Source organism: Agelaius phoeniceus, chromosome 34 (assembly GCF_051311805.1).
Source record: "Agelaius phoeniceus isolate bAgePho1 chromosome 34, bAgePho1.hap1, whole genome shotgun sequence".
Lineage (NCBI taxonomy): Eukaryota > Metazoa > Chordata > Aves > Passeriformes > Icteridae > Agelaius > Agelaius phoeniceus.
The window spans coordinates 4,535,360-4,606,681 of record NC_135298.1 but is presented as its reverse complement, the minus strand read 5'-3'; positions in this window follow the sequence as shown (position 1 = coordinate 4,606,681).

Genomic DNA, 71,322 nt, shown 5'->3' with positions numbered 1-71,322 from the left:
GTTGTTCTATTTCTCTAGAGTCCCATCATGCTGTTCTCAGATTGCTAAAGTCCATACCTCCTCGGTGTGTTCTTATGGCTGCAGATCTTCACAGCACAGACGCTTTCTTCTGCATGCTGTTCTTTCCCAGTTCAGGGCTCCTTCAAGGCTCTCCCTGAATGGCTACGCCGCCCCCTTTTATCCCAGTTCTCTTCAATGCTCACAGCTGCAGCCCATCAAGGACAACCAGGACCTGTGGGGCAAAGCCTCTAGACAGATATTCAAATAGAATCCATTTCCTCTACTCTAGCCAGTAAGTACTACCCTACAAGTCCTCAGAACCCCAAAGGCCACCTTTCATCTGACACCCAGACCCTGGGGAAAGGACTTCTTTTTCCCATGGCAAATGGCCTCCCTTGGCAGCCACTCACCCTGGCAGAAAGTGGGAGCCTAGCTAGAATGATGCAATCGTTGCTGGATTTTTCCAAAAGAAAAGCTGGCAGCAACTAGGGCCCTGGAAGTACTTAGAGCTTTAAACGCCACCTTGAACATATTACTGAGACCCTGGGGAAAGGACATATTTTTCCCATGGAAAATGGCCTTCATTTCTGGCCACTTGGCCTGGCAGGCAGGGCAGTGCCAAGCCAGGAATCTACAAACTCTGCTGGATCCTTCCAGAACGAAAGCTGCCAGCAACTAGGACCCTGCAAGTCCTTACAGCCCCAGACGCCACCTGTCATCTGACATCCAGAGCCTGGGCCAATGACTTCGTTTTCCCCATGGAAAATGGCCTCCATTTCTGGCCACTCGCCCTGACCAAGAGGGTGGTGCCCAGCAAGAAATTTGCAAGCTTTGCTGGATTGCTCCAAATCTAAAGCTGCCACTTGTTGTTGTTCTATTTCTCTAGAGTCCCATCATGCTGTTCTCAGATTGCTAAAGTCCATACCTCCTCGGTGTGTTCTTATGGCTGCAGATCTTCACAGCACAGACGCTTTCTTCTGCATGCTGTTCTTTCCCAGTTCAGGGCTCCTTCAAGGCTCTCCCTGAATGGCTACGCCGCCCCCTTTTATCCCAGTTCTCTTCAATGCTCACAGCTGCAGCCCATCAAGGACAACCAGGACCTGTGGGGCAAAGCCTCTAGACAGATATTCAAATAGAATCCATTTCCTCTACTCTAGCCAGTAAGTACTACCCTACAAGTCCTCAGAACCCCAAAGGCCACCTTTCATCTGACACCCAGACCCTGGGGAAAGGACTTCTTTTTCCCATGGCAAATGGCCTCCCTTGGCAGCCACTCACCCTGGCAGAAAGTGGGAGCCTAGCTAGAATGATGCAATCGTTGCTGGATTTTTCCAAAAGAAAAGCTGGCAGCAACTAGGGCCCTGGAAGTACTTAGAGCCTCAAACGCCACCTTGAACATATTCCTGAGACCCTGGGGAAAGGACTTCTTTTTCCCATGGAAAATGGCCTTCATTTGTGGCCACTTGGCCTGGCAGGCAGGGCAGTGCCAAGCCAGGAATCTACAAACTCTGCTGGATCCTTCCAGAACGAAAGCTGCCAGCAACTAGGACCCTGCAAGTCCTTAGAGCCCCAGACGCCACCTTTCATCTGACATCCAGAGCCTGGGCCAATGACTTCGTTTTCCCCATGGAAAATGGCCTCCATTTCTGGCCACTCGCCCTGACCAAGAGGGTGGTGCCCAGCAAGAAATTTGCAAGCTTTGCTGGATTGCTCCAAATCTAAAGCTGCCACTTGTTGTTCTTCTATTTCTCTAGAGTCCCATCATGCTGTTCTCAGATTGCTAAAGTCCATACCTCCTCGGTGTGTTCTTATGGCTGCAGATCTTCACAGCACAGACGCTTTCTTCTGCATGCTGTTCTTTCCCAGTTCAGGGCTCCTTCAAGGCTCTCCCTGAATGGCTAAGCCGCCCCCTTTTATCCCAGTTCTCTTCAATGCTCACAGCTGCAGCCCATCAAGGACAACCAGGACCTGTGGGGCAAAGCCTCTAGACAGATATTCAAATAGAATCCATTTCCTCTACTCTAGCCAGTAAGTACTACCCTACAAGTCCTCAGAACCCCAAAGGCCACCTTTCATCTGACACCCAGACCCTGGGGAAAGGACTTCTTTTTCCCATGGCAAATGGCCTCCCTTGGCAGCCACTCACCCTGGCAGAAAGTGGGAGCCTAGCTAGAATGATGCGATCGTTGCTGGATTTTTCCAAAAGAAAAGCTGGCAGCAACTAGGGCCCTGGAAGTACTTAGAGCCTCAAACGCCACCTTGAACATATTACTGAGACCCTGGGGAAAGGACTTCTTTTTCCCATGGAAAATGGCCTTCATTTCTGGCCACTTGGCCTGGCAGGCAGGGCAGTGCCAAGCCAGGAATCTACAAACTCTGCTGGATCCTTCCAGAACGAAAGCTGCCAGCAACTAGGACCCTGCAAGTCCTTAGAGCCCCAGACGCCACCTGTCATCTGACACCCAGAGCCTGGGCCAATGACTTCGTTTTCCCCATGGAAAATGGCCTCCATTTCTGGCCACTCGCCCTGACCAAGAGGGTGGTGCCCAGCAAGAAATTTGCAAGCTTTGCTGGATTGCTCCAAATCTAAAGCTGCCACTTGTTGTTGTTCTATTTCTCTAGAGTCCCATCATGCTGTTCTCAGATTGCTAAAGTCCATACCTCCTCGGTGTGTTCTTATGGCTGCAGATCTTCACAGCACAGACGCTTTCTTCTGCATGCTGTTCTTTCCCAGTTCAGGGCTCCTTCAAGGCTCTCCCTGAATGGCTACGCCGCCCCCTTTTATCCCAGTTCTCTTCAATGCTCACAGCTGCAGCCCATCAAGGACAACCAGGACCTGTGGGGCAAAGCCTCTAGACAGATATTCAAATAGAATCCATTTCCTCTACTCTAGCCAGTAAGTACTACCCTACAAGTCCTCAGAACCCCAAAGGCCACCTTTCATCTGACACCCAGACCCTGGGGAAAGGACTTCTTTTTCCCATGGCAAATGGCCTCCCTTGGCAGCCACTCACCCTGGCAGAAAGTGGGAGCCTAGCTAGAATGATGCAATCGTTGCTGGATTTTTCCAAAAGAAAAGCTGGCAGCAACTAGGGCCCTGGAAGTACTTAGAGCCTCAAACGCCACCTTGAACATATTACTGAGACCCTGGGGAAAGGACATCTTTTTCCCATGGAAAATGGCCTTCATTTGTGGCCACTTGGCCTGGCAGGCAGGGCAGTGCCAAGCCAGGAATCTACAAACTCTGCTGGATCCTTCCAGAACGAAAGCTGCCAGCAACTAGGACCCTGCAAGTCCTTAGAGCCCCAGACGCCACCTGTCATCTGACATCCAGAGCCTGGGCCAATGACTTCGTTTTCCCCATGGAAAATGGCCTCCATTTCTGGCCACTCGCCCTGACCAAGAGGGTGGTGCCCAGCAAGAAATTTGCAAGCTTTGCTGGATTGCTCCAAATCTAAAGCTGCCACTTGTTGTTGTTCTATTTCTCTAGAGTCCCATCATGCTGTTCTCAGATTGCTAAAGTCCATACCTCCTCGGTGTGTTCTTATGGCTGCAGATCTTCACAGCACAGACGCTTTCTTCTGCATGCTGTTCTTTCCCAGTTCAGGGCTCCTTCAAGGCTCTCCCTGAATGGCTACGCCGCCCCCTTTTATCCCAGTTCTCTTCAATGCTCACAGCTGCAGCCCATCAAGGACAACCAGGACCTGTGGGGCAAAGCCTCTAGACAGATATTCAAATAGAATCCATTTCCTCTACTCTAGCCAGTAAGTACTACCCTACAAGTCCTCAGAACCCCAAAGGCCACCTTTCATCTGACACCCAGACCCTGGGGAAAGGACTTCTTTTTCCCATGGCAAATGGCCTCCCTTGGCAGCCACTCACCCTGGCAGAAAGTGGGAGCCTAGCTAGAATGATGCAATCGTTGCTGGATTTTTCCAAAAGAAAAGCTGGCAGCAACTAGGGCCCTGGAAGTACTTAGAGCCTCAAACGCCACCTTGAACATATTACTGAGACCCTGGGGAAAGGACTTCTTTTTCCCATGGAAAATGGCCTTCATTTGTGGCCACTTGGCCTGGCAGGCAGGGCAGTGCCAAGCCAGGAATCTACAAACTCTGCTGGATCCTTCCAGAACGAAAGCTGCCAGCAACTAGGACCCTGCAAGTCCTTAGAGCCCCAGACGCCACCTGTCATCTGACACCCAGAGCCTGGGCCAATGACTTCGTTTTCCCCATGGAAAATGGCCTCCATTTCTGGCCACTCGCCCTGACCAAGAGGGTGGTGCCCAGCAAGAAATTTGCAAGCTTTGCTGGATTGCTCCAAATCTAAAGCTGCCACTTGTTGTTGTTCTATTTCTCTAGAGTCCCATCATGCTGTTCTCAGATTGCTAAAGTCCATACCTCCTCGGTGTGTTCTTATGGCTGCAGATCTTCACAGCACAGACGCTTTCTTCTGCATGCTGTTCTTTCCCAGTTCAGGGCTCCTTCAAGGCTCTCCCTGAATGGCTACGCCGCCCCCTTTTATCCCAGTTCTCTTCAATGCTCACAGCTGCAGCCCATCAAGGACAACCAGGACCTGTGGGGCAAAGCCTCTAGACAGATATTCAAATAGAATCCATTTCCTCTACTCTAGCCAGTAAGTACTACCCTACAAGTCCTCAGAACCCCAAAGGCCACCTTTCATCTGACACCCAGACCCTGGGGAAAGGACTTCTTTTTCCCATGGCAAATGGCCTCCCTTGGCAGCCACTCACCCTGGCAGAAAGTGGGAGCCTAGCTAGAATGATGCGATCGTTGCTGGATTTTTCCAAAAGAAAAGCTGGCAGCAACTAGGGCCCTGGAAGTACTTAGAGCCTCAAACGCCACCTTGAACATATTACTGAGACCCTGGGGAAAGGACATCTTTTTCCCATGGAAAATGGCCTTCATTTGTGGCCACTTGGCCTGGCAGGCAGGGCAGTGCCAAGCCAGGAATCTACAAACTCTGCTGGATCCTTCCAGAACGAAAGCTGCCAGCAACTAGGACCCTGCAAGTCCTTAGAGCCCCAGACGCCACCTGTCATCTGACATCCAGAGCCTGGGCCAATGACTTCGTTTTCCTCATGGAAAATGGCCTCCATTTCTGGCCACTCGCCCTGACCAAGAGGGTGGTGCCCAGCAAGAAATTTGCAAGCTTTGCTGGATTGCTCCAAATCTAAAGCTGCCACTTGTTGTTGTTCTATTTCTCTAGAGTCCCATCATGCTGTTCTCAGATTGCTAAAGTCCATACCTCCTCGGTGTGTTCTTATGGCTGCAGATCTTCACAGCACAGACGCTTTCTTCTGCATGCTGTTCTTTCCCAGTTCAGGGCTCCTTCAAGGCTCTCCCTGAATGGCTACGCCGCCCCCTTTTATCCCAGTTCTCTTCAATGCTCACAGCTGCAGCCCATCAAGGACAACCAGGACCTGTGGGGCAAAGCCTCTAGACAGATATTCAAATAGAATCCATTTCCTCTACTCTAGCCAGTAAGTACTACCCTACAAGTCCTCAGAACCCCAAAGGCCACCTTTCATCTGACACCCAGACCCTGGGGAAAGGACTTCTTTTTCCCATGGCAAATGGCCTCCCTTGGCAGCCACTCACCCTGGCAGAAAGTGGGAGCCTAGCTAGAATGATGCAATCGTTGCTGGATTTTTCCAAAAGAAAAGCTGGCAGCAACTAGGGCCCTGGAAGTACTTAGAGCCTCAAACGCCACCTTGAACATATTCCTGAGACCCTGGGGAAAGGACTTCTTTTTCCCATGGAAAATGGCCTTCATTTGTGGCCACTTGGCCTGGCAGGCAGGGCAGTGCCAAGCCAGGAATCTACAAACTCTGCTGGATCCTTCCAGAACGAAAGCTGCCAGCAACTAGGACCCTGCAAGTCCTTAGAGCCCCAGACGCCACCTGTCATCTGACACCCAGAGCCTGGGCCAATGACTTCGTTTTCCCCATGGAAAATGGCCTCCATTTCTGGCCACTCGCCCTGACCAAGAGGGTGGTGCCCAGCAAGAAATTTGCAAGCTTTGCTGGATTGCTCCAAATCTAAAGCTGCCACTTGTTGTTGTTCTATTTCTCTAGAGTCCCATCATGCTGTTCTCAGATTGCTAAAGTCCATACCTCCTCGGTGTGTTCTTATGGCTGCAGATCTTCACAGCACAGACGCTTTCTTCTGCATGCTGTTCTTTCCCAGTTCAGGGCTCCTTCAAGGCTCTCCCTGAATGGCTACGCCGCCCCCTTTTATCCCAGTTCTCTTCAATGCTCACAGCTGCAGCCCATCAAGGACAACCAGGACCTGTGGGGCAAAGCCTCTAGACAGATATTCAAATAGAATCCATTTCCTCTACTCTAGCCAGTAAGTACTACCCTACAAGTCCTCAGAACCCCAAAGGCCACCTTTCATCTGACACCCAGACCCTGGGGAAAGGACTTCTTTTTCCCATGGCAAATGGCCTCCCTTGGCAGCCACTCACCCTGGCAGAAAGTGGGAGCCTAGCTAGAATGATGCAATCGTTGCTGGATTTTTCCAAAAGAAAAGCTGGCAGCAACTAGGGCCCTGGAAGTACTTAGAGCCTCAAACGCCACCTTGAACATATTCCTGAGACCCTGGGGAAAGGACTTCTTTTTCCCATGGAAAATGGCCTTCATTTGTGGCCACTTGGCCTGGCAGGCAGGGCAGTGCCAAGCCAGGAATCTACAAACTCTGCTGGATCCTTCCAGAACGAAAGCTGCCAGCAACTAGGACCCTGCAAGTCCTTAGAGCCCCAGATGCCACCTGTCATCTGACACCCAGAGCCTGGGCCAATGACTTCGTTTTCCCCATGGAAAATGGCCTCCATTTCTGGCCACTCGCCCTGACCAAGAGGGTGGTGCCCAGCAAGAAATTTGCAAGCTTTGCTGGATTGCTCCAAATCTAAAGCTGCCACTTGTTGTTGTTCTATTTCTCTAGAGTCCCATCATGCTGTTCTCAGATTGCTAAAGTCCATACCTCCTCGGTGTGTTCTTATGGCTGCAGATCTTCACAGCACAGACGCTTTCTTCTGCATGCTGTTCTTTCCCAGTTCAGGGCTCCTTCAAGGCTCTCCCTGAATGGCTACGCCGCCCCCTTTTATCCCAGTTCTCTTCAATGCTCACAGCTGCAGCCCATCAAGGACAACCAGGACCTGTGGGGCAAAGCCTCTAGACAGATATTCAAATAGAATCCATTTCCTCTACTCTAGCCAGTAAGTACTACCCTACAAGTCCTCAGAACCCCAAAGGCCACCTTTCATCTGACACCCAGACCCTGGGGAAAGGACTTCTTTTTCCCATGGCAAATGGCCTCCCTTGGCAGCCACTCACCCTGGCAGAAAGTGGGAGCCTAGCTAGAATGATGCAATCGTTGCTGGATTTTTCCAAAAGAAAAGCTGGCAGCAACTAGGGCCCTGGAAGTACTTAGAGCCTCAAACGCCACCTTGAACATATTACTGAGACCCTGGGGAAAGGACTTCTTTTTCCCATGGAAAATGGCCTTCATTTGTGGCCACTTGGCCTGGCAGGCAGGGCAGTGCCAAGCCAGGAATCTACAAACTCTGCTGGATCCTTCCAGAACGAAAGCTGCCAGCAACTAGGACCCTGCAAGTCCTTAGAGCCCCAGATGCCACCTGTCATCTGACACCCAGAGCCTGGGCCAATGACTTCGTTTTCCCCATGGAAAATGGCCTCCATTTCTGGCCACTCGCCCTGACCAAGAGGGTGGTGCCCAGCAAGAAATTTGCAAGCTTTGCTGGATTGCTCCAAATCTAAAGCTGCCACTTGTTGTTGTTCTATTTCTCTAGAGTCCCATCATGCTGTTCTCAGATTGCTAAAGTCCATACCTCCTCGGTGTGTTCTTATGGCTGCAGATCTTCACAGCACAGACGCTTTCTTCTGCATGCTGTTCTTTCCCAGTTCAGGGCTCCTTCAAGGCTCTCCCTGAATGGCTACGCCGCCCCCTTTTATCCCAGTTCTCTTCAATGCTCACAGCTGCAGCCCATCAAGGACAACCAGGACCTGTGGGGCAAAGCCTCTAGACAGATATTCAAATAGAATCCATTTCCTCTACTCTAGCCAGTAAGTACTACCCTACAAGTCCTCAGAACCCCAAAGGCCACCTTTCATCTGACACCCAGACCCTGGGGAAAGGACTTCTTTTTCCCATGGCAAATGGCCTCCCTTGGCAGCCACTCACCCTGGCAGAAAGTGGGAGCCTAGCTAGAATGATGCAATCGTTGCTGGATTTTTCCAAAAGAAAAGCTGGCAGCAACTAGGGCCCTGGAAGTACTTAGAGCTTTAAACGCCACCTTGAACATATTACTGAGACCCTGGGGAAAGGACATATTTTTCCCATGGAAAATGGCCTTCATTTGTGGCCACTTGGCCTGGCAGGCAGGGCAGTGCCAAGCCAGGAATCTACAAACTCTGCTGGATCCTTCCAGAACGAAAGCTGCCAGCAACTAGGACCCTGCAAGTCCTTAGAGCCCCAGACGCCACCTGTCATCTGACATCCAGAGCCTGGGCCAATGACTTCGTTTTCCCCATGGAAAATGGCCTCCATTTCTGGCCACTCGCCCTGACCAAGAGGGTGGTGCCCAGCAAGAAATTTGCAAGCTTTGCTGGATTGCTCCAAATCTAAAGCTGCCACTTGTTGTTGTTCTATTTCTCTAGAGTCCCATCATGCTGTTCTCAGATTGCTAAAGTCCATACCTCCTCGGTGTGTTCTTATGGCTGCAGATCTTCACAGCACAGACGCTTTCTTCTGCATGCTGTTCTTTCCCAGTTCAGGGCTCCTTCAAGGCTCTCCCTGAATGGCTACGCCGCCCCCTTTTATCCCAGTTCTCTTCAATGCTCACAGCTGCAGCCCATCAAGGACAACCAGGACCTGTGGGGCAAAGCCTCTAGACAGATATTCAAATAGAATCCATTTCCTCTACTCTAGCCAGTAAGTACTACCCTACAAGTCCTCAGAACCCCAAAGGCCACCTTTCATCTGACACCCAGACCCTGGGGAAAGGACTTCTTTTTCCCATGGCAAATGGCCTCCCTTGGCAGCCACTCACCCTGGCAGAAAGTGGGAGCCTAGCTAGAATGATGCAATCGTTGCTGGATTTTTCCAAAAGAAAAGCTGGCAGCAACTAGGGCCCTGGAAGTACTTAGAGCCTCAAACGCCACCTTGAACATATTACTGAGACCCTGGGGAAAGGACTTCTTTTTCCCATGGAAAATGGCCTTCATTTGTGGCCACTTGGCCTGGCAGGCAGGGCAGTGCCAAGCCAGGAATCTACAAACTCTGCTGGATCCTTCCAGAACGAAAGCTGCCAGCAACTAGGACCCTGCAAGTCCTTAGAGCCCCAGATGCCACCTGTCATCTGACACCCAGAGCCTGGGCCAATGACTTCGTTTTCCCCATGGAAAATGGCCTCCATTTCTGGCCACTCGCCCTGACCAAGAGGGTGGTGCCCAGCTAGAAATTTGCAAGCTTTGCTGGATTGCTCCAAATCTAAAGCTGCCACTTGTTGTTGTTCTATTTCTCTAGAGTCCCATCATGCTGTTCTCAGATTGCTAAAGTCCATACCTCCTCGGTGTGTTCTTATGGCTGCAGATCTTCACAGCACAGACGCTTTCTTCTGCATGCTGTTCTTTCCCAGTTCAGGGCTCCTTCAAGGCTCTCCCTGAATGGCTACGCCGCCCCCTTTTATCCCAGTTCTCTTCAATGCTCACAGCTGCAGCCCATCAAGGACAACCAGGACCTGTGGGGCAAAGCCTCTAGACAGATATTCAAATAGAATCCATTTCCTCTACTCTAGCCAGTAAGTACTACCCTACAAGTCCTCAGAACCCCAAAGGCCACCTTTCATCTGACACCCAGACCCTGGGGAAAGGACTTCTTTTTCCCATGGCAAATGGCCTCCCTTGGCAGCCACTCACCCTGGCAGAAAGTGGGAGCCTAGCTAGAATGATGCAATCGTTGCTGGATTTTTCCAAAAGAAAAGCTGGCAGCAACTAGGGCCCTGGAAGTACTTAGAGCCTCAAACGCCACCTTGAACATATTACTGAGACCCTGGGGAAAGGACTTCTTTTTCCCATGGAAAATGGCCTTCATTTGTGGCCACTTGGCCTGGCAGTCAGGGCAGTGCCAAGCCAGGAATCTACAAACTCTGCTGGATCCTTCCAGAACGAAAGCTGCCAGCAACTAGGACCCTGCAAGTCCTTAGAGCCCCAGACGCCACCTTTCATCTGACATCCAGAGCCTGGGCCAATGACTTCGTTTTCCCCATGGAAAATGGCCTCCATTTCTGGCCACTCGCCCTGACCAAGAGGGTGGTGCCCAGCAAGAAATTTGCAAGCTTTGCTGGATTGCTCCAAATCTAAAGCTGCCACTTGTTGTTGTTCTATTTCTCTAGAGTCCCATCATGCTGTTCTCAGATTGCTAAAGTCCATACCTCCTCGGTGTGTTCTTATGGCTGCAGATCTTCACAGCACAGACGCTTTCTTCTGCATGCTGTTCTTTCCCAGTTCAGGGCTCCTTCAAGGCTCTCCCTGAATGGCTACGCCGCCCCCTTTTATCCCAGTTCTCTTCAATGCTCACAGCTGCAGCCCATCAAGGACAACCAGGACCTGTGGGGCAAAGCCTCTAGACAGATATTCAAATAGAATCCATTTCCTCTACTCTAGCCAGTAAGTACTACCCTACAAGTCCTCAGAACCCCAAAGGCCACCTTTCATCTGACACCCAGACCCTGGGGAAAGGACTTCTTTTTCCCATGGCAAATGGCCTCCCTTGGCAGCCACTCACCCTGGCAGAAAGTGGGAGCCTAGCTAGAATGATGCAATCGTTGCTGGATTTTTCCAAAAGAAAAGCTGGCAGCAACTAGGGCCCTGGAAGTACTTAGAGCCTCAAACGCCACCTTGAACATATTACTGAGACCCTGGGGAAAGGACTTCTTTTTCCCATGGAAAATGGCCTTCATTTGTGGCCACTTGGCCTGGCAGGCAGGGCAGTGCCAAGCCAGGAATCTACAAACTCTGCTGGATCCTTCCAGAACGAAAGCTGCCAGCAACTAGGACCCTGCAAGTCCTTAGAGCCCCAGATGCCACCTGTCATCTGACACCCAGAGCCTGGGCCAATGACTTCGTTTTCCCCATGGAAAATGGCCTCCATTTCTGGCCACTCGCCCTGACCAAGAGGGTGGTGCCCAGCAAGAAATTTGCAAGCTTTGCTGGATTGCTCCAAATCTAAAGCTGCCACTTGTTGTTGTTCTATTTCTCTAGAGTCCCATCATGCTGTTCTCAGATTGCTAAAGTCCATACCTCCTCGGTGTGTTCTTATGGCTGCAGATCTTCACAGCACAGACGCTTTCTTCTGCATGCTGTTCTTTCCCAGTTCAGGGCTCCTTCAAGGCTCTCCCTGAATGGCTACGCCGCCCCCTTTTATCCCAGTTCTCTTCAATGCTCACAGCTGCAGCCCATCAAGGACAACCAGGACCTGTGGGGCAAAGCCTCTAGACAGATATTCAAATAGAATCCATTTCCTCTACTCTAGCCAGTAAGTACTACCCTACAAGTCCTCAGAACCCCAAAGGCCACCTTTCATCTGACACCCAGACCCTGGGGAAAGGACTTCTTTTTCCCATGGCAAATGGCCTCCCTTGGCAGCCACTCACCCTGGCAGAAAGTGGGAGCCTAGCTAGAATGATGCAATCGTTGCTGGATTTTTCCAAAAGAAAAGCTGGCAGCAACTAGGGCCCTGGAAGTACTTAGAGCCTCAAACGCCACCTTGAACATATTCCTGAGACCCTGGGGAAAGGACTTCTTTTTCCCATGGAAAATGGCCTTCATTTGTGGCCACTTGGCCTGGCAGGCAGGGCAGTGCCAAGCCAGGAATCTACAAACTCTGCTGGATCCTTCCAGAACGAAAGCTGCCAGCAACTAGGACCCTGCAAGTCCTTAGAGCCCCAGACGCCACCTTTCATCTGACATCCAGAGCCTGGGCCAATGACTTCGTTTTCCCCATGGAAAATGGCCTCCATTTCTGGCCACTCGCCCTGACCAAGAGGGTGGTGCCCAGCAAGAAATTTGCAAGCTTTGCTGGATTGCTCCAAATCTAAAGCTGCCACTTGTTGTTGTTCTATTTCTCTAGAGTCCCATCATGCTGTTCTCAGATTGCTAAAGTCCATACCTCCTCGGTGTGTTCTTATGGCTGCAGATCTTCACAGCACAGACGCTTTCTTCTGCATGCTGTTCTTTCCCAGTTCAGGGCTCCTTCAAGGCTCTCCCTGAATGGCTACGCCGCCCCCTTTTATCCCAGTTCTCTTCAATGCTCACAGCTGCAGCCCATCAAAGACAACCAGGACCTGTGGGGCAAAGCCTCTAGACAGATATTCAAATAGAATCCATTTCCTCTACTCTAGCCAGTAAGTACTACCCTACAAGTCCTCAGAACCCCAAAGGCCACCTTTCATCTGACACCCAGACCCTGGGGAAAGGACTTCTTTTTCCCATGGCAAATGGCCTCCCTTGGCAGCCACTCACCCTGGCAGAAAGTGGGAGCCTAGCTAGAATGATGCGATCGTTGCTGGATTTTTCCAAAAGAAAAGCTGGCAGCAACTAGGGCCCTGGAAGTACTTAGAGCCTCAAACGCCACCTTGAACATATTACTGAGACCCTGGGGAAAGGACTTCTTTTTCCCATGGGAAATGGCCTTCATTTGTGGCCACTTGGCCTGGCAGGCAGGGCAGTGCCAAGCCAGGAATCTACAAACTCTGCTGGATCCTTCCAGAACGAAAGCTGCCAGCAACTAGGACCCTGCAAGTCCTTAGAGCCCCAGACGCCACCTGTCATCTGACATCCAGAGCCTGGGCCAATGACTTCGTTTTCCCCATGGAAAATGGCCTCCATTTCTGGCCACTCGCCCTGACCAAGAGGGTGGTGCCCAGCAAGAAATTTGCAAGCTTTGCTGGATTGCTCCAAATCTAAAGCTGCCACTTGTTGTTGTTCTATTTCTCTAGAGTCCCATCATGCTGTTCTCAGATTGCTAAAGTCCATACCTCCTCGGTGTGTTCTTATGGCTGCAGATCTTCACAGCACAGACGCTTTCTTCTGCATGCTGTTCTTTCCCAGTTCAGGGCTCCTTCAAGGCTCTCCCTGAATGGCTACGCCGCCCCCTTTTATCCCAGTTCTCTTCAATGCTCACAGCTGCAGCCCATCAAGGACAACCAGGACCTGTGGGGCAAAGCCTCTAGACAGATATTCAAATAGAATCCATTTCCTCTACTCTAGCCAGTAAGTACTACCCTACAAGTCCTCAGAACCCCAAAGGCCACCTTTCATCTGACACCCAGACCCTGGGGAAAGGACTTCTTTTTCCCATGGCAAATGGCCTCCCTTGGCAGCCACTCACCCTGGCAGAAAGTGGGAGCCTAGCTAGAATGATGCAATCGTTGCTGGATTTTTCCAAAAGAAAAGCTGGCAGCAACTAGGGCCCTGGAAGTACTTAGAGCCTCAAACGCCACCTTGAACATATTCCTGAGACCCTGGGGAAAGGACTTCTTTTTCCCATGGAAAATGGCCTTCATTTGTGGCCACTTGGCCTGGCAGGCAGGGCAGTGCCAAGCCAGGAATCTACAAACTCTGCTGGATCCTTCCAGAACGAAAGCTGCCAGCAACTAGGACCCTGCAAGTCCTTAGAGCCCCAGACGCCACCTGTCATCTGACATCCAGAGCCTGGGCCAATGACTTCGTTTTCCCCATGGAAAATGGCCTCCATTTCTGGCCACTCGCCCTGACCAAGAGGGTGGTGCCCAGCAAGAAATTTGCAAGCTTTGCTGGATTGCTCCAAATCTAAAGCTGCCACTTGTTGTTGTTCTATTTCTCTAGAGTCCCATCATGCTGTTCTCAGATTGCTAAAGTCCATACCTCCTCGGTGTGTTCTTATGGCTGCAGATCTTCACAGCACAGACGCTTTCTTCTGCATGCTGTTCTTTCCCAGTTCAGGGCTCCTTCAAGGCTCTCCCTGAATGGCTACGCCGCCCCCTTTTATCCCAGTTCTCTTCAATGCTCACAGCTGCAGCCCATCAAGGACAACCAGGACCTGTGGGGCAAAGCCTCTAGACAGATATTCAAATAGAATCCATTTCCTCTACTCTAGCCAGTAAGTACTACCCTACAAGTCCTCAGAACCCCAAAGGCCACCTTTCATCTGACACCCAGACCCTGGGGAAAGGACTTCTTTTTCCCATGGCAAATGGCCTCCCTTGGCAGCCACTCACCCTGGCAGAAAGTGGGAGCCTAGCTAGAATGATGCAATCGTTGCTGGATTTTTCCAAAAGAAAAGCTGGCAGCAACTAGGGCCCTGGAAGTACTTAGAGCCTCAAACGCCACCTTGAACATATTCCTGAGACCCTGGGGAAAGGACTTCTTTTTCCCATGGAAAATGGCCTTCATTTGTGGCCACTTGGCCTGGCAGGCAGGGCAGTGCCAAGCCAGGAATCTACAAACTCTGCTGGATCCTTCCAGAACGAAAGCTGCCAGCAACTAGGACCCTGCAAGTCCTTAGAGCCCCAGACGCCACCTGTCATCTGACACCCAGAGCCTGGGCCAATGACTTCGTTTTCCCCATGGAAAATGGCCTCCATTTCTGGCCACTCGCCCTGACCAAGAGGGTGGTGCCCAGCAAGAAATTTGCAAGCTTTGCTGGATTGCTCCAAATCTAAAGCTGCCACTTGTTGTTGTTCTATTTCTCTAGAGTCCCATCATGCTGTTCTCAGATTGCTAAAGTCCATACCTCCTCGGTGTGTTCTTATGGCTGCAGATCTTCACAGCACAGACGCTTTCTTCTGCATGCTGTTCTTTCCCAGTTCAGGGCTCCTTCAAGGCTCTCCCTGAATGGCTACGCCGCCCCCTTTTATCCCAGTTCTCTTCAATGCTCACAGCTGCAGCCCATCAAGGACAACCAGGACCTGTGGGGCAAAGCCTCTAGACAGATATTCAAATAGAATCCATTTCCTCTACTCTAGCCAGTAAGTACTACCCTACAAGTCCTCAGAACCCCAAAGGCCACCTTTCATCTGACACCCAGACCCTGGGGAAAGGACTTCTTTTTCCCATGGCAAATGGCCTCCCTTGGCAGCCACTCACCCTGGCAGAAAGTGGGAGCCTAGCTAGAATGATGCGATCGTTGCTGGATTTTTCCAAAAGAAAAGCTGGCAGCAACTAGGGCCCTGGAAGTACTTAGAGCCTCAAACGCCACCTTGAACATATTACTGAGACCCTGGGGAAAGGACTTCTTTTTCCCATGGGAAATGGCCTTCATTTGTGGCCACTTGGCCTGGCAGGCAGGGCAGTGCCAAGCCAGGAATCTACAAACTCTGCTGGATCCTTCCAGAACGAAAGCTGCCAGCAACTAGGACCCTGCAAGTCCTTAGAGCCCCAGACGCCACCTGTCATCTGACACCCAGAGCCTGGGCCAATGACTTCGTTTTCCCCATGGAAAATGGCCTCCATTTCTGGCCACTCGCCCTGACCAAGAGGGTGGTGCCCAGCAAGAAATTTGCAAGCTTTGCTGGATTGCTCCAAATCTAAAGCTGCCACTTGTTGTTGTTCTATTTCTCTAGAGTCCCATCATGCTGTTCTCAGATTGCTAAAGTCCATACCTCCTCGGTGTGTTCTTATGGCTGCAGATCTTCACAGCACAGACGCTTTCTTCTGCATGCTGTTCTTTCCCAGTTCAGGGCTCCTTCAAGGCTCTCCCTGAATGGCTACGCCGCCCCCTTTTATCCCAGTTCTCTTCAATGCTCACAGCTGCAGCCCATCAAGGACAACCAGGACCTGTGGGGCAAAGCCTCTAGACAGATATTCAAATAGAATCCATTTCCTCTACTCTAGCCAGTAAGTACTACCCTACAAGTCCTCAGAACCCCAAAGGCCACCTTTCATCTGACACCCAGACCCTGGGGAAAGGACTTCTTTTTCCCATGGCAAATGGCCTCCCTTGGCAGCCACTCACCCTGGCAGAAAGTGGGAGCCTAGCTAGAATGATGCGATCGTTGCTGGATTTTTCCAAAAGAAAAGCTGGCAGCAACTAGGGCCCTGGAAGTACTTAGAGCCTCAAACGCCACCTTGAACATATTCCTGAGACCCTGGGGAAAGGACTTCTTTTTCCCATGGGAAATGGCCTTCATTTGTGGCCACTTGGCCTGGCAGGCAGGGCAGTGCCAAGCCAGGAATCTACAAACTCTGCTGGATCCTTCCAGAACGAAAGCTGCCAGCAACTAGGACCCTGCAAGTCCTTAGAGCCCCAGACGCCACCTTTCATCTGACATCCAGAGCCTGGGCCAATGACTTCGTTTTCCCCATGGAAAATGGCCTCCATTTCTGGCCACTCGCCCTGACCAAGAGGGTGGTGCCCAGCAAGAAATTTGCAAGCTTTGCTGGATTGCTCCAAATCTAAAGCTGCCACTTGTTGTTGTTCTATTTCTCTAGAGTCCCATCATGCTGTTCTCAGATTGCTAAAGTCCATACCTCCTCGGTGTGTTCTTATGGCTGCAGATCTTCACAGCACAGACGCTTTCTTCTGCATGCTGTTCTTTCCCAGTTCAGGGCTCCTTCAAGGCTCTCCCTGAATGGCTAAGCCGCCCCCTTTTATCCCAGTTCTCTTCAATGCTCACAGCTGCAGCCCATCAAGGACAACCAGGACCTGTGGGGCAAAGCCTCTAGACAGATATTCAAATAGAATCCATTTCCTCTACTCTAGCCAGTAAGTACTACCCTACAAGTCCTCAGAACCCCAAAGGCCACCTTTCATCTGACACCCAGACCCTGGGGAAAGGACTTCTTTTTCCCATGGCAAATGGCCTCCCTTGGCAGCCACTCACCCTGGCAGAAAGTGGGAGCCTAGCTAGAATGATGCGATCGTTGCTGGATTTTTCCAAAAGAAAAGCTGGCAGCAACTAGGGCCCTGGAAGTACTTAGAGCCTCAAACGCCACCTTGAACATATTCCTGAGACCCTGGGGAAAGGACTTCTTTTTCCCATGGAAAATGGCCTTCATTTGTGGCCACTTGGCCTGGCAGGCAGGGCAGTGCCAAGCCAGGAATCTACAAACTCTGCTGGATCCTTCCAGAACGAAAGCTGCCAGCAACTAGGACCCTGCAAGTCCTTAGAGCCCCAGACGCCACCTGTCATCTGACATCCAGAGCCTGGGCCAATGACTTCGTTTTCCCCATGGAAAATGGCCTCCATTTCTGGCCACTCGCCCTGACCAAGAGGGTGGTGCCCAGCAAGAAATTTGCAAGCTTTGCTGGATTGCTCCAAATCTAAAGCTGCCACTTGTTGTTGTTCTATTTCTCTAGAGTCCCATCATGCTGTTCTCAGATTGCTAAAGTCCATACCTCCTCGGTGTGTTCTTATGGCTGCAGATCTTCACAGCACAGACGCTTTCTTCTGCATGCTGTTCTTTCCCAGTTCAGGGCTCCTTCAAGGCTCTCCCTGAATGGCTAAGCCGCCCCCTTTTATCCCAGTTCTCTTCAATGCTCACAGCTGCAGCCCATCAAGGACAACCAGGACCTGTGGGGCAAAGCCTCTAGACAGATATTCAAATAGAATCCATTTCCTCTACTCTAGCCAGTAAGTACTACCCTACAAGTCCTCAGAACCCCAAAGGCCACCTTTCATCTGACACCCAGACCCTGGGGAAAGGACTTCTTTTTCCCATGGCAAATGGCCTCCCTTGGCAGCCACTCACCCTGGCAGAAAGTGGGAGCCTAGCTAGAATGATGCGATCGTTGCTGGATTTTTCCAAAAGAAAAGCTGGCAGCAACTAGGGCCCTGGAAGTACTTAGAGCCTCAAACGCCACCTTGAACATATTCCTGAGACCCTGGGGAAAGGACTTCTTTTTCCCATGGAAAATGGCCTTCATTTGTGGCCACTTGGCCTGGCAGGCAGGGCAGTGCCAAGCCAGGAATCTACAAACTCTGCTGGATCCTTCCAGAACGAAAGCTGCCAGCAACTAGGACCCTGCAAGTCCTTAGAGCCCCAGACGCCACCTTTCATCTGACACCCAGAGCCTGGGCCAATGACTTCGTTTTCCCCATGGAAAATGGCCTCCATTTCTGGCCACTCGCCCTGACCAAGAGGGTGGTGCCCAGCAAGAAATTTGCAAGCTTTGCTGGATTGCTCCAAATCTAAAGCTGCCACTTGTTGTTGTTCTATTTCTCTAGAGTCCCATCATGCTGTTCTCAGATTGCTAAAGTCCATACCTCCTCGGTGTGTTCTTATGGCTGCAGATCTTCACAGCACAGACGCTTTCTTCTGCATGCTGTTCTTTCCCAGTTCAGGGCTCCTTCAAGGCTCTCCCTGAATGGCTACGCCGCCCCCTTTTATCCCAGTTCTCTTCAATGCTCACAGCTGCAGCCCATCAAGGACAACCAGGACCTGTGGGGCAAAGCCTCTAGACAGATATTCAAATAGAATCCATTTCCTCTACTCTAGCCAGTAAGTAGTACCCTACAAGTCCTCAGAACCCCAAAGGCCACCTTTCATCTGACACCCAGACCCTGGGGAAAGGACTTCTTTTTCCCATGGCAAATGGCCTCCCTTGGCAGCCACTCACCCTGGCAGAAAGTGGGAGCCTAGCTAGAATGATGCGATCGTTGCTGGATTTTTCCAAAAGAAAAGCTGGCAGCAACTAGGGCCCTGGAAGTACTTAGAGCCTCAAACGCCACCTTGAACATATTCCTGAGACCCTGGGGAAAGGACTTCTTTTTCCCATGGAAAATGGCCTTCATTTGTGGCCACTTGGCCTGGCAGGCAGGGCAGTGCCAAGCCAGGAATCTACAAACTCTGCTGGATCTTTCCAGAACGAAAGCTGCCAGCAACTAGGACCCTGCAAGTCCTTAGAGCCCCAGACGCCACCTGTCATCTGACATCCAGAGCCTGGGCCAATGACTTCGTTTTCCCCATGGAAAATGGCCTCCATTTCTGGCCACTCGCCCTGACCAAGAGGGTGGTGCCCAGCAAGAAATTTGCAAGCTTTGCTGGATTGCTCCAAATCTAAAGCTGCCACTTGTTGTTGTTCTATTTCTCTAGAGTCCCATCATGCTGTTCTCAGATTGCTAAAGTCCATACCTCCTCGGTGTGTTCTTATGGCTGCAGATCTTCACAGCACAGACGCTTTCTTCTGCATGCTGTTCTTTCCCAGTTCAGGGCTCCTTCAAGGCTCTCCCTGAATGGCTACGCCGCCCCCTTTTATCCCAGTTCTCTTCAATGCTCACAGCTGCAGCCCATCAAGGACAACCAGGACCTGTGGGGCAAAGCCTCTAGACAGATATTCAAATAGAATCCATTTCCTCTACTCTAGCCAGTAAGTACTACCCTACAAGTCCTCAGAACCCCAAAGGCCACCTTTCATCTGACACCCAGACCCTGGGGAAAGGACTTCTTTTTCCCATGGCAAATGGCCTCCCTTGGCAGCCACTCACCCTGGCAGAAAGTGGGAGCCTAGCTAGAATGATGCAATCGTTGCTGGATTTTTCCAAAAGAAAAGCTGGCAGCAACTAGGGCCTTGGAAGTATTTAGAGCCTCAAACGCCACCTTGAACATATTACTGAGACCCTGGGGAAAGGACATCTTTTTCCCATCGAAAATGGCCTTCATTTGTGGCCACTTGGCCTGGCAGGCAGGGCAGTGCCAAGCCAGGAATCTACAAACTCTGCTGGATCCTTCCAGAACGAAAGCTGCCAGCAACTAGGACCCTGCAAGTCCTTAGAGCCCCAGACGCCACCTTTCATCTGACATCCAGAGCCTGGGCCAATGACTTCGTTTTCCCCATGGAAAATGGCCTCCATTTCTGGCCACTCGCCCTGACCAAGAGGGTGGTGCCCAGCAAGAAATTTGCAAGCTTTGCTGGATTGCTCCAAATCTAAAGCTGCCACTTGTTGTTGTTCTATTTCTCTAGAGTCCCATCATGCTGTTCTCAGATTGCTAAAGTCCATACCTCCTCGGTTTTTTCTTATGGCTGCAGATCTTCACAGCACAGACGCTTTCTTCTGCATGCTGTTCTTTCCCAGTTCAGGGCTCCTTCAAGGCTCTCCCTGAATGGCTACGCCGCCCCCTTTTATCCCAGTTCTCTTCAATGCTCACAGCTGCAGCCCATCAAGGACAACCAGGACCTGTGGGGCAAAGCCTCTAGACAGATATTCAAATAGAATCCATTTCCTCTACTCTAGCCAGTAAGTACTACCCTACAAGTCCTCAGAACCCCAAAGGCCACCTTTCATCTGACACCCAGACCCTGGGGAAAGGACTTCTTTTTCCCATGGCAAATGGCCTCCCTTGGCAGCCACTCACCCTGGCAGAAAGTGGGAGCCTAGCTAGAATGATGCGATCGTTGCTGGATTTTTCCAAAAGAAAAGCTGGCAGCAACTAGGGCCCTGGAAGTACTTAGAGCCTCAAACGCCACCTTGAACATATTCCTGAGACCCTGGGGAAAGGACTTCTTTTTCCCATGGAAAATGGCCTTCATTTGTGGCCACTTGGCCTGGCAGGCAGGGCAGTGCCAAGCCAGGAATCTACAAACTCTGCTGGATCCTTCCAGAACGAAAGCTGCCAGCAACTAGGACCCTGCAAGTCCTTAGAGCCCCAGACGCCACCTGTCATCTGACATCCAGAGCCTGGGCCAATGACTTCGTTTTCCCCATGGAAAATGGCCTCCATTTCTGGCCACTCGCCCTGACCAAGAGGGTGGTGCCCAGCAAGAAATTTGCAAGCTTTGCTGGATTGCTCCAAATCTAAAGCTGCCACTTGTTGTTGTTCTATTTCTCTAGAGTCCCATCATGCTGTTCTCAGATTGCTAAAGTCCATACCTCCTCGGTGTGTTCTTATGGCTGCAGATCTTCACAGCACAGACGCTTTCTTCTGCATGCTGTTCTTTCCCAGTTCAGGGCTCCTTCAAGGCTCTCCCTGAATGGCTAAGCCGCCCCCTTTTATCCCAGTTCTCTTCAATGCTCACAGCTGCAGCCCATCAAGGACAACCAGGACCTGTGGGGCAAAGCCTCTAGACAGATATTCAAATAGAATCCATTTCCTCTACTCTAGCCAGTAAGTACTACCCTACAAGTCCTCAGAACCCCAAAGGCCACCTTTCATCTGACACCCAGACCCTGGGGAAAGGACTTCTTTTTCCCATGGCAAATGGCCTCCCTTGGCAGCCACTCACCCTGGCAGAAAGTGGGAGCCTAGCTAGAATGATGCAATCGTTGCTGGATTTTTCCAAAAGAAAAGCTGGCAGCAACTAGGGCCCTGGAAGTACTTAGAGCCTCAAACGCCACCTTGAACATATTACTGAGACCCTGGGGAAAGGACATCTTTTTCCCATGGAAAATGGCCTTCATTTGTGGCCACTTGGCCTGGCAGGCAGGGCAGTGCCAAGCCAGGAATCTACAAACTCTGCTGGATCTTTCCAGAACGAAAGCTGCCAGCAACTAGGACCCTGCAAGTCCTTAGAGCCCCAGACGCCACCTGTCATCTGACATCCAGATCCTGGGCCAATGACTTCGTTTTCCCCATGGAAAATGGCCTCCATTTCTGGCCACTCGCCCTGACCAAGAGGGTGGTGCCCAGCAAGAAATTTGCAAGCTTTGCTGGATTGCTCCAAATCTAAAGCTGCCACTTGTTGTTGTTCTATTTCTCTAGAGTCCCATCATGCTGTTCTCAGATTGCTAAAGTCCATACCTCCTCGGTGTGTTCTTATGGCTGCAGATCTTCACAGCACAGACGCTTTCTTCTGCATGCTGTTCTTTCCCAGTTCAGGGCTCCTTCAAGGCTCTCCCTGAATGGCTACGCCGCCCCCTTTTATCCCAGTTCTCTTCAATGCTCACAGCTGCAGCCCATCAAGGACAACCAGGACCTGTGGGGCAAAGCCTCTAGACAGATATTCAAATAGAATCCATTTCCTCTACTCTAGCCAGTAAGTACTACCCTACAAGTCCTCAGAACCCCAAAGGCCACCTTTCATCTGACACCCAGACCCTGGGGAAAGGACTTCTTTTTCCCATGGCAAATGGCCTCCCTTGGCAGCCACTCACCCTGGCAGAAAGTGGGAGCCTAGCTAGAATGATGCAATCGTTGCTGGATTTTTCCAAAAGAAAAGCTGGCAGCAACTAGGGCCCTGGAAGTACTTAGAGCCTCAAACGCCACCTTGAACATATTACTGAGACCCTGGGGAAAGGACATCTTTTTCCCATGGAAAATGGCCTTCATTTGTGGCCACTTGGCCTGGCAGGCAGGGCAGTGCCAAGCCAGGAATCTACAAACTCTGCTGGATCTTTCCAGAACGAAAGCTGCCAGCAACTAGGACCCTGCAAGTCCTTAGAGCCCCAGACGCCACCTGTCATCTGACATCCAGAGCCTGGGCCAATGACTTCGTTTTCCCCATGGAAAATGGCCTCCATTTCTGGCCACTCGCCCTGACCAAGAGGGTGGTGCCCAGCAAGAAATTTGCAAGCTTTGCTGGATTGCTCCAAATCTAAAGCTGCCACTTGTTGTTGTTCTATTTCTCTAGAGTCCCATCATGCTGTTCTCAGATTGCTAAAGTCCATACCTCCTCGGTGTGTTCTTATGGCTGCAGATCTTCACAGCACAGACGCTTTCTTCTGCATGCTGTTCTTTCCCAGTTCAGGGCTCCTTCAAGGCTCTCCCTGAATGGCTACGCCGCCCCCTTTTATCCCAGTTCTCTTCAATGCTCACAGCTGCAGCCCATCAAGGACAACCAGGACCTGTGGGGCAAAGCCTCTAGACAGATATTCAAATAGAATCCATTTCCTCTACTCTAGCCAGTAAGTACTACCCTACAAGTCCTCAGAACCCCAAAGGCCACCTTTCATCTGACACCCAGACCCTGGGGAAAGGACTTCTTTTTCCCATGGCAAATGGCCTCCCTTGGCAGCCACTCACCCTGGCAGAAAGTGGGAGCCTAGCTAGAATGATGCGATCGTTGCTGGATTTTTCCAAAAGAAAAGCTGGCAGCAACTAGGGCCCTGGAAGTACTTAGAGCCTCAAACGCCACCTTGAACATATTACTGAGACCCTGGGGAAAGGACATCTTTTTCCCATCGAAAATGGCCTTCATTTGTGGCCACTTGGCCTGGCAGGCAGGGCAGTGCCAAGCCAGGAATCTACAAACTCTGCTGGATCCTTCCAGAACGAAAGCTGCCAGCAACTAGGACCCTGCAAGTCCTTAGAGCCCCAGACGCCACCTTTCATCTGACATCCAGAGCCTGGGCCAATGACTTCGTTTTCCCCATGGAAAATGGCCTCCATTTCTGGCCACTCGCCCTGACCAAGAGGGTGGTGCCCAGCAAGAAATTTGCAAGCTTTGCTGGATTGCTCCAAATCTAAAGCTGCCACTTGTTGTTGTTCTATTTCTCTAGAGTCCCATCATGCTGTTCTCAGATTGCTAAAGTCCATACCTCCTCGGTTTTTTCTTATGGCTGCAGATCTTCACAGCACAGACGCTTTCTTCTGCATGCTGTTCTTTCCCAGTTCAGGGCTCCTTCAAGGCTCTCCCTGAATGGCTACGCCGCCCCCTTTTATCCCAGTTCTCTTCAATGCTCACAGCTGCAGCCCATCAAGGACAACCAGGACCTGTGGGGCAAAGCCTCTAGACAGATATTCAAATAGAATCCATTTCCTCTACTCTAGCCAGTAAGTACTACCCTACAAGTCCTCAGAACCCCAAAGGCCACCTTTCATCTGACACCCAGACCCTGGGGAAAGGACTTCTTTTTCCCATGGCAAATGGCCTCCCTTGGCAGCCACTCACCCTGGCAGAAAGTGGGAGCCTAGCTAGAATGATGCGATCGTTGCTGGATTTTTCCAAAAGAAAAGCTGGCAGCAACTAGGGCCCTGGAAGTACTTAGAGCCTCAAACGCCACCTTGAACATATTCCTGAGACCCTGGGGAAAGGACTTCTTTTTCCCATGGAAAATGGCCTTCATTTGTGGCCACTTGGCCTGGCAGGCAGGGCAGTGCCAAGCCAGGAATCTACAAACTCTGCTGGATCCTTCCAGAACGAAAGCTGCCAGCAACTAGGACCCTGCAAGTCCTTAGAGCCCCAGACGCCACCTGTCATCTGACATCCAGAGCCTGGGCCAATGACTTCGTTTTCCCCATGGAAAATGGCCTCCATTTCTGGCCACTCGCCCTGACCAAGAGGGTGGTGCCCAGCAAGAAATTTGCAAGCTTTGCTGGATTGCTCCAAATCTAAAGCTGCCACTTGTTGTTGTTCTATTTCTCTAGAGTCCCATCATGCTGTTCTCAGATTGCTAAAGTCCATACCTCCTCGGTGTGTTCTTATGGCTGCAGATCTTCACAGCACAGACGCTTTCTTCTGCATGCTGTTCTTTCCCAGTTCAGGGCTCCTTCAAGGCTCTCCCTGAATGGCTAAGCCGCCCCCTTTTATCCCAGTTCTCTTCAATGCTCACAGCTGCAGCCCATCAAGGACAACCAGGACCTGTGGGGCAAAGCCTCTAGACAGATATTCAAATAGAATCCATTTCCTCTACTCTAGCCAGTAAGTACTACCCTACAAGTCCTCAGAACCCCAAAGGCCACCTTTCATCTGACACCCAGACCCTGGGGAAAGGACTTCTTTTTCCCATGGCAAATGGCCTCCCTTGGCAGCCACTCACCCTGGCAGAAAGTGGGAGCCTAGCTAGAATGATGCAATCGTTGCTGGATTTTTCCAAAAGAAAAGCTGGCAGCAACTAGGGCCCTGGAAGTACTTAGAGCCTCAAACGCCACCTTGAACATATTACTGAGACCCTGGGGAAAGGACATCTTTTTCCCATGGAAAATGGCCTTCATTTGTGGCCACTTGGCCTGGCAGGCAGGGCAGTGCCAAGCCAGGAATCTACAAACTCTGCTGGATCTTTCCAGAACGAAAGCTGCCAGCAACTAGGACCCTGCAAGTCCTTAGAGCCCCAGACGCCACCTGTCATCTGACATCCAGAGCCTGGGCCAATGACTTCGTTTTCCCCATGGAAAATGGCCTCCATTTCTGGCCACTCGCCCTGACCAAGAGGGTGGTGCCCAGCAAGAAATTTGCAAGCTTTGCTGGATTGCTCCAAATCTAAAGCTGCCACTTGTTGTTGTTCTATTTCTCTAGAGTCCCATCATGCTGTTCTCAGATTGCTAAAGTCCATACCTCCTCGGTGTGTTCTTATGGCTGCAGATCTTCACAGCACAGACGCTTTCTTCTGCATGCTGTTCTTTCCCAGTTCAGGGCTCCTTCAAGGCTCTCCCTGAATGGCTACGCCGCCCCCTTTTATCCCAGTTCTCTTCAATGCTCACAGCTGCAGCCCATCAAGGACAACCAGGACCTGTGGGGCAAAGCCTCTAGACAGATATTCAAATAGAATCCATTTCCTCTACTCTAGCCAGTAAGTACTACCCTACAAGTCCTCAGAACCCCAAAGGCCACCTTTCATCTGACACCCAGACCCTGGGGAAAGGACTTCTTTTTCCCATGGCAAATGGCCTCCCTTGGCAGCCACTCACCCTGGCAGAAAGTGGGAGCCTAGCTAGAATGATGCAATCGTTGCTGGATTTTTCCAAAAGAAAAGCTGGCAGCAACTAGGGCCCTGGAAGTACTTAGAGCCTCAAACGCCACCTTGAACATATTACTGAGACCCTGGGGAAAGGACATCTTTTTCCCATGGAAAATGGCCTTCATTTGTGGCCACTTGGCCTGGCAGGCAGGGCAGTGCCAAGCCAGGAATCTACAAACTCTGCTGGATCTTTCCAGAACGAAAGCTGCCAGCAACTAGGACCCTGCAAGTCCTTAGAGCCCCAGACGCCACCTGTCATCTGACATCCAGAGCCTGGGCCAATGACTTCGTTTTCCCCATGGAAAATGGCCTCCATTTCTGGCCACTCGCCCTGACCAAGAGGGTGGTGCCCAGCAAGAAATTTGCAAGCTTTGCTGGATTGCTCCAAATCTAAAGCTGCCACTTGTTGTTGTTCTATTTCTCTAGAGTCCCATCATGCTGTTCTCAGATTGCTAAAGTCCATACCTCCTCGGTGTGTTCTTATGGCTGCAGATCTTCACAGCACAGACGCTTTCTTCTGCATGCTGTTCTTTCCCAGTTCAGGGCTCCTTCAAGGCTCTCCCTGAATGGCTACGCCGCCCCCTTTTATCCCAGTTCTCTTCAATGCTCACAGCTGCAGCCCATCAAGGACAACCAGGACCTGTGGGGCAAAGCCTCTAGACAGATATTCAAATAGAATCCATTTCCTCTACTCTAGCCAGTAAGTACTACCCTACAAGTCCTCAGAACCCCAAAGGCCACCTTTCATCTGACACCCAGACCCTGGGGAAAGGACTTCTTTTTCCCATGGCAAATGGCCTCCCTTGGCAGCCACTCACCCTGGCAGAAAGTGGGAGCCTAGCTAGAATGATGCGATCGTTGCTGGATTTTTCCAAAAGAAAAGCTGGCAGCAACTAGGGCCCTGGAAGTACTTAGAGCCTCAAACGCCACCTTGAACATATTCCTGAGACCCTGGGGAAAGGACTTCTTTTTCCCATGGAAAATGGCCTTCATTTGTGGCCACTTGGCCTGGCAGGCAGGGCAGTGCCAAGCCAGGAATCTACAAACTCTGCTGGATCCTTCCAGAACGAAAGCTGCCAGCAACTAGGACCCTGCAAGTCCTTAGAGCCCCAGACGCCACCTTTCATCTGACACCCAGAGCCTGGGCCAATGACTTCGTTTTCCCCATGGAAAATGGCCTCCATTTCTGGCCACTCGCCCTGACCAAGAGGGTGGTGCCCAGCAAGAAATTTGCAAGCTTTGCTGGATTGCTCCAAATCTAAAGCTGCCACTTGTTGTTGTTCTATTTCTCTAGAGTCCCATCATGCTGTTCTCAGATTGCTAAAGTCCATACCTCCTCGGTGTGTTCTTATGGCTGCAGATCTTCACAGCACAGACGCTTTCTTCTGCATGCTGTTCTTTCCCAGTTCAGGGCTCCTTCAAGGCTCTCCCTGAATGGCTACGCCGCCCCCTTTTATCCCAGTTCTCTTCAATGCTCACAGCTGCAGCCCATCAAGGACAACCAGGACCTGTGGGGCAAAGCCTCTAGACAGATATTCAAATAGAATCCATTTCCTCTACTCTAGCCAGTAAGTACTACCCTACAAGTCCTCAGAACCCCAAAGGCCACCTTTCATCTGACACCCAGACCCTGGGGAAAGGACTTCTTTTTCCCATGGCAAATGGCCTCCCTTGGCAGCCACTCACCCTGGCAGAAAGTGGGAGCCTAGCTAGAATGATGCAATCGTTGCTGGATTTTTCCAAAAGAAAAGCTGGCAGCAACTAGGGCCCTGGAAGTACTTAGAGCCTCAAACGCCACCTTGAACATATTACTGAGACCCTGGGGAAAGGACATCTTTTTCCCATGGAAAATGGCCTTCATTTGTGGCCACTTGGCCTGGCAGGCAGGGCAGTGCCAAGCCAGGAATCTACAAACTCTGCTGGATCTTTCCAGAACGAAAGCTGCCAGCAACTAGGACCCTGCAAGTCCTTAGAGCCCCAGACGCCACCTGTCATCTGACATCCAGAGCCTGGGCCAATGACTTCGTTTTCCCCATGGAAAATGGCCTCCATTTCTGGCCACTCGCCCTGACCAAGAGGGTGGTGCCCAGCAAGAAATTTGCAAGCTTTGCTGGATTGCTCCAAATCTAAAGCTGCCACTTGTTGTTGTTCTATTTCTCTAGAGTCCCATCATGCTGTTCTCAGATTGCTAAAGTCCATACCTCCTCGGTGTGTTCTTATGGCTGCAGATCTTCACAGCACAGACGCTTTCTTCTGCATGCTGTTCTTTCCCAGTTCAGGGCTCCTTCAAGGCTCTCCCTGAATGGCTACGCCGCCCCCTTTTATCCCAGTTCTCTTCAATGCTCACAGCTGCAGCCCATCAAGGACAACCAGGACCTGTGGGGCAAAGCCTCTAGACAGATATTCAAATAGAATCCATTTCCTCTACTCTAGCCAGTAAGTACTACCCTACAAGTCCTCAGAACCCCAAAGGCCACCTTTCATCTGACACCCAGACCCTGGGGAAAGGACTTCTTTTTCCCATGGCAAATGGCCTCCCTTGGCAGCCACTCACCCTGGCAGAAAGTGGGAGCCTAGCTAGAATGATGCGATCGTTGCTGGATTTTTCCAAAAGAAAAGCTGGCAGCAACTAGGGCCCTGGAAGTACTTAGAGCCTCAAACGCCACCTTGAACATATTCCTGAGACCCTGGGGAAAGGACTTCTTTTTCCCATGGAAAATGGCCTTCATTTGTGGCCACTTGGCCTGGCAGGCAGGGCAGTGCCAAGCCAGGAATCTACAAACTCTGCTGGATCTTTCCAGAACGAAAGCTGCCAGCAACTAGGACCCTGCAAGTCCTTAGAGCCCCAGACGCCACCTGTCATCTGACATCCAGAGCCTGGGCCAATGACTTCGTTTTCCCCATGGAAAATGGCCTCCATTTCTGGCCACTCGCCCTGACCAAGAGGGTGGTGCCCAGCAAGAAATTTGCAAGCTTTGCTGGATTGCTCCAAATCTAAAGCTGCCACTTGTTGTTGTTCTATTTCTCTAGAGTCCCATCATGCTGTTCTCAGATTGCTAAAGTCCATACCTCCTCGGTGTGTTCTTATGGCTGCAGATCTTCACAGCACAGACGCTTTCTTCTGCATGCTGTTCTTTCCCAGTTCAGGGCTCCTTCAAGGCTCTCCCTGAATGGCTACGCCGCCCCCTTTTATCCCAGTTCTCTTCAATGCTCACAGCTGCAGCCCATCAAGGACAACCAGGACCTGTGGGGCAAAGCCTCTAGACAGATATTCAAATAGAATCCATTTCCTCTACTCTAGCCAGTAAGTACTACCCTACAAGTCCTCAGAACCCCAAAGGCCACCTTTCATCTGACACCCAGACCCTGGGGAAAGGACTTCTTTTTCCCATGGCAAATGGCCTCCCTTGGCAGCCACTCACCCTGGCAGAAAGTGGGAGCCTAGCTAGAATGATGCAATCGTTGCTGGATTTTTCCAAAAGAAAAGCTGGCAGCAACTAGGGCCTTGGAAGTATTTAGAGCCTCAAACGCCACCTTGAACATATTACTGAGACCCTGGGGAAAGGACATCTTTTTCCCATCGAAAATGGCCTTCATTTGTGGCCACTTGGCCTGGCAGGCAGGGCAGTGCCAAGCCAGGAATCTACAAACTCTGCTGGATCCTTCCAGAACGAAAGCTGCCAGCAACTAGGACCCTGCAAGTCCTTAGAGCCCCAGACGCCACCTTTCATCTGACATCCAGAGCCTGGGCCAATGACTTCGTTTTCCCCATGGAAAATGGCCTCCATTTCTGGCCACTCGCCCTGACCAAGAGGGTGGTGCCCAGCAAGAAATTTGCAAGCTTTGCTGGATTGCTCCAAATCTAAAGCTGCCACTTGTTGTTGTTCTATTTCTCTAGAGTCCCATCATGCTGTTCTCAGATTGCTAAAGTCCATACCTCCTCGGTTTTTTCTTATGGCTGCAGATCTTCACAGCACAGACGCTTTCTTCTGCATGCTGTTCTTTCCCAGTTCAGGGCTCCTTCAAGGCTCTCCCTGAATGGCTACGCCGCCCCCTTTTATCCCAGTTCTCTTCAATGCTCACAGCTGCAGCCCATCAAGGACAACCAGGACCTGTGGGGCAAAGCCTCTAGACAGATATTCAAATAGAATCCATTTCCTCTACTCTAGCCAGTAAGTACTACCCTACAAGTCCTCAGAACCCCAAAGGCCACCTTTCATCTGACACCCAGACCCTGGGGAAAGGACTTCTTTTTCCCATGGCAAATGGCCTCCCTTGGCAGCCACTCACCCTGGCAGAAAGTGGGAGCCTAGCTAGAATGATGCGATCGTTGCTGGATTTTTCCAAAAGAAAAGCTGGCAGCAACTAGGGCCCTGGAAGTACTTAGAGCCTCAAACGCCACCTTGAACATATTCCTGAGACCCTGGGGAAAGGACTTCTTTTTCCCATGGAAAATGGCCTTCATTTGTGGCCACTTGGCCTGGCAGGCAGGGCAGTGCCAAGCCAGGAATCTACAAACTCTGCTGGATCCTTCCAGAACGAAAGCTGCCAGCAACTAGGACCCTGCAAGTCCTTAGAGCCCCAGACGCCACCTGTCATCTGACATCCAGAGCCTGGGCCAATGACTTCGTTTTCCCCATGGAAAATGGCCTCCATTTCTGGCCACTCGCCCTGACCAAGAGGGTGGTGCCCAGCAAGAAATTTGCAAGCTTTGCTGGATTGCTCCAAATCTAAAGCTGCCACTTGTTGTTGTTCTATTTCTCTAGAGTCCCATCATGCTGTTCTCAGATTGCTAAAGTCCATACCTCCTCGGTGTGTTCTTATGGCTGCAGATCTTCACAGCACAGACGCTTTCTTCTGCATGCTGTTCTTTCCCAGTTCAGGGCTCCTTCAAGGCTCTCCCTGAATGGCTAAGCCGCCCCCTTTTATCCCAGTTCTCTTCAATGCTCACAGCTGCAGCCCATCAAGGACAACCAGGACCTGTGGGGCAAAGCCTCTAGACAGATATTCAAATAGAATCCATTTCCTCTACTCTAGCCAGTAAGTACTACCCTACAAGTCCTCAGAACCCCAAAGGCCACCTTTCATCTGACACCCAGACCCTGGGGAAAGGACTTCTTTTTCCCATGGCAAATGGCCTCCCTTGGCAGCCACTCACCCTGGCAGAAAGTGGGAGCCTAGCTAGAATGATGCAATCGTTGCTGGATTTTTCCAAAAGAAAAGCTGGCAGCAACTAGGGCCCTGGAAGTACTTAGAGCCTCAAACGCCACCTTGAACATATTACTGAGACCCTGGGGAAAGGACATCTTTTTCCCATGGAAAATGGCCTTCATTTGTGGCCACTTGGCCTGGCAGGCAGGGCAGTGCCAAGCCAGGAATCTACAAACTCTGCTGGATCTTTCCAGAACGAAAGCTGCCAGCAACTAGGACCCTGCAAGTCCTTAGAGCCCCAGACGCCACCTGTCATCTGACATCCAGAGCCTGGGCCAATGACTTCGTTTTCCCCATGGAAAATGGCCTCCATTTCTGGCCACTCGCCCTGACCAAGAGGGTGGTGCCCAGCAAGAAATTTGCAAGCTTTGCTGGATTGCTCCAAATCTAAAGCTGCCACTTGTTGTTGTTCTATTTCTCTAGAGTCCCATCATGCTGTTCTCAGATTGCTAAAGTCCATACCTCCTCGGTGTGTTCTTATGGCTGCAGATCTTCACAGCACAGACGCTTTCTTCTGCATGCTGTTCTTTCCCAGTTCAGGGCTCCTTCAAGGCTCTCCCTGAATGGCTACGCCGCCCCCTTTTATCCCAGTTCTCTTCAATGCTCACAGCTGCAGCCCATCAAGGACAACCAGGACCTGTGGGGCAAAGCCTCTAGACAGATATTCAAATAGAATCCATTTCCTCTACTCTAGCCAGTAAGTACTACCCTACAAGTCCTCAGAACCCCAAAGGCCACCTTTCATCTGACACCCAGACCCTGGGGAAAGGACTTCTTTTTCCCATGGCAAATGGCCTCCCTTGGCAGCCACTCACCCTGGCAGAAAGTGGGAGCCTAGCTAGAATGATGCAATCGTTGCTGGATTTTTCCAAAAGAAAAGCTGGCAGCAACTAGGGCCCTGGAAGTACTTAGAGCTTTAAACGCCACCTTGAACATATTACTGAGACCCTGGGGAAAGGACATCTTTTTCCCATGGAAAATGGCCTTCATTTGTGGCCACTTGGCCTGGCAGGCAGGGCAGTGCCAAGCCAGGAATCTACAAACTCTGCTGGATCTTTCCAGAACGAAAGCTGCCAGCAACTAGGACCCTGCAAGTCCTTAGAGCCCCAGACGCCACCTTTCATCTGACATCCAGAGCCTGGGCCAATGACTTCGTTTTCCCCATGGAAAATGGCCTCCATTTCTGACCTCTCACCCTGACCAAGAGGGTGGTGCCCAGCAAGAAATTTGCAAGCTTTGCTGGATTGCTCCAAATCTAAAGCTGCCACTTGTTGTTGTTCTATTTCTCTAGAGTCCCATCATGCTGTTCTCAGATTGCTAAAGTCCATACCTCCTCGGTGTGTTCTTATGGCTGCAGATCTTCACAGCACAGACGCTTTCTTCTGCATGCTGTTCTTTCCCAGTTCAGGGCTCCTTCAAGGCTCTCCCTGAATGGCTACGCCGCCCCCTTTTATCCCAGTTCTCTTCAATGCTCACAGCTGCAGCCCATCAAGGACAACCAGGACCTGTGGGGCAAAGCCTCTAGACAGATATTCAAATAGAATCCATTTCCTCTACTCTAGCCAGTAAGTACTACCCTACAAGTCCTCAGAACCCCAAAGGCCACCTTTCATCTGACACCCAGACCCTGGGGAAAGGACTTCTTTTTCCCATGGCAAATGGCCTCCCTTGGCAGCCACTCACCCTGGCAGAAAGTGGGAGCCTAGCTAGAATGATGCAATCGTTGCTGGATTTTTCCAAAAGAAAAGCTGGCAGCAACTAGGGCCTTGGAAGTATTTAGAGCCTCAAACGCCACCTTGAACATATTACTGAGACCCTGGGGAAAGGACATCTTTTTCCCATCGAAAATGGCCTTCATTTGTGGCCACTTGGCCTGGCAGGCAGGGCAGTGCCAAGCCAGGAATCTACAAACTCTGCTGGATCCTTCCAGAACGAAAGCTGCCAGCAACTAGGACCCTGCAAGTCCTTAGAGCCCCAGACGCCACCTTTCATCTGACATCCAGAGCCTGGGCCAATGACTTCGTTTTCCCCATGGAAAATGGCCTCCATTTCTGGCCACTCGCCCTGACCAAGAGGGTGGTGCCCAGCAAGAAATTTGCAAGCTTTGCTGGATTGCTCCAAATCTAAAGCTGCCACTTGTTGTTGTTCTATTTCTCTAGAGTCCCATCATGCTGTTCTCAGATTGCTAAAGTCCATACCTCCTCGGTTTTTTCTTATGGCTGCAGATCTTCACAGCACAGACGCTTTCTTCTGCATGCTGTTCTTTCCCAGTTCAGGGCTCCTTCAAGGCTCTCCCTGAATGGCTACGCCGCCCCCTTTTATCCCAGTTCTCTTCAATGCTCACAGCTGCAGCCCATCAAGGACAACCAGGACCTGTGGGGCAAAGCCTCTAGACAGATATTCAAATAGAATCCATTTCCTCTACTCTAGCCAGTAAGTACTACCCTACAAGTCCTCAGAACCCCAAAGGCCACCTTTCATCTGACACCCAGACCCTGGGGAAAGGACTTCTTTTTCCCATGGCAAATGGCCTCCCTTGGCAGCCACTCACCCTGGCAGAAAGTGGGAGCCTAGCTAGAATGATGCGATCGTTGCTGGATTTTTCCAAAAGAAAAGCTGGCAGCAACTAGGGCCCTGGAAGTACTTAGAGCCTCAAACGCCACCTTGAACATATTCCTGAGACCCTGGGGAAAGGACTTCTTTTTCCCATGGAAAATGGCCTTCATTTGTGGCCACTTGGCCTGGCAGGCAGGGCAGTGCCAAGCCAGGAATCTACAAACTCTGCTGGATCCTTCCAGAACGAAAGCTGCCAGCAACTAGGACCCTGCAAGTCCTTAGAGCCCCAGACGCCACCTGTCATCTGACATCCAGAGCCTGGGCCAATGACTTCGTTTTCCCCATGGAAAATGGCCTCCATTTCTGGCCACTCGCCCTGACCAAGAGGGTGGTGCCCAGCAAGAAATTTGCAAGCTTTGCTGGATTGCTCCAAATCTAAAGCTGCCACTTGTTGTTGTTCTATTTCTCTAGAGTCCCATCATGCTGTTCTCAGATTGCTAAAGTCCATACCTCCTCGGTGTGTTCTTATGGCTGCAGATCTTCACAGCACAGACGCTTTCTTCTGCATGCTGTTCTTTCCCAGTTCAGGGCTCCTTCAAGGCTCTCCCTGAATGGCTAAGCCGCCCCCTTTTATCCCAGTTCTCTTCAATGCTCACAGCTGCAGCCCATCAAGGACAACCAGGACCTGTGGGGCAAAGCCTCTAGACAGATATTCAAATAGAATCCATTTCCTCTACTCTAGCCAGTAAGTACTACCCTACAAGTCCTCAGAACCCCAAAGGCCACCTTTCATCTGACACCCAGACCCTGGGGAAAGGACTTCTTTTTCCCATGGCAAATGGCCTCCCTTGGCAGCCACTCACCCTGGCAGAAAGTGGGAGCCTAGCTAGAATGATGCAATCGTTGCTGGATTTTTCCAAAAGAAAAGCTGGCAGCAACTAGGGCCCTGGAAGTACTTAGAGCCTCAAACGCCACCTTGAACATATTACTGAGACCCTGGGGAAAGGACATCTTTTTCCCATGGAAAATGGCCTTCATTTGTGGCCACTTGGCCTGGCAGGCAGGGCAGTGCCAAGCCAGGAATCTACAAACTCTGCTGGATCTTTCCAGAACGAAAGCTGCCAGCAACTAGGACCCTGCAAGTCCTTAGAGCCCCAGACGCCACCTGTCATCTGACATCCAGAGCCTGGGCCAATGACTTCGTTTTCCCCATGGAAAATGGCCTCCATTTCTGGCCACTCGCCCTGACCAAGAGGGTGGTGCCCAGCAAGAAATTTGCAAGCTTTGCTGGATTGCTCCAAATCTAAAGCTGCCACTTGTTGTTGTTCTATTTCTCTAGAGTCCCATCATGCTGTTCTCAGATTGCTAAAGTCCATACCTCCTCGGTGTGTTCTTATGGCTGCAGATCTTCACAGCACAGACGCTTTCTTCTGCATGCTGTTCTTTCCCAGTTCAGGGCTCCTTCAAGGCTCTCCCTGAATGGCTACGCCGCCCCCTTTTATCCCAGTTCTCTTCAATGCTCACAGCTGCAGCCCATCAAGGACAACCAGGACCTGTGGGGCAAAGCCTCTAGACAGATATTCAAATAGAATCCATTTCCTCTACTCTAGCCAGTAAGTACTACCCTACAAGTCCTCAGAACCCCAAAGGCCACCTTTCATCTGACACCCAGACCCTGGGGAAAGGACTTCTTTTTCCCATGGCAAATGGCCTCCCTTGGCAGCCACTCACCCTGGCAGAAAGTGGGAGCCTAGCTAGAATGATGCAATCGTTGCTGGATTTTTCCAAAAGAAAAGCTGGCAGCAACTAGGGCCCTGGAAGTACTTAGAGCTTTAAACGCCACCTTGAACATATTACTGAGACCCTGGGGAAAGGACATCTTTTTCCCATGGAAAATGGCCTTCATTTGTGGCCACTTGGCCTGGCAGGCAGGGCAGTGCCAAGCCAGGAATCTACAAACTCTGCTGGATCTTTCCAGAACGAAAGCTGCCAGCAACTAGGACCCTGCAAGTCCTTAGAGCCCCAGACGCCACCTTTCATCTGACATCCAGAGCCTGGGCCAATGACTTCGTTTTCCCCATGGAAAATGGCCTCCATTTCTGACCTCTCACCCTGACCAAGAGGGTGGTGCCCAGCAAGAAATTTGCAAGCTTTGCTGGATTGCTCCAAATCTAAAGCTGCCACTTGTTGTTGTTCTATTTCTCTAGAGTCCCATCATGCTGTTCTCAGATTGCTAAAGTCCATACCTCCTCGGTGTGTTCTTATGGCTGCAGATCTTCACAGCACAGACGCTTTCTTCTGCATGCTGTTCTTTCCCAGTTCAGGGCTCCTTCAAGGCTCTCCCTGAATGGCTACGCCGCCCCCTTTTATCCCAGTTCTCTTCAATGCTCACAGCTGCAGCCCATCAAGGACAACCAGGACCTGTGGGGCAAAGCCTCTAGACAGATATTCAAATAGAATCCATTTCCTCTACTCTAGCCAGTAAGTACTACCCTACAAGTCCTCAGAACCCCAAAGGCCACCTTTCATCTGACACCCAGACCCTGGGGAAAGGACTTCTTTTTCCCATGGCAAATGGCCTCCCTTGGCAGCCACTCACCCTGGCAGAAAGTGGGAGCCTAGCTAGAATGATGCGATCGTTGCTGGATTTTTCCAAAAGAAAAGCTGGCAGCAACTAGGGCCCTGGAAGTACTTAGAGCCTCAAACGCCACCTTGAACATATTCCTGAGACCCTGGGGAAAGGACTTCTTTTTCCCATGGAAAATGGCCTTCATTTGTGGCCACTTGGCCTGGCAGGCAGGGCAGTGCCAAGCCAGGAATCTACAAACTCTGCTGGATCCTTCCAGAACGAAAGCTGCCAGCAACTAGGACCCTGCAAGTCCTTAGAGCCCCAGATGCCACCTTTCATCTGACATCCAGAGCCTGGGCCAATGACTTCGTTTTCCCCATGGAAAATGGCCTCCATTTCTGACCTCTCACCCTGACCAAGAGGGTGGTGCCCAGCAAGAAATTTGCAAGCTTTGCTGGATTGCTCCAAATCTAAAGCTGCCACTTGTTGTTGTTCTATTTCTCTAGAGTCCCATCATGCTGTTCTCAGATTGCTAAAGTCCATACCTCCTCGGTGTGTTCTTATGGCTGCAGATCTTCACAGCACAGACGCTTTCTTCTGCATGCTGTTCTTTCCCAGTTCAGGGCTCCTTCAAGGCTCTCCCTGAATGGCTACGCCGCCCCCTTTTATCCCAGTTCTCTTCAATGCTCACAGCTGCAGCCCATCAAGGACAACCAGGACCTGTGGGGCAAAGCCTCTAGACAGATATTCAAATAGAATCCATTTCCTCTACTCTAGCCAGTAAGTACTACCCTACAAGTCCTCAGAACCCCAAAGGCCACCTTTCATCTGACACCCAGACCCTGGGGAAAGGACTTCTTTTTCCCATGGCAAATGGCCTCCCTTGGCAGCCACTCACCCTGGCAGAAAGTGGGAGCCTAGCTAGAATGATGCAATCGTTGCTGGATTTTTCCAAAAGAAAAGCTGGCAGCAACTAGGGCCCTGGAAGTACTTAGAGCCTCAAACGCCACCTTGAACATATTACTGAGACCCTGGGGAAAGGACTTCTTTTTCCCATGGAAAATGGCCTTCATTTGTGGCCACTTGGCCTGGCAGGCAGGGCAGTGCCAAGCCAGGAATCTACAAACTCTGCTGGATCCTTCCAGAACGAAAGCTGCCAGCAACTAGGACCCTGCAAGTCCTTAGAGCCCCAGACGCCACCTGTCATCTGACACCCAGAGCCTGGGCCAATGACTTCGTTTTCCCCATGGAAAATGGCCTCCATTTCTGGCCACTCGCCCTGACCAAGAGGGTGGTGCCCAGCAAGAAATTTGCAAGCTTTGCTGGATTGCTCCAAATCTAAAGCTGCCACTTGTTGTTGTTCTATTTCTCTAGAGTCCCATCATGCTGTTCTCAGATTGCTAAAGTCCATACCTCCTCGGTGTGTTCTTATGGCTGCAGATCTTCACAGCACAGACGCTTTCTTCTGCATGCTGTTCTTTCCCAGTTCAGGGCTCCTTCAAGGCTCTCCCTGAATGGCTACGCCGCCCCCTTTTATCCCAGTTCTCTTCAATGCTCACAGCTGCAGCCCATCAAGGACAACCAGGACCTGTGGGGCAAAGCCTCTAGACAGATATTCAAATAGAATCCATTTCCTCTACTCTAGCCAGTAAGTACTACCCTACAAGTCCTCAGAACCCCAAAGGCCACCTTTCATCTGACACCCAGACCCTGGGGAAAGGACTTCTTTTTCCCATGGCAAATGGCCTCCCTTGGCAGCCACTCACCCTGGCAGAAAGTGGGAGCCTAGCTAGAATGATGCAATCGTTGCTGGATTTTTCCAAAAGAAAAACTGGCAGCAACTAGGGCCCTGGAAGTACTTAGAGCCTCAAACGCCACCTTGAACATATTACTGAGACCCTGGGGAAAGGACTTCTTTTTCCCATGGAAAATGGCCTTCATTTGTGGCCACTTGGCCTGGCAGGCAGGGCAGTGCCAAGCCAGGAATCTACAAACTCTGCTGGATCCTTCCAGAACGAAAGCTGCCAGCAACTAGGACCCTGCAAGTCCTTAGAGCCCCAGACGCCACCTGTCATCTGACACCCAGAGCCTGGGCCAATGACTTCGTTTTCCCCATGGAAAATGGCCTCCATTTCTGGCCACTCGCCCTGACCAAGAGGGTGGTGCCCAGCAAGAAATTTGCAAGCTTTGCTGGATTGCTCCAAATCTAAAGCTGCCACTTGTTGTTGTTCTATTTCTCTAGAGTCCCATCATGCTGTTCTCAGATTGCTAAAGTCCATACCTCCTCGGTGTGTTCTTATGGCTGCAGATCTTCACAGCACAGACGCTTTCTTCTGCATGCTGTTCTTTCCCAGTTCAGGGCTCCTTCAAGGCTCTCCCTGAATGGCTACGCCGCCCCCTTTTATCCCAGTTCTCTTCAATGCTCACAGCTGCAGCCCATCAAGGACAACCAGGACCTGTGGGGCAAAGCCTCTAGACAGATATTCAAATAGAATCCATTTCCTCTACTCTAGCCAGTAAGTACTACCCTACAAGTCCTCAGAACCCCAAAGGCCACCTTTCATCTGACACCCAGACCCTGGGGAAAGGACTTCTTTTTCCCATGGCAAATGGCCTCCCTTGGCAGCCACTCACCCTGGCAGAAAGTGGGAGCCTAGCTAGAATGATGCAATCGTTGCTGGATTTTTCCAAAAGAAAAGCTGGCAGCAACTAGGGCCTTGGAAGTATTTAGAGCCTCAAACGCCACCTTGAACATATTACTGAGACCCTGGGGAAAGGACATCTTTTTCCCATGGAAAATGGCCTTCATTTGTGGCCACTTGGCCTGGCAGGCAGGGCAGTGCCAAGCCAGGAATCTACAAACTCTGCTGGATCCTTCCAGAACGAAAGCTGCCAGCAACTAGGACCCTGCAAGTCCTTAGAGCCCCAGACGCCACCTGTCATCTGACATCCAGAGCCTGGGCCAATGACTTCGTTTTCCCCATGGAAAATGGCCTCCATTTCTGGCCACTCGCCCTGACCAAGAGGGTGGTGCCCAGCAAGAAATTTGCAAGCTTTGCTGGATTGCTCCAAATCTAAAGCTGCCACTTGTTGTTGTTCTATTTCTCTAGAGTCCCATCATGCTGTTCTCAGATTGCTAAAGTCCATACCTCCTCGGTGTGTTCTTATGGCTGCAGATCTTCACAGCACAGACGCTTTCTTCTGCATGCTGTTCTTTCCCAGTTCAGGGCTCCTTCAAGGCTCTCCCTGAATGGCTAAGCCGCCCCCTTTTATCCCAGTTCTCTTCAATGCTCACAGCTGCAGCCCATCAAGGACAACCAGGACCTGTGGGGCAAAGCCTCTAGACAGATATTCAAATAGAATCCATTTCCTCTACTCTAGCCAGTAAGTACTACCCTACAAGTCCTCAGAACCCCAAAGGCCACCTTTCATCTGACACCCAGACCCTGGGGAAAGGACTTCTTTTTCCCATGGCAAATGGCCTCCCTTGGCAGCCACTCACCCTGGCAGAAAGTGGGAGCCTAGCTAGAATGATGCGATCGTTGCTGGATTTTTCCAAAAGAAAAGCTGGCAGCAACTAGGGCCCTGGAAGTACTTAGAGCCTCAAACGCCACCTTGAACATATTCCTGAGACCCTGGGGAAAGGACTTCTTTTTCCCATGGAAAATGGCCTTCATTTGTGGCCACTTGGCCTGGCAGGCAGGGCAGTGCCAAGCCAGGAATCTACAAACTCTGCTGGATCCTTCCAGAACGAAAGCTGCCAGCAACTAGGACCCTGCAAGTCCTTAGAGCCCCAGACGCCACCTGTCATCTGACATCCAGAGCCTGGGCCAATGACTTCGTTTTCCCCATGGAAAATGGCCTCCATTTCTGGCCACTCGCCCTGACCAAGAGGGTGGTGCCCAGCAAGAAATTTGCAAGCTTTGCTGGATTGCTCCAAATCTAAAGCTGCCACTTGTTGTTGTTCTATTTCTCTAGAGTCCCATCATGCTGTTCTCAGATTGCTAAAGTCCATACCTCCTCGGTGTGTTCTTATGGCTGCAGATCTTCACAGCACAGACGCTTTCTTCTGCATGCTGTTCTTTCCCAGTTCAGGGCTCCTTCAAGGCTCTCCCTGAATGGCTAAGCCGCCCCCTTTTATCCCAGTTCTCTTCAATGCTCACAGCTGCAGCCCATCAAGGACAACCAGGACCTGTGGGGCAAAGCCTCTAGACAGATATTCAAATAGAATCCATTTCCTCTACTCTAGCCAGTAAGTACTACCCTACAAGTCCTCAGAACCCCAAAGGCCACCTTTCATCTGACACCCAGACCCTGGGGAAAGGACTTCTTTTTCCCATGGCAAATGGCCTCCCTTGGCAGCCACTCACCCTGGCAGAAAGTGGGAGCCTAGCTAGAATGATGCGATCGTTGCTGGATTTTTCCAAAAGAAAAGCTGGCAGCAACTAGGGCCCTGGAAGTACTTAGAGCCTCAAACGCCACCTTGAACATATTACTGAGACCCTGGGGAAAGGACTTCTTTTTCCCATGGGAAATGGCCTTCATTTGTGGCCACTTGGCCTGGCAGGCAGGGCAGTGCCAAGCCAGGAATCTACAAACTCTGCTGGATCCTTCCAGAACGAAAGCTGCCAGCAACTAGGACCCTGCAAGTCCTTAGAGCCCCAGACGCCACCTGTCATCTGACACCCAGAGCCTGGGCCAATGACTTCGTTTTCCCCATGGAAAATGGCCTCCATTTCTGGCCACTCGCCCTGACCAAGAGGGTGGTGCCCAGCAAGAAATTTGCAAGCTTTGCTGGATTGCTCCAAATCTAAAGCTGCCACTTGTTGTTGTTCTATTTCTCTAGAGTCCCATCATGCTGTTCTCAGATTGCTAAAGTCCATACCTCCTCGGTGTGTTCTTATGGCTGCAGATCTTCACAGCACAGACGCTTTCTTCTGCATGCTGTTCTTTCCCAGTTCAGGGCTCCTTCAAGGCTCTCCCTGAATGGCTACGCCGCCCCCTTTTATCCCAGTTCTCTTCAATGCTCACAGCTGCAGCCCATCAAGGACAACCAGGACCTGTGGGGCAAAGCCTCTAGACAGATATTCAAATAGAATCCATTTCCTCTACTCTAGCCAGTAAGTACTACCCTACAAGTCCTCAGAACCCCAAAGGCCACCTTTCATCTGACACCCAGACCCTGGGGAAAGGACTTCTTTTTCCCATGGCAAATGGCCTCCCTTGGCAGCCACTCACCCTGGCAGAAAGTGGGAGCCTAGCTAGAATGATGCAATCGTTGCTGGATTTTTCCAAAAGAAAAGCTGGCAGCAACTAGGGCCCTGGAAGTACTTAGAGCTTTAAACGCCACCTTGAACATATTACTGAGACCCTGGGGAAAGGACATCTTTTTCCCATGGAAAATGGCCTTCATTTGTGGCCACTTGGCCTGGCAGGCAGGGCAGTGCCAAGCCAGGAATCTACAAACTCTGCTGGATCTTTCCAGAACGAAAGCTGCCAGCAACTAGGACCCTGCAAGTCCTTAGAGCCCCAGACGCCACCTTTCATCTGACATCCAGAGCCTGGGCCAATGACTTCGTTTTCCCCATGGAAAATGGCCTCCATTTCTGACCTCTCACCCTGACCAAGAGGGTGGTGCCCAGCAAGAAATTTGCAAGCTTTGCTGGATTGCTCCAAATCTAAAGCTGCCACTTGTTGTTGTTCTATTTCTCTAGAGTCCCATCATGCTGTTCTCAGATTGCTAAAGTCCATACCTCCTCGGTGTGTTCTTATGGCTGCAGATCTTCACAGCACAGACGCTTTCTTCTGCATGCTGTTCTTTCCCAGTTCAGGGCTCCTTCAAGGCTCTCCCTGAATGGCTACGCCGCCCCCTTTTATCCCAGTTCTCTTCAATGCTCACAGCTGCAGCCCATCAAGGACAACCAGGACCTGTGGGGCAAAGCCTCTAGACAGATATTCAAATAGAATCCATTTCCTCTACTCTAGCCAGTAAGTACTACCCTACAAGTCCTCAGAACCCCAAAGGCCACCTTTCATCTGACACCCAGACCCTGGGGAAAGGACTTCTTTTTCCCATGGCAAATGGCCTCCCTTGGCAGCCACTCACCCTGGCAGAAAGTGGGAGCCTAGCTAGAATGATGCGATCGTTGCTGGATTTTTCCAAAAGAAAAGCTGGCAGCAACTAGGGCCCTGGAAGTACTTAGAGCCTCAAACGCCACCTTGAACATATTACTGAGACCCTGGGGAAAGGACTTCTTTTTCCCATGGAAAATGGCCTTCATTTGTGGCCACTTGGCCTGGCAGGCAGGGCAGTGCCAAGCCAGGAATCTACAAACTCTGCTGGATCCTTCCAGAACGAAAGCTGCCAGCAACTAGGACCCTGCAAGTCCTTAGAGCCCCAGACGCCACCTGTCATCTGACACCCAGAGCCTGGGCCAATGACTTCGTTTTCCCCATGGAAAATGGCCTCCATTTCTGGCCACTCGCCCTGACCAAGAGGGTGGTGCCCAGCAAGAAATTTGCAAGCTTTGCTGGATTGCTCCAAATCTAAAGCTGCCACTTGTTGTTGTTCTATTTCTCTAGAGTCCCATCATGCTGTTCTCAGATTGCTAAAGTCCATACCTCCTCGGTGTGTTCTTATGGCTGCAGATCTTCACAGCACAGACGCTTTCTTCTGCATGCTGTTCTTTCCCAGTTCAGGGCTCCTTCAAGGCTCTCCCTGAATGGCTACGCCGCCCCCTTTTATCCCAGTTCTCTTCAATGCTCACAGCTGCAGCCCATCAAGGACAACCAGGACCTGTGGGGCAAAGCCTCTAGACAGATATTCAAATAGAATCCATTTCCTCTACTCTAGCCAGTAAGTACTACCCTACAAGTCCTCAGAACCCCAAAGGCCACCTTTCATCTGACACCCAGACCCTGGGGAAAGGACTTCTTTTTCCCATGGCAAATGGCCTCCCTTGGCAGCCACTCACCCTGGCAGAAAGTGGGAGCCTAGCTAGAATGATGCAATCGTTGCTGGATTTTTCCAAAAGAAAAGCTGGCAGCAACTAGGGCCTTGGAAGTATTTAGAGCCTCAAACGCCACCTTGAACATATTACTGAGACCCTGGGGAAAGGACATCTTTTTCCCATGGAAAATGGCCTTCATTTGTGGCCACTTGGCCTGGCAGGCAGGGCAGTGCCAAGCCAGGAATCTACAAACTCTGCTGGATCCTTCCAGAACGAAAGCTGCCAGCAACTAGGACCCTGCAAGTCCTTAGAGCCCCAGACGCCACCTGTCATCTGACATCCAGAGCCTGGGCCAATGACTTCGTTTTCCCCATGGAAAATGGCCTCCATTTCTGGCCACTCGCCCTGACCAAGAGGGTGGTGCCCAGCAAGAAATTTGCAAGCTTTGCTGGATTGCTCCAAATCTAAAGCTGCCACTTGTTGTTGTTCTATTTCTCTAGAGTCCCATCATGCTGTTCTCAGATTGCTAAAGTCCATACCTCCTCGGTGTGTTCTTATGGCTGCAGATCTTCACAGCACAGACGCTTTCTTCTGCATGCTGTTCTTTCCCAGTTCAGGGCTCCTTCAAGGCTCTCCCTGAATGGCTAAGCCGCCCCCTTTTATCCCAGTTCTCTTCAATGCTCACAGCTGCAGCCCATCAAGGACAACCAGGACCTGTGGGGCAAAGCCTCTAGACAGATATTCAAATAGAATCCATTTCCTCTACTCTAGCCAGTAAGTACTACCCTACAAGTCCTCAGAACCCCAAAGGCCACCTTTCATCTGACACCCAGACCCTGGGGAAAGGACTTCTTTTTCCCATGGCAAATGGCCTCCCTTGGCAGCCACTCACCCTGGCAGAAAGTGGGAGCCTAGCTAGAATGATGCGATCGTTGCTGGATTTTTCCAAAAGAAAAGCTGGCAGCAACTAGGGCCCTGGAAGTACTTAGAGCCTCAAACGCCACCTTGAACATATTCCTGAGACCCTGGGGAAAGGACTTCTTTTTCCCATGGAAAATGGCCTTCATTTGTGGCCACTTGGCCTGGCAGGCAGGGCAGTGCCAAGCCAGGAATCTACAAACTCTGCTGGATCCTTCCAGAACGAAAGCTGCCAGCAACTAGGACCCTGCAAGTCCTTAGAGCCCCAGACGCCACCTGTCATCTGACATCCAGAGCCTGGGCCAATGACTTCGTTTTCCCCATGGAAAATGGCCTCCATTTCTGGCCACTCGCCCTGACCAAGAGGGTGGTGCCCAGCAAGAAATTTGCAAGCTTTGCTGGATTGCTCCAAATCTAAAGCTGCCACTTGTTGTTGTTCTATTTCTCTAGAGTCCCATCATGCTGTTCTCAGATTGCTAAAGTCCATACCTCCTCGGTGTGTTCTTATGGCTGCAGATCTTCACAGCACAGACGCTTTCTTCTGCATGCTGTTCTTTCCCAGTTCAGGGCTCCTTCAAGGCTCTCCCTGAATGGCTAAGCCGCCCCCTTTTATCCCAGTTCTCTTCAATGCTCACAGCTGCAGCCCATCAAGGACAACCAGGACCTGTGGGGCAAAGCCTCTAGACAGATATTCAAATAGAATCCATTTCGTCTACTCTAGCCAGTAAGTACTACCCTACAAGTCCTCAGAACCCCAAAGGCCACCTTTCATCTGACACCCAGACCCTGGGGAAAGGACTTCTTTTTCCCATGGCAAATGGCCTCCCTTGGCAGCCACTCACCCTGGCAGAAAGTGGGAGCCTAGCTAGAATGATGCGATCGTTGCTGGATTTTTCCAAAAGAAAAGCTGGCAGCAACTAGGGCCCTGGAAGTACTTAGAGCCTCAAACGCCACCTTGAACATATTACTGAGACCCTGGGGAAAGGACTTCTTTTTCCCATGGGAAATGGCCTTCATTTGTGGCCACTTGGCCTGGCAGGCAGGGCAGTGCCAAGCCAGGAATCTACAAACTCTGCTGGATCCTTCCAGAACGAAAGCTGCCAGCAACTAGGACCCTGCAAGTCCTTAGAGCCCCAGACGCCACCTGTCATCTGACACCCAGAGCCTGGGCCAATGACTTCGTTTTCCCCATGGAAAATGGCCTCCATTTCTGGCCACTCGCCCTGACCAAGAGGGTGGTGCCCAGCAAGAAATTTGCAAGCTTTGCTGGATTGCTCCAAATCGAAAGCTGCCACTTGTTGTTGTTCTATTTCTCTAGAGTCCCATCATGCTGTTCTCAGATTGCTAAAGTCCATACCTCCTCGGTGTGTTCTTATGGCTGCAGATCTTCACAGCACAGACGCTTTCTTCTGCATGCTGTTCTTTCCCAGTTCAGGGCTCCTTCAAGGCTCTCCCTGAATGGCTACGCCGCCCCCTTTTATCCCAGTTCTCTTCAATGCTCACAGCTGCAGCCCATCAAGGACAACCAGGACCTGTGGGGCAAAGCCTCTAGACAGATATTCAAATAGAATCCATTTCCTCTACTCTAGCCAGTAAGTACTACCCTACAAGTCCTCAGAACCCCAAAGGCCACCTTTCATCTGACACCCAGACCCTGGGGAAAGGACTTCTTTTTCCCATGGCAAATGGCCTCCCTTGGCAGCCACTCACCCTGGCAGAAAGTGGGAGCCTAGCTAGAATGATGCAATCGTTGCTGGATTTTTCCAAAAGAAAAGCTGGCAGCAACTAGGGCCCTGGAAGTACTTAGAGCTTTAAACGCCACCTTGAACATATTACTGAGACCCTGGGGAAAGGACATCTTTTTCCCATGGAAAATGGCCTTCATTTGTGGCCACTTGGCCTGGCAGGCAGGGCAGTGCCAAGCCAGGAATCTACAAACTCTGCTGGATCTTTCCAGAACGAAAGCTGCCAGCAACTAGGACCCTGCAAGTCCTTAGAGCCCCAGACGCCACCTTTCATCTGACATCCAGAGCCTGGGCCAATGACTTCGTTTTCCCCATGGAAAATGGCCTCCATTTCTGACCTCTCACCCTGACCAAGAGGGTGGTGCCCAGCAAGAAATTTGCAAGCTTTGCTGGATTGCTCCAAATCTAAAGCTGCCACTTGTTGTTGTTCTATTTCTCTAGAGTCCCATCATGCTGTTCTCAGATTGCTAAAGTCCATACCTCCTCGGTGTGTTCTTATGGCTGCAGATCTTCACAGCACAGACGCTTTCTTCTGCATGCTGTTCTTTCCCAGTTCAGGGCTCCTTCAAGGCTCTCCCTGAATGGCTACGCCGCCCCCTTTTATCCCAGTTCTCTTCAATGCTCACAGCTGCAGCCCATCAAGGACAACCAGGACCTGTGGGGCAAAGCCTCTAGACAGATATTCAAATAGAATCCATTTCCTCTACTCTAGCCAGTAAGTACTACCCTACAAGTCCTCAGAACCCCAAAGGCCACCTTTCATCTGACACCCAGACCCTGGGGAAAGGACTTCTTTTTCCCATGGCAAATGGCCTCCCTTGGCAGCCACTCACCCTGGCAGAAAGTGGGAGCCTAGCTAGAATGATGCAATCGTTGCTGGATTTTTCCAAAAGAAAAGCTGGCAGCAACTAGGGCCTTGGAAGTATTTAGAGCCTCAAACGCCACCTTGAACATATTACTGAGACCCTGGGGAAAGGACATCTTTTTCCCATGGAAAATGGCCTTCATTTGTGGCCACTTGGCCTGGCAGGCAGGGCAGTGCCAAGCCAGGAATCTACAAACTCTGCTGGATCCTTCCAGAACGAAAGCTGCCAGCAACTAGGACCCTGCAAGTCCTTAGAGCCCCAGACGCCACCTGTCATCTGACATCCAGAGCCTGGGCCAATGACTTCGTTTTCCCCATGGAAAATGGCCTCCATTTCTGGCCACTCGCCCTGACCAAGAGGGTGGTGCCCAGCAAGAAATTTGCAAGCTTTGCTGGATTGCTCCAAATCTAAAGCTGCCACTTGTTGTTGTTCTATTTCTCTAGAGTCCCATCATGCTGTTCTCAGATTGCTAAAGTCCATACCTCCTCGGTGTGTTCTTATGGCTGCAGATCTTCACAGCACAGACGCTTTCTTCTGCATGCTGTTCTTTCCCAGTTCAGGGCTCCTTCAAGGCTCTCCCTGAATGGCTAAGCCGCCCCCTTTTATCCCAGTTCTCTTCAATGCTCACAGCTGCAGCCCATCAAGGACAACCAGGACCTGTGGGGCAAAGCCTCTAGACAGATATTCAAATAGAATCCATTTCCTCTACTCTAGCCAGTAAGTACTACCCTACAAGTCCTCAGAACCCCAAAGGCCACCTTTCATCTGACACCCAGACCCTGGGGAAAGGACTTCTTTTTCCCATGGCAAATGGCCTCCCTTGGCAGCCACTCACCCTGGCAGAAAGTGGGAGCCTAGCTAGAATGATGCGATCGTTGCTGGATTTTTCCAAAAGAAAAGCTGGCAGCAACTAGGGCCCTGGAAGTACTTAGAGCCTCAAACGCCACCTTGAACATATTCCTGAGACCCTGGGGAAAGGACTTCTTTTTCCCATGGAAAATGGCCTTCATTTGTGGCCACTTGGCCTGGCAGGCAGGGCAGTGCCAAGCCAGGAATCTACAAACTCTGCTGGATCCTTCCAGAACGAAAGCTGCCAGCAACTAGGACCCTGCAAGTCCTTAGAGCCCCAGACGCCACCTGTCATCTGACATCCAGAGCCTGGGCCAATGACTTCGTTTTCCCCATGGAAAATGGCCTCCATTTCTGGCCACTCGCCCTGACCAAGAGGGTGGTGCCCAGCAAGAAATTTGCAAGCTTTGCTGGATTGCTCCAAATCTAAAGCTGCCACTTGTTGTTGTTCTATTTCTCTAGAGTCCCATCATGCTGTTCTCAGATTGCTAAAGTCCATACCTCCTCGGTGTGTTCTTATGGCTGCAGATCTTCACAGCACAGACGCTTTCTTCTGCATGCTGTTCTTTCCCAGTTCAGGGCTCCTTCAAGGCTCTCCCTGAATGGCTAAGCCGCCCCCTTTTATCCCAGTTCTCTTCAATGCTCACAGCTGCAGCCCATCAAGGACAACCAGGACCTGTGGGGCAAAGCCTCTAGACAGATATTCAAATAGAATCCATTTCGTCTACTCTAGCCAGTAAGTACTACCCTACAAGTCCTCAGAACCCCAAAGGCCACCTTTCATCTGACACCCAGACCCTGGGGAAAGGACTTCTTTTTCCCATGGCAAATGGCCTCCCTTGGCAGCCACTCACCCTGGCAGAAAGTGGGAGCCTAGCTAGAATGATGCGATCGTTGCTGGATTTTTCCAAAAGAAAAGCTGGCAGCAACTAGGGCCCTGGAAGTACTTAGAGCCTCAAACGCCACCTTGAACATATTACTGAGACCCTGGGGAAAGGACTTCTTTTTCCCATGGGAAATGGCCTTCATTTGTGGCCACTTGGCCTGGCAGGCAGGGCAGTGCCAAGCCAGGAATCTACAAACTCTGCTGGATCCTTCCAGAACGAAAGCTGCCAGCAACTAGGACCCTGCAAGTCCTTAGAGCCCCAGACGCCACCTGTCATCTGACACCCAGAGCCTGGGCCAATGACTTCGTTTTCCCCATGGAAAATGGCCTCCATTTCTGGCCACTCGCCCTGACCAAGAGGGTGGTGCCCAGCAAGAAATTTGCAAGCTTTGCTGGATTGCTCCAAATCTAAAGCTGCCACTTGTTGTTGTTCTATTTCTCTAGAGTCCCATCATGCTGTTCTCAGATTGCTAAAGTCCATACCTCCTCGGTGTGTTCTTATGGCTGCAGATCTTCACAGCACAGACGCTTTCTTCTGCATGCTGTTCTTTCCCAGTTCAGGGCTCCTTCAAGGCTCTCCCTGAATGGCTACGCCGCCCCCTTTTATCCCAGTTCTCTTCAATGCTCACAGCTGCAGCCCATCAAGGACAACCAGGACCTGTGGGGCAAAGCCTCTAGACAGATATTCAAATAGAATCCATTTCCTCTACTCTAGCCAGTAAGTACTACCCTACAAGTCCTCAGAACCCCAAAGGCCACCTTTCATCTGACACCCAGACCCTGGGGAAAGGACTTCTTTTTCCCATGGCAAATGGCCTCCCTTGGCAGCCACTCACCCTGGCAGAAAGTGGGAGCCTAGCTAGAATGATGCAATCGTTGCTGGATTTTTCCAAAAGAAAAGCTGGCAGCAACTAGGGCCCTGGAAGTACTTAGAGCTTTAAACGCCACCTTGAACATATTACTGAGACCCTGGGGAAAGGACATCTTTTTCCCATGGAAAATGGCCTTCATTTGTGGCCACTTGGCCTGGCAGGCAGGGCAGTGCCAAGCCAGGAATCTACAAACTCTGCTGGATCTTTCCAGAACGAAAGCTGCCAGCAACTAGGACCCTGCAAGTCCTTAGAGCCCCAGACGCCACCTTTCATCTGACATCCAGAGCCTGGGCCAATGACTTCGTTTTCCCCATGGAAAATGGCCTCCATTTCTGACCTCTCACCCTGACCAAGAGGGTGGTGCCCAGCAAGAAATTTGCAAGCTTTGCTGGATTGCTCCAAATCTAAAGCTGCCACTTGTTGTTGTTCTATTTCTCTAGAGTCCCATCATGCTGTTCTCAGATTGCTAAAGTCCATACCTCCTCGGTGTGTTCTTATGGCTGCAGATCTTCACAGCACAGACGCTTTCTTCTGCATGCTGTTCTTTCCCAGTTCAGGGCTCCTTCAAGGCTCTCCCTGAATGGCTACGCCGCCCCCTTTTATCCCAGTTCTCTTCAATGCTCACAGCTGCAGCCCATCAAGGACAACCAGGACCTGTGGGGCAAAGCCTCTAGACAGATATTCAAATAGAATCCATTTCCTCTACTCTAGCCAGTAAGTACTACCCTACAAGTCCTCAGAACCCCAAAGGCCACCTTTCATCTGACACCCAGACCCTGGGGAAAGGACTTCTTTTTCCCATGGCAAATGGCCTCCCTTGGCAGCCACTCACCCTGGCAGAAAGTGGGAGCCTAGCTAGAATGATGCAATCGTTGCTGGATTTTTCCAAAAGAAAAGCTGGCAGCAACTAGGGCCCTGGAAGTACTTAGAGCTTTAAACGCCACCTTGAACATATTACTGAGACCCTGGGGAAAGGACATCTTTTTCCCATGGAAAATGGCCTTCATTTGTGGCCACTTGGCCTGGCAGGCAGGGCAGTGCCAAGCCAGGAATCTACAAACTCTGCTGGATCTTTCCAGAACGAAAGCTGCCAGCAACTAGGACCCTGCAAGTCCTTAGAGCCCCAGACGCCACCTTTCATCTGACATCCAGAGCCTGGGCCAATGACTTCGTTTTCCCCATGGAAAATGGCCTCCATTTCTGACCTCTCACCCTGACCAAGAGGGTGGTGCCCAGCAAGAAATTTGCAAGCTTTGCTGGATTGCTCCAAATCTAAAGCTGCCACTTGTTGTTGTTCTATTTCTCTAGAGTCCCATCATGCTGTTCTCAGATTGCTAAAGTCCATACCTCCTCGGTGTGTTCTTATGGCTGCAGATCTTCACAGCACAGACGCTTTCTTCTGCATGCTGTTCTTTCCCAGTTCAGGGCTCCTTCAAGGCTCTCCCTGAATGGCTACGCCGCCCCCTTTTATCCCAGTTCTCTTCAATGCTCACAGCTGCAGCCCATCAAGGACAACCAGGACCTGTGGGGCAAAGCCTCTAGACAGATATTCAAATAGAATCCATTTCCTCTACTCTAGCCAGTAAGTACTACCCTACAAGTCCTCAGAACCCCAAAGGCCACCTTTCATCTGACACCCAGACCCTGGGGAAAGGACTTCTTTTTCCCATGGCAAATGGCCTCCCTTGGCAGCCACTCACCCTGGCAGAAAGTGGGAGCCTAGCTAGAATGATGCAATCGTTGCTGGATTTTTCCAAAAGAAAAGCTGGCAGCAACTAGGGCCTTGGAAGTATTTAGAGCCTCAAACGCCACCTTGAACATATTACTGAGACCCTGGGGAAAGGACATCTTTTTCCCATCGAAAATGGCCTTCATTTGTGGCCACTTGGCCTGGCAGGCAGGGCAGTGCCAAGCCAGGAATCTACAAACTCTGCTGGATCCTTCCAGAACGAAAGCTGCCAGCAACTAGGACCCTGCAAGTCCTTAGAGCCCCAGACGCCACCTTTCATCTGACATCCAGAGCCTGGGCCAATGACTTCGTTTTCCCCATGGAAAATGGCCTCCATTTCTGGCCACTCGCCCTGACCAAGAGGGTGGTGCCCAGCAAGAAATTTGCAAGCTTTGCTGGATTGCTCCAAATCTAAAGCTGCCACTTGTTGTTGTTCTATTTCTCTAGAGTCCCATCATGCTGTTCTCAGATTGCTAAAGTCCATACCTCCTCGGTTTTTTCTTATGGCTGCAGATCTTCACAGCACAGACGCTTTCTTCTGCATGCTGTTCTTTCCCAGTTCAGGGCTCCTTCAAGGCTCTCCCTGAATGGCTACGCCGCCCCCTTTTATCCCAGTTCTCTTCAATGCTCACAGCTGCAGCCCATCAAGGACAACCAGGACCTGTGGGGCAAAGCCTCTAGACAGATATTCAAATAGAATCCATTTCCTCTACTCTAGCCAGTAAGTACTACCCTACAAGTCCTCAGAACCCCAAAGGCCACCTTTCATCTGACACCCAGACCCTGGGGAAAGGACTTCTTTTTCCCATGGCAAATGGCCTCCCTTGGCAGCCACTCACCCTGGCAGAAAGTGGGAGCCTAGCTAGAATGATGCGATCGTTGCTGGATTTTTCCAAAAGAAAAGCTGGCAGCAACTAGGGCCCTGGAAGTACTTAGAGCCTCAAACGCCACCTTGAACATATTCCTGAGACCCTGGGGAAAGGACTTCTTTTTCCCATGGAAAATGGCCTTCATTTGTGGCCACTTGGCCTGGCAGGCAGGGCAGTGCCAAGCCAGGAATCTACAAACTCTGCTGGATCCTTCCAGAACGAAAGCTGCCAGCAACTAGGACCCTGCAAGTCCTTAGAGCCCCAGACGCCACCTGTCATCTGACATCCAGAGCCTGGGCCAATGACTTCGTTTTCCCCATGGAAAATGGCCTCCATTTCTGGCCACTCGCCCTGACCAAGAGGGTGGTGCCCAGCAAGAAATTTGCAAGCTTTGCTGGATTGCTCCAAATCTAAAGCTGCCACTTGTTGTTGTTCTATTTCTCTAGAGTCCCATCATGCTGTTCTCAGATTGCTAAAGTCCATACCTCCTCGGTGTGTTCTTATGGCTGCAGATCTTCACAGCACAGACGCTTTCTTCTGCATGCTGTTCTTTCCCAGTTCAGGGCTCCTTCAAGGCTCTCCCTGAATGGCTAAGCCGCCCCCTTTTATCCCAGTTCTCTTCAATGCTCACAGCTGCAGCCCATCAAGGACAACCAGGACCTGTGGGGCAAAGCCTCTAGACAGATATTCAAATAGAATCCATTTCCTCTACTCTAGCCAGTAAGTACTACCCTACAAGTCCTCAGAACCCCAAAGGCCACCTTTCATCTGACACCCAGACCCTGGGGAAAGGACTTCTTTTTCCCATGGCAAATGGCCTCCCTTGGCAGCCACTCACCCTGGCAGAAAGTGGGAGCCTAGCTAGAATGATGCAATCGTTGCTGGATTTTTCCAAAAGAAAAGCTGGCAGCAACTAGGGCCCTGGAAGTACTTAGAGCCTCAAACGCCACCTTGAACATATTACTGAGACCCTGGGGAAAGGACATCTTTTTCCCATGGAAAATGGCCTTCATTTGTGGCCACTTGGCCTGGCAGGCAGGGCAGTGCCAAGCCAGGAATCTACAAACTCTGCTGGATCTTTCCAGAACGAAAGCTGCCAGCAACTAGGACCCTGCAAGTCCTTAGAGCCCCAGACGCCACCTGTCATCTGACATCCAGAGCCTGGGCCAATGACTTCGTTTTCCCCATGGAAAATGGCCTCCATTTCTGGCCACTCGCCCTGACCAAGAGGGTGGTGCCCAGCAAGAAATTTGCAAGCTTTGCTGGATTGCTCCAAATCTAAAGCTGCCACTTGTTGTTGTTCTATTTCTCTAGAGTCCCATCATGCTGTTCTCAGATTGCTAAAGTCCATACCTCCTCGGTGTGTTCTTATGGCTGCAGATCTTCACAGCACAGACGCTTTCTTCTGCATGCTGTTCTTTCCCAGTTCAGGGCTCCTTCAAGGCTCTCCCTGAATGGCTACGCCGCCCCCTTTTATCCCAGTTCTCTTCAATGCTCACAGCTGCAGCCCATCAAGGACAACCAGGACCTGTGGGGCAAAGCCTCTAGACAGATATTCAAATAGAATCCATTTCCTCTACTCTAGCCAGTAAGTACTACCCTACAAGTCCTCAGAACCCCAAAGGCCACCTTTCATCTGACACCCAGACCCTGGGGAAAGGACTTCTTTTTCCCATGGCAAATGGCCTCCCTTGGCAGCCACTCACCCTGGCAGAAAGTGGGAGCCTAGCTAGAATGATGCAATCGTTGCTGGATTTTTCCAAAAGAAAAGCTGGCAGCAACTAGGGCCCTGGAAGTACTTAGAGCTTTAAACGCCACCTTGAACATATTACTGAGACCCTGGGGAAAGGACATCTTTTTCCCATGGAAAATGGCCTTCATTTGTGGCCACTTGGCCTGGCAGGCAGGGCAGTGCCAAGCCAGGAATCTACAAACTCTGCTGGATCTTTCCAGAACGAAAGCTGCCAGCAACTAGGACCCTGCAAGTCCTTAGAGCCCCAGACGCCACCTTTCATCTGACATCCAGAGCCTGGGCCAATGACTTCGTTTTCCCCATGGAAAATGGCCTCCATTTCTGACCTCTCACCCTGACCAAGAGGGTGGTGCCCAGCAAGAAATTTGCAAGCTTTGCTGGATTGCTCCAAATCTAAAGCTGCCACTTGTTGTTGTTCTATTTCTCTAGAGTCCCATCATGCTGTTCTCAGATTGCTAAAGTCCATACCTCCTCGGTGTGTTCTTATGGCTGCAGATCTTCACAGCACAGACGCTTTCTTCTGCATGCTGTTCTTTCCCAGTTCAGGGCTCCTTCAAGGCTCTCCCTGAATGGCTACGCCGCCCCCTTTTATCCCAGTTCTCTTCAATGCTCACAGCTGCAGCCCATCAAGGACAACCAGGACCTGTGGGGCAAAGCCTCTAGACAGATATTCAAATAGAATCCATTTCCTCTACTCTAGCCAGTAAGTACTACCCTACAAGTCCTCAGAACCCCAAAGGCCACCTTTCATCTGACACCCAGACCCTGGGGAAAGGACTTCTTTTTCCCATGGCAAATGGCCTCCCTTGGCAGCCACTCACCCTGGCAGAAAGTGGGAGCCTAGCTAGAATGATGCGATCGTTGCTGGATTTTTCCAAAAGAAAAGCTGGCAGCAACTAGGGCCCTGGAAGTACTTAGAGCCTCAAACGCCACCTTGAACATATTCCTGAGACCCTGGGGAAAGGACTTCTTTTTCCCATGGAAAATGGCCTTCATTTGTGGCCACTTGGCCTGGCAGGCAGGGCAGTGCCAAGCCAGGAATCTACAAACTCTGCTGGATCCTTCCAGAACGAAAGCTGCCAGCAACTAGGACCCTGCAAGTCCTTAGAGCCCCAGATGCCACCTTTCATCTGACATCCAGAGCCTGGGCCAATGACTTCGTTTTCCCCATGGAAAATGGCCTCCATTTCTGACCTCTCACCCTGACCAAGAGGGTGGTGCCCAGCAAGAAATTTGCAAGCTTTGCTGGATTGCTCCAAATCTAAAGCTGCCACTTGTTGTTGTTCTATTTCTCTAGAGTCCCATCATGCTGTTCTCAGATTGCTAAAGTCCATACCTCCTCGGTGTGTTCTTATGGCTGCAGATCTTCACAGCACAGACGCTTTCTTCTGCATGCTGTTCTTTCCCAGTTCAGGGCTCCTTCAAGGCTCTCCCTGAATGGCTACGCCGCCCCCTTTTATCCCAGTTCTCTTCAATGCTCACAGCTGCAGCCCATCAAGGACAACCAGGACCTGTGGGGCAAAGCCTCTAGACAGATATTCAAATAGAATCCATTTCCTCTACTCTAGCCAGTAAGTACTACCCTACAAGTCCTCAGAACCCCAAAGGCCACCTTTCATCTGACACCCAGACCCTGGGGAAAGGACTTCTTTTTCCCATGGCAAATGGCCTCCCTTGGCAGCCACTCACCCTGGCAGAAAGTGGGAGCCTAGCTAGAATGATGCAATCGTTGCTGGATTTTTCCAAAAGAAAAGCTGGCAGCAACTAGGGCCCTGGAAGTACTTAGAGCCTCAAACGCCACCTTGAACATATTACTGAGACCCTGGGGAAAGGACTTCTTTTTCCCATGGAAAATGGCCTTCATTTGTGGCCACTTGGCCTGGCAGGCAGGGCAGTGCCAAGCCAGGAATCTACAAACTCTGCTGGATCCTTCCAGAACGAAAGCTGCCAGCAACTAGGACCCTGCAAGTCCTTAGAGCCCCAGACGCCACCTGTCATCTGACACCCAGAGCCTGGGCCAATGACTTCGTTTTCCCCATGGAAAATGGCCTCCATTTCTGGCCACTCGCCCTGACCAAGAGGGTGGTGCCCAGCAAGAAATTTGCAAGCTTTGCTGGATTGCTCCAAATCTAAAGCTGCCACTTGTTGTTGTTCTATTTCTCTAGAGTCCCATCATGCTGTTCTCAGATTGCTAAAGTCCATACCTCCTCGGTGTGTTCTTATGGCTGCAGATCTTCACAGCACAGACGCTTTCTTCTGCATGCTGTTCTTTCCCAGTTCAGGGCTCCTTCAAGGCTCTCCCTGAATGGCTACGCCGCCCCCTTTTATCCCAGTTCTCTTCAATGCTCACAGCTGCAGCCCATCAAGGACAACCAGGACCTGTGGGGCAAAGCCTCTAGACAGATATTCAAATAGAATCCATTTCCTCTACTCTAGCCAGTAAGTACTACCCTACAAGTCCTCAGAACCCCAAAGGCCACCTTTCATCTGACACCCAGACCCTGGGGAAAGGACTTCTTTTTCCCATGGCAAATGGCCTCCCTTGGCAGCCACTCACCCTGGCAGAAAGTGGGAGCCTAGCTAGAATGATGCAATCGTTGCTGGATTTTTCCAAAAGAAAAACTGGCAGCAACTAGGGCCCTGGAAGTACTTAGAGCCTCAAACGCCACCTTGAACATATTACTGAGACCCTGGGGAAAGGACTTCTTTTTCCCATGGAAAATGGCCTTCATTTGTGGCCACTTGGCCTGGCAGGCAGGGCAGTGCCAAGCCAGGAATCTACAAACTCTGCTGGATCCTTCCAGAACGAAAGCTGCCAGCAACTAGGACCCTGCAAGTCCTTAGAGCCCCAGACGCCACCTGTCATCTGACACCCAGAGCCTGGGCCAATGACTTCGTTTTCCCCATGGAAAATGGCCTCCATTTCTGGCCACTCGCCCTGACCAAGAGGGTGGTGCCCAGCAAGAAATTTGCAAGCTTTGCTGGATTGCTCCAAATCTAAAGCTGCCACTTGTTGTTGTTCTATTTCTCTAGAGTCCCATCATGCTGTTCTCAGATTGCTAAAGTCCATACCTCCTCGGTGTGTTCTTATGGCTGCAGATCTTCACAGCACAGACGCTTTCTTCTGCATGCTGTTCTTTCCCAGTTCAGGGCTCCTTCAAGGCTCTCCCTGAATGGCTACGCCGCCCCCTTTTATCCCAGTTCTCTTCAATGCTCACAGCTGCAGCCCATCAAGGACAACCAGGACCTGTGGGGCAAAGCCTCTAGACAGATATTCAAATAGAATCCATTTCCTCTACTCTAGCCAGTAAGTACTACCCTACAAGTCCTCAGAACCCCAAAGGCCACCTTTCATCTGACACCCAGACCCTGGGGAAAGGACTTCTTTTTCCCATGGCAAATGGCCTCCCTTGGCAGCCACTCACCCTGGCAGAAAGTGGGAGCCTAGCTAGAATGATGCAATCGTTGCTGGATTTTTCCAAAAGAAAAGCTGGCAGCAACTAGGGCCTTGGAAGTATTTAGAGCCTCAAACGCCACCTTGAACATATTACTGAGACCCTGGGGAAAGGACATCTTTTTCCCATGGAAAATGGCCTTCATTTGTGGCCACTTGGCCTGGCAGGCAGGGCAGTGCCAAGCCAGGAATCTACAAACTCTGCTGGATCCTTCCAGAACGAAAGCTGCCAGCAACTAGGACCCTGCAAGTCCTTAGAGCCCCAGACGCCACCTGTCATCTGACATCCAGAGCCTGGGCCAATGACTTCGTTTTCCCCATGGAAAATGGCCTCCATTTCTGGCCACTCGCCCTGACCAAGAGGGTGGTGCCCAGCAAGAAATTTGCAAGCTTTGCTGGATTGCTCCAAATCTAAAGCTGCCACTTGTTGTTGTTCTATTTCTCTAGAGTCCCATCATGCTGTTCTCAGATTGCTAAAGTCCATACCTCCTCGGTGTGTTCTTATGGCTGCAGATCTTCACAGCACAGACGCTTTCTTCTGCATGCTGTTCTTTCCCAGTTCAGGGCTCCTTCAAGGCTCTCCCTGAATGGCTAAGCCGCCCCCTTTTATCCCAGTTCTCTTCAATGCTCACAGCTGCAGCCCATCAAGGACAACCAGGACCTGTGGGGCAAAGCCTCTAGACAGATATTCAAATAGAATCCATTTCCTCTACTCTAGCCAGTAAGTACTACCCTACAAGTCCTCAGAACCCCAAAGGCCACCTTTCATCTGACACCCAGACCCTGGGGAAAGGACTTCTTTTTCCCATGGCAAATGGCCTCCCTTGGCAGCCACTCACCCTGGCAGAAAGTGGGAGCCTAGCTAGAATGATGCGATCGTTGCTGGATTTTTCCAAAAGAAAAGCTGGCAGCAACTAGGGCCCTGGAAGTACTTAGAGCCTCAAACGCCACCTTGAACATATTACTGAGACCCTGGGGAAAGGACTTCTTTTTCCCATGGGAAATGGCCTTCATTTGTGGCCACTTGGCCTGGCAGGCAGGGCAGTGCCAAGCCAGGAATCTACAAACTCTGCTGGATCCTTCCAGAACGAAAGCTGCCAGCAACTAGGACCCTGCAAGTCCTTAGAGCCCCAGACGCCACCTGTCATCTGACACCCAGAGCCTGGGCCAATGACTTCGTTTTCCCCATGGAAAATGGCCTCCATTTCTGGCCACTCGCCCTGACCAAGAGGGTGGTGCCCAGCAAGAAATTTGCAAGCTTTGCTGGATTGCTCCAAATCTAAAGCTGCCACTTGTTGTTGTTCTATTTCTCTAGAGTCCCATCATGCTGTTCTCAGATTGCTAAAGTCCATACCTCCTCGGTGTGTTCTTATGGCTGCAGATCTTCACAGCACAGACGCTTTCTTCTGCATGCTGTTCTTTCCCAGTTCAGGGCTCCTTCAAGGCTCTCCCTGAATGGCTACGCCGCCCCCTTTTATCCCAGTTCTCTTCAATGCTCACAGCTGCAGCCCATCAAGGACAACCAGGACCTGTGGGGCAAAGCCTCTAGACAGATATTCAAATAGAATCCATTTCCTCTACTCTAGCCAGTAAGTACTACCCTACAAGTCCTCAGAACCCCAAAGGCCACCTTTCATCTGACACCCAGACCCTGGGGAAAGGACTTCTTTTTCCCATGGCAAATGGCCTCCCTTGGCAGCCACTCACCCTGGCAGAAAGTGGGAGCCTAGCTAGAATGATGCAATCGTTGCTGGATTTTTCCAAAAGAAAAGCTGGCAGCAACTAGGGCCCTGGAAGTACTTAGAGCTTTAAACGCCACCTTGAACATATTACTGAGACCCTGGGGAAAGGACATCTTTTTCCCATGGAAAATGGCCTTCATTTGTGGCCACTTGGCCTGGCAGGCAGGGCAGTGCCAAGCCAGGAATCTACAAACTCTGCTGGATCTTTCCAGAACGAAAGCTGCCAGCAACTAGGACCCTGCAAGTCCTTAGAGCCCCAGACGCCACCTTTCATCTGACATCCAGAGCCTGGGCCAATGACTTCGTTTTCCCCATGGAAAATGGCCTCCATTTCTGACCTCTCACCCTGACCAAGAGGGTGGTGCCCAGCAAGAAATTTGCAAGCTTTGCTGGATTGCTCCAAATCTAAAGCTGCCACTTGTTGTTGTTCTATTTCTCTAGAGTCCCATCATGCTGTTCTCAGATTGCTAAAGTCCATACCTCCTCGGTGTGTTCTTATGGCTGCAGATCTTCACAGCACAGACGCTTTCTTCTGCATGCTGTTCTTTCCCAGTTCAGGGCTCCTTCAAGGCTCTCCCTGAATGGCTACGCCGCCCCCTTTTATCCCAGTTCTCTTCAATGCTCACAGCTGCAGCCCATCAAGGACAACCAGGACCTGTGGGGCAAAGCCTCTAGACAGATATTCAAATAGAATCCATTTCCTCTACTCTAGCCAGTAAGTACTACCCTACAAGTCCTCAGAACCCCAAAGGCCACCTTTCATCTGACACCCAGACCCTGGGGAAAGGACTTCTTTTTCCCATGGCAAATGGCCTCCCTTGGCAGCCACTCACCCTGGCAGAAAGTGGGAGCCTAGCTAGAATGATGCGATCGTTGCTGGATTTTTCCAAAAGAAAAGCTGGCAGCAACTAGGGCCCTGGAAGTACTTAGAGCCTCAAACGCCACCTTGAACATATTCCTGAGACCCTGGGGAAAGGACTTCTTTTTCCCATGGAAAATGGCCTTCATTTGTGGCCACTTGGCCTGGCAGGCAGGGCAGTGCCAAGCCAGGAATCTACAAACTGTGCTGGATCCTTCCAGAACGAAAGCTGCCAGCAACTAGGACCCTGCAAGTCCTTAGAGCCCCAGATGCCACCAGTCATCTGACACCCAGAGCCTGGGCCAATGACTTCGTTTTCCCCATGGAAAATGGCCTCCATTTCTGGCCACTCGCCCTGACCAAGAGGGTGGTGCCCAGCAAGAAATTTGCAAGCTTTGCTGGATTGCTCCAAATCTAAAGCTGCCACTTGTTGTTGTTCTATTTCTCTAGAGTCCCATCATGCTGTTCTCAGATTGCTAAAGTCCATACCTCCTCGGTGTGTTCTTATGGCTGCAGATCTTCACAGCACAGACGCTTTCTTCTGCATGCTGTTCTTTCCCAGTTCAGGGCTCCTTCAAGGCTCTCCCTGAATGGCTAAGCCGCCCCCTTTTATCCCAGTTCTCTTCAATGCTCACAGCTGCAGCCCATCAAGGACAACCAGGACCTGTGGGGCAAAGCCTCTAGACAGATATTCAAATAGAATCCATTTCCTCTACTCTAGCCAGTAAGTACTACCCTACAAGTCCTCAGAACCCCAAAGGCCACCTTTCATCTGACACCCAGACCCTGGGGAAAGGACTTCTTTTTCCCATGGCAAATGGCCTCCCTTGGCAGCCACTCACCCTGGCAGAAAGTGGGAGCCTAGCTAGAATGATGCAATCGTTGCTGGATTTTTCCAAAAGAAAAGCTGGCAGCAACTAGGGCCCTGGAAGTACTTAGAGCCTCAAACGCCACCTTGAACATATTACTGAGACCCTGGGGAAAGGACATCTTTTTCCCATGGAAAATGGCCTTCATTTGTGGCCACTTGGCCTGGCAGGCAGGGCAGTGCCAAGCCAGGAATCTACAAACTCTGCTGGATCTTTCCAGAACGAAAGCTGCCAGCAACTAGGACCCTGCAAGTCCTTAGAGCCCCAGACGCCACCTGTCATCTGACATCCAGAGCCTGGGCCAATGACTTCGTTTTCCCCATGGAAAATGGCCTCCATTTCTGGCCACTCGCCCTGACCAAGAGGGTGGTGCCCAGCAAGAAATTTGCAAGCTTTGCTGGATTGCTCCAAATCTAAAGCTGCCACTTGTTGTTGTTCTATTTCTCTAGAGTCCCATCATGCTGTTCTCAGATTGCTAAAGTCCATACCTCCTCGGTGTGTTCTTATGGCTGCAGATCTTCACAGCACAGACGCTTTCTTCTGCATGCTGTTCTTTCCCAGTTCAGGGCTCCTTCAAGGCTCTCCCTGAATGGCTACGCCGCCCCCTTTTATCCCAGTTCTCTTCAATGCTCACAGCTGCAGCCCATCAAGGACAACCAGGACCTGTGGGGCAAAGCCTCTAGACAGATATTCAAATAGAATCCATTTCCTCTACTCTAGCCAGTAAGTACTACCCTACAAGTCCTCAGAACCCCAAAGGCCACCTTTCATCTGACACCCAGACCCTGGGGAAAGGACTTCTTTTTCCCATGGCAAATGGCCTCCCTTGGCAGCCACTCACCCTGGCAGAAAGTGGGAGCCTAGCTAGAATGATGCAATCGTTGCTGGATTTTTCCAAAAGAAAAGCTGGCAGCAACTAGGGCCCTGGAAGTACTTAGAGCTTTAAACGCCACCTTGAACATATTACTGAGACCCTGGGGAAAGGACATCTTTTTCCCATGGAAAATGGCCTTCATTTGTGGCCACTTGGCCTGGCAGGCAGGGCAGTGCCAAGCCAGGAATCTACAAACTCTGCTGGATCTTTCCAGAACGAAAGCTGCCAGCAACTAGGACCCTGCAAGTCCTTAGAGCCCCAGACGCCACCTTTCATCTGACATCCAGAGCCTGGGCCAATGACTTCGTTTTCCCCATGGAAAATGGCCTCCATTTCTGACCTCTCACCCTGACCAAGAGGGTGGTGCCCAGCAAGAAATTTGCAAGCTTTGCTGGATTGCTCCAAATCTAAAGCTGCCACTTGTTGTTGTTCTATTTCTCTAGAGTCCCATCATGCTGTTCTCAGATTGCTAAAGTCCATACCTCCTCGGTGTGTTCTTATGGCTGCAGATCTTCACAGCACAGACGCTTTCTTCTGCATGCTGTTCTTTCCCAGTTCAGGGCTCCTTCAAGGCTCTCCCTGAATGGCTACGCCGCCCCCTTTTATCCCAGTTCTCTTCAATGCTCACAGCTGCAGCCCATCAAGGACAACCAGGACCTGTGGGGCAAAGCCTCTAGACAGATATTCAAATAGAATCCATTTCCTCTACTCTAGCCAGTAAGTACTACCCTACAAGTCCTCAGAACCCCAAAGGCCACCTTTCATCTGACACCCAGACCCTGGGGAAAGGACTTCTTTTTCCCATGGCAAATGGCCTCCCTTGGCAGCCACTCACCCTGGCAGAAAGTGGGAGCCTAGCTAGAATGATGCGATCGTTGCTGGATTTTTCCAAAAGAAAAGCTGGCAGCAACTAGGGCCCTGGAAGTACTTAGAGCCTCAAACGCCACCTTGAACATATTCCTGAGACCCTGGGGAAAGGACTTCTTTTTCCCATGGAAAATGGCCTTCATTTGTGGCCACTTGGCCTGGCAGGCAGGGCAGTGCCAAGCCAGGAATCTACAAACTCTGCTGGATCCTTCCAGAACGAAAGCTGCCAGCAACTAGGACCCTGCAAGTCCTTAGAGCCCCAGATGCCACCTTTCATCTGACATCCAGAGCCTGGGCCAATGACTTCGTTTTCCCCATGGAAAATGGCCTCCATTTCTGACCTCTCACCCTGACCAAGAGGGTGGTGCCCAGCAAGAAATTTGCAAGCTTTGCTGGATTGCTCCAAATCTAAAGCTGCCACTTGTTGTTGTTCTATTTCTCTAGAGTCCCATCATGCTGTTCTCAGATTGCTAAAGTCCATACCTCCTCGGTGTGTTCTTATGGCTGCAGATCTTCACAGCACAGACGCTTTCTTCTGCATGCTGTTCTTTCCCAGTTCAGGGCTCCTTCAAGGCTCTCCCTGAATGGCTACGCCGCCCCCTTTTATCCCAGTTCTCTTCAATGCTCACAGCTGCAGCCCATCAAGGACAACCAGGACCTGTGGGGCAAAGCCTCTAGACAGATATTCAAATAGAATCCATTTCCTCTACTCTAGCCAGTAAGTACTACCCTACAAGTCCTCAGAACCCCAAAGGCCACCTTTCATCTGACACCCAGACCCTGGGGAAAGGACTTCTTTTTCCCATGGCAAATGGCCTCCCTTGGCAGCCACTCACCCTGGCAGAAAGTGGGAGCCTAGCTAGAATGATGCAATCGTTGCTGGATTTTTCCAAAAGAAAAGCTGGCAGCAACTAGGGCCCTGGAAGTACTTAGAGCCTCAAACGCCACCTTGAACATATTACTGAGACCCTGGGGAAAGGACTTCTTTTTCCCATGGAAAATGGCCTTCATTTGTGGCCACTTGGCCTGGCAGGCAGGGCAGTGCCAAGCCAGGAATCTACAAACTCTGCTGGATCCTTCCAGAACGAAAGCTGCCAGCAACTAGGACCCTGCAAGTCCTTAGAGCCCCAGACGCCACCTGTCATCTGACACCCAGAGCCTGGGCCAATGACTTCGTTTTCCCCATGGAAAATGGCCTCCATTTCTGGCCACTCGCCCTGACCAAGAGGGTGGTGCCCAGCAAGAAATTTGCAAGCTTTGCTGGATTGCTCCAAATCTAAAGCTGCCACTTGTTGTTGTTCTATTTCTCTAGAGTCCCATCATGCTGTTCTCAGATTGCTAAAGTCCATACCTCCTCGGTGTGTTCTTATGGCTGCAGATCTTCACAGCACAGACGCTTTCTTCTGCATGCTGTTCTTTCCCAGTTCAGGGCTCCTTCAAGGCTCTCCCTGAATGGCTACGCCGCCCCCTTTTATCCCAGTTCTCTTCAATGCTCACAGCTGCAGCCCATCAAGGACAACCAGGACCTGTGGGGCAAAGCCTCTAGACAGATATTCAAATAGAATCCATTTCCTCTACTCTAGCCAGTAAGTACTACCCTACAAGTCCTCAGAACCCCAAAGGCCACCTTTCATCTGACACCCAGACCCTGGGGAAAGGACTTCTTTTTCCCATGGCAAATGGCCTCCCTTGGCAGCCACTCACCCTGGCAGAAAGTGGGAGCCTAGCTAGAATGATGCAATCGTTGCTGGATTTTTCCAAAAGAAAAACTGGCAGCAACTAGGGCCCTGGAAGTACTTAGAGCCTCAAACGCCACCTTGAACATATTACTGAGACCCTGGGGAAAGGACTTCTTTTTCCCATGGAAAATGGCCTTCATTTGTGGCCACTTGGCCTGGCAGGCAGGGCAGTGCCAAGCCAGGAATCTACAAACTCTGCTGGATCCTTCCAGAACGAAAGCTGCCAGCAACTAGGACCCTGCAAGTCCTTAGAGCCCCAGACGCCACCTGTCATCTGACACCCAGAGCCTGGGCCAATGACTTCGTTTTCCCCATGGAAAATGGCCTCCATTTCTGGCCACTCGCCCTGACCAAGAGGGTGGTGCCCAGCAAGAAATTTGCAAGCTTTGCTGGATTGCTCCAAATCTAAAGCTGCCACTTGTTGTTGTTCTATTTCTCTAGAGTCCCATCATGCTGTTCTCAGATTGCTAAAGTCCATACCTCCTCGGTGTGTTCTTATGGCTGCAGATCTTCACAGCACAGACGCTTTCTTCTGCATGCTGTTCTTTCCCAGTTCAGGGCTCCTTCAAGGCTCTCCCTGAATGGCTACGCCGCCCCCTTTTATCCCAGTTCTCTTCAATGCTCACAGCTGCAGCCCATCAAGGACAACCAGGACCTGTGGGGCAAAGCCTCTAGACAGATATTCAAATAGAATCCATTTCCTCTACTCTAGCCAGTAAGTACTACCCTACAAGTCCTCAGAACCCCAAAGGCCACCTTTCATCTGACACCCAGACCCTGGGGAAAGGACTTCTTTTTCCCATGGCAAATGGCCTCCCTTGGCAGCCACTCACCCTGGCAGAAAGTGGGAGCCTAGCTAGAATGATGCAATCGTTGCTGGATTTTTCCAAAAGAAAAGCTGGCAGCAACTAGGGCCTTGGAAGTATTTAGAGCCTCAAACGCCACCTTGAACATATTACTGAGACCCTGGGGAAAGGACATCTTTTTCCCATGGAAAATGGCCTTCATTTGTGGCCACTTGGCCTGGCAGGCAGGGCAGTGCCAAGCCAGGAATCTACAAACTCTGCTGGATCCTTCCAGAACGAAAGCTGCCAGCAACTAGGACCCTGCAAGTCCTTAGAGCCCCAGACGCCACCTGTCATCTGACATCCAGAGCCTGGGCCAATGACTTCGTTTTCCCCATGGAAAATGGCCTCCATTTCTGGCCACTCGCCCTGACCAAGAGGGTGGTGCCCAGCAAGAAATTTGCAAGCTTTGCTGGATTGCTCCAAATCTAAAGCTGCCACTTGTTGTTGTTCTATTTCTCTAGAGTCCCATCATGCTGTTCTCAGATTGCTAAAGTCCATACCTCCTCGGTGTGTTCTTATGGCTGCAGATCTTCACAGCACAGACGCTTTCTTCTGCATGCTGTTCTTTCCCAGTTCAGGGCTCCTTCAAGGCTCTCCCTGAATGGCTAAGCCGCCCCCTTTTATCCCAGTTCTCTTCAATGCTCACAGCTGCAGCCCATCAAGGACAACCAGGACCTGTGGGGCAAAGCCTCTAGACAGATATTCAAATAGAATCCATTTCCTCTACTCTAGCCAGTAAGTACTACCCTACAAGTCCTCAGAACCCCAAAGGCCACCTTTCATCTGACACCCAGACCCTGGGGAAAGGACTTCTTTTTCCCATGGCAAATGGCCTCCCTTGGCAGCCACTCACCCTGGCAGAAAGTGGGAGCCTAGCTAGAATGATGCGATCGTTGCTGGATTTTTCCAAAAGAAAAGCTGGCAGCAACTAGGGCCCTGGAAGTACTTAGAGCCTCAAACGCCACCTTGAACATATTACTGAGACCCTGGGGAAAGGACTTCTTTTTCCCATGGGAAATGGCCTTCATTTGTGGCCACTTGGCCTGGCAGGCAGGGCAGTGCCAAGCCAGGAATCTACAAACTCTGCTGGATCCTTCCAGAACGAAAGCTGCCAGCAACTAGGACCCTGCAAGTCCTTAGAGCCCCAGACGCCACCTGTCATCTGACACCCAGAGCCTGGGCCAATGACTTCGTTTTCCCCATGGAAAATGGCCTCCATTTCTGGCCACTCGCCCTGACCAAGAGGGTGGTGCCCAGCAAGAAATTTGCAAGCTTTGCTGGATTGCTCCAAATCTAAAGCTGCCACTTGTTGTTGTTCTATTTCTCTAGAGTCCCATCATGCTGTTCTCAGATTGCTAAAGTCCATACCTCCTCGGTGTGTTCTTATGGCTGCAGATCTTCACAGCACAGACGCTTTCTTCTGCATGCTGTTCTTTCCCAGTTCAGGGCTCCTTCAAGGCTCTCCCTGAATGGCTACGCCGCCCCCTTTTATCCCAGTTCTCTTCAATGCTCACAGCTGCAGCCCATCAAGGACAACCAGGACCTGTGGGACAGATATTCAAATAGAATCCATTTCCTCTACTCTAGCCAGTAAGTACTACCCTACAAGTCCTCAGAACCCCAAAGGCCACCTTTCATCTGACACCCAGACCCTGGGGAAAGGACTTCTTTTTCCCATGGCAAATGGCCTCCCTTGGCAGCCACTCACCCTGGCAGAAAGTGGGAGCCTAGCTAGAATGATGCAATCGTTGCTGGATTTTTCCAAAAGAAAAGCTGGCAGCAACTAGGGCCCTGGAAGTACTTAGAGCTTTAAACGCCACCTTGAACATATTACTGAGACCCTGGGGAAAGGACATCTTTTTCCCATGGAAAATGGCCTTCATTTGTGGCCACTTGGCCTGGCAGGCAGGGCAGTGCCAAGCCAGGAATCTACAAACTCTGCTGGATCTTTCCAGAACGAAAGCTGCCAGCAACTAGGACCCTGCAAGTCCTTAGAGCCCCAGACGCCACCTTTCATCTGACATCCAGAGCCTGGGCCAATGACTTCGTTTTCCCCATGGAAAATGGCCTCCATTTCTGACCTCTCACCCTGACCAAGAGGGTGGTGCCCAGCAAGAAATTTGCAAGCTTTGCTGGATTGCTCCAAATCTAAAGCTGCCACTTGTTGTTGTTCTATTTCTCTAGAGTCCCATCATGCTGTTCTCAGATTGCTAAAGTCCATACCTCCTCGGTGTGTTCTTATGGCTGCAGATCTTCACAGCACAGACGCTTTCTTCTGCATGCTGTTCTTTCCCAGTTCAGGGCTCCTTCAAGGCTCTCCCTGAATGGCTACGCCGCCCCCTTTTATCCCAGTTCTCTTCAATGCTCACAGCTGCAGCCCATCAAGGACAACCAGGACCTGTGGGGCAAAGCCTCTAGACAGATATTCAAATAGAATCCATTTCCTCTACTCTAGCCAGTAAGTACTACCCTACAAGTCCTCAGAACCCCAAAGGCCACCTTTCATCTGACACCCAGACCCTGGGGAAAGGACTTCTTTTTCCCATGGCAAATGGCCTCCCTTGGCAGCCACTCACCCTGGCAGAAAGTGGGAGCCTAGCTAGAATGATGCGATCGTTGCTGGATTTTTCCAAAAGAAAAGCTGGCAGCAACTAGGGCCCTGGAAGTACTTAGAGCCTCAAACGCCACCTTGAACATATTCCTGAGACCCTGGGGAAAGGACTTCTTTTTCCCATGGAAAATGGCCTTCATTTGTGGCCACTTGGCCTGGCAGGCAGGGCAGTGCCAAGCCAGGAATCTACAAACTCTGCTGGATCCTTCCAGAACGAAAGCTGCCAGCAACTAGGACCCTGCAAGTCCTTAGAGCCCCAGATGCCACCTTTCATCTGACATCCAGAGCCTGGGCCAATGACTTCGTTTTCCCCATGGAAAATGGCCTCCATTTCTGACCTCTCACCCTGACCAAGAGGGTGGTGCCCAGCAAGAAATTTGCAAGCTTTGCTGGATTGCTCCAAATCTAAAGCTGCCACTTGTTGTTGTTCTATTTCTCTAGAGTCCCATCATGCTGTTCTCAGATTGCTAAAGTCCATACCTCCTCGGTGTGTTCTTATGGCTGCAGATCTTCACAGCACAGACGCTTTCTTCTGCATGCTGTTCTTTCCCAGTTCAGGGCTCCTTCAAGGCTCTCCCTGAATGGCTACGCCGCCCCCTTTTATCCCAGTTCTCTTCAATGCTCACAGCTGCAGCCCATCAAGGACAACCAGGACCTGTGGGGCAAAGCCTCTAGACAGATATTCAAATAGAATCCATTTCCTCTACTCTAGCCAGTAAGTACTACCCTACAAGTCCTCAGAACCCCAAAGGCCACCTTTCATCTGACACCCAGACCCTGGGGAAAGGACTTCTTTTTCCCATGGCAAATGGCCTCCCTTGGCAGCCACTCACCCTGGCAGAAAGTGGGAGCCTAGCTAGAATGATGCGATCGTTGCTGGATTTTTCCAAAAGAAAAGCTGGCAGCAACTAGGGCCCTGGAAGTACTTAGAGCCTCAAACGCCACCTTGAACATATTACTGAGACCCTGGGGAAAGGACTTCTTTTTCCCATGGAAAATGGCCTTCATTTGTGGCCACTTGGCCTGGCAGGCAGGGCAGTGCCAAGCCAGGAATCTACAAACTCTGCTGGATCCTTCCAGAACGAAAGCTGCCAGCAACTAGGACCCTGCAAGTCCTTAGAGCCCCAGACGCCACCTGTCATCTGACACCCAGAGCCTGGGCCAATGACTTCGTTTTCCCCATGGAAAATGGCCTCCATTTCTGGCCACTCGCCCTGACCAAGAGGGTGGTGCCCAGCAAGAAATTTGCAAGCTTTGCTGGATTGCTCCAAATCTAAAGCTGCCACTTGTTGTTGTTCTATTTCTCTAGAGTCCCATCATGCTGTTCTCAGATTGCTAAAGTCCATACCTCCTCGGTGTGTTCTTATGGCTGCAGATCTTCACAGCACAGACGCTTTCTTCTGCATGCTGTTCTTTCCCAGTTCAGGGCTCCTTCAAGGCTCTCCCTGAATGGCTACGCCGCCCCCTTTTATCCCAGTTCTCTTCAATGCTCACAGCTGCAGCCCATCAAGGACAACCAGGACCTGTGGGGCAAAGCCTCTAGACAGATATTCAAATAGAATCCATTTCCTCTACTCTAGCCAGTAAGTACTACCCTACAAGTCCTCAGAACCCCAAAGGCCACCTTTCATCTGACACCCAGACCCTGGGGAAAGGACTTCTTTTTCCCATGGCAAATGGCCTCCCTTGGCAGCCACTCACCCTGGCAGAAAGTGGGAGCCTAGCTAGAATGATGCAATCGTTGCTGGATTTTTCCAAAAGAAAAGCTGGCAGCAACTAGGGCCTTGGAAGTATTTAGAGCCTCAAACGCCACCTTGAACATATTACTGAGACCCTGGGGAAAGGACATCTTTTTCCCATGGAAAATGGCCTTCATTTGTGGCCACTTGGCCTGGCAGGCAGGGCAGTGCCAAGCCAGGAATCTACAAACTCTGCTGGATCCTTCCAGAACGAAAGCTGCCAGCAACTAGGACCCTGCAAGTCCTTAGAGCCCCAGACGCCACCTGTCATCTGACATCCAGAGCCTGGGCCAATGACTTCGTTTTCCCCATGGAAAATGGCCTCCATTTCTGGCCACTCGCCCTGACCAAGAGGGTGGTGCCCAGCAAGAAATTTGCAAGCTTTGCTGGATTGCTCCAAATCTAAAGCTGCCACTTGTTGTTGTTCTATTTCTCTAGAGTCCCATCATGCTGTTCTCAGATTGCTAAAGTCCATACCTCCTCGGTGTGTTCTTATGGCTGCAGATCTTCACAGCACAGACGCTTTCTTCTGCATGCTGTTCTTTCCCAGTTCAGGGCTCCTTCAAGGCTCTCCCTGAATGGCTAAGCCGCCCCCTTTTATCCCAGTTCTCTTCAATGCTCACAGCTGCAGCCCATCAAGGACAACCAGGACCTGTGGGGCAAAGCCTCTAGACAGATATTCAAATAGAATCCATTTCCTCTACTCTAGCCAGTAAGTACTACCCTACAAGTCCTCAGAACCCCAAAGGCCACCTTTCATCTGACACCCAGACCCTGGGGAAAGGACTTCTTTTTCCCATGGCAAATGGCCTCCCTTGGCAGCCACTCACCCTGGCAGAAAGTGGGAGCCTAGCTAGAATGATGCGATCGTTGCTGGATTTTTCCAAAAGAAAAGCTGGCAGCAACTAGGGCCCTGGAAGTACTTAGAGCCTCAAACGCCACCTTGAACATATTCCTGAGACCCTGGGGAAAGGACTTCTTTTTCCCATGGAAAATGGCCTTCATTTGTGGCCACTTGGCCTGGCAGGCAGGGCAGTGCCAAGCCAGGAATCTACAAACTCTGCTGGATCCTTCCAGAACGAAAGCTGCCAGCAACTAGGACCCTGCAAGTCCTTAGAGCCCCAGACGCCACCTGTCATCTGACATCCAGAGCCTGGGCCAATGACTTCGTTTTCCCCATGGAAAATGGCCTCCATTTCTGGCCACTCGCCCTGACCAAGAGGGTGGTGCCCAGCAAGAAATTTGCAAGCTTTGCTGGATTGCTCCAAATCTAAAGCTGCCACTTGTTGTTGTTCTATTTCTCTAGAGTCCCATCATGCTGTTCTCAGATTGCTAAAGTCCATACCTCCTCGGTGTGTTCTTATGGCTGCAGATCTTCACAGCACAGACGCTTTCTTCTGCATGCTGTTCTTTCCCAGTTCAGGGCTCCTTCAAGGCTCTCCCTGAATGGCTAAGCCGCCCCCTTTTATCCCAGTTCTCTTCAATGCTCACAGCTGCAGCCCATCAAGGACAACCAGGACCTGTGGGGCAAAGCCTCTAGACAGATATTCAAATAGAATCCATTTCGTCTACTCTAGCCAGTAAGTACTACCCTACAAGTCCTCAGAACCCCAAAGGCCACCTTTCATCTGACACCCAGACCCTGGGGAAAGGACTTCTTTTTCCCATGGCAAATGGCCTCCCTTGGCAGCCACTCACCCTGGCAGAAAGTGGGAGCCTAGCTAGAATGATGCGATCGTTGCTGGATTTTTCCAAAAGAAAAGCTGGCAGCAACTAGGGCCCTGGAAGTACTTAGAGCCTCAAACGCCACCTTGAACATATTACTGAGACCCTGGGGAAAGGACTTCTTTTTCCCATGGGAAATGGCCTTCATTTGTGGCCACTTGGCCTGGCAGGCAGGGCAGTGCCAAGCCAGGAATCTACAAACTCTGCTGGATCCTTCCAGAACGAAAGCTGCCAGCAACTAGGACCCTGCAAGTCCTTAGAGCCCCAGACGCCACCTGTCATCTGACACCCAGAGCCTGGGCCAATGACTTCGTTTTCCCCATGGAAAATGGCCTCCATTTCTGGCCACTCGCCCTGACCAAGAGGGTGGTGCCCAGCAAGAAATTTGCAAGCTTTGCTGGATTGCTCCAAATCTAAAGCTGCCACTTGTTGTTGTTCTATTTCTCTAGAGTCCCATCATGCTGTTCTCAGATTGCTAAAGTCCATACCTCCTCGGTGTGTTCTTATGGCTGCAGATCTTCACAGCACAGACGCTTTCTTCTGCATGCTGTTCTTTCCCAGTTCAGGGCTCCTTCAAGGCTCTCCCTGAA